This window comes from Lytechinus variegatus, chromosome 7 (assembly GCF_018143015.1).
Source record: "Lytechinus variegatus isolate NC3 chromosome 7, Lvar_3.0, whole genome shotgun sequence".
Taxonomy (NCBI): Eukaryota; Metazoa; Echinodermata; class Echinoidea; order Temnopleuroida; family Toxopneustidae; genus Lytechinus; species Lytechinus variegatus.
This window is the reverse complement of record NC_054746.1, coordinates 19,839,168-19,900,115: the sequence shown is the minus strand read 5'-3', so window position 1 is coordinate 19,900,115 and position 60,948 is coordinate 19,839,168. Positions and strand designations below refer to the sequence as shown.

Below are 60,948 nucleotides of genomic sequence, written 5' to 3'. Positions count from 1 at the left end.
ATAATTTTGTGCATTCATTTATTCAGTTTAACGTCAGGGTGAATTTCCCTTTAAATTAAATAGTAACCTGTGAAGTCACAACTAAAGTACAAGTGGATGAATATAAAAGATGGAATGAATAAGTTGCGATAAAAGAAGCAAGTGTGATGTGAGTCAGCTATTGTTCTCACAAAGGGCCTAGAAGATAAGAGTCGGTTTATTTGTATAATGGTCTAATGAGTGAGAAAGCACGAGCATTGTTGTGTGAGTGTTCCTCAAAACTTCACATATACATCAATCATGGACCTATCACAAAGGTCCATGCATCAATAGAGTGATATTATATTTAGTTCTGTACTGCACAAACATTCGTTTGCATATTATTTTCTTCCCCCTTTCTTTGAGAGTAAGCTGATGGTGGTTTAAAAATAGTTAAGTCTTTTTAAGTCATATTTTACTATCTCTTTTGTTGTAGGAATGAATTGAGAATAAACTCGGTGGACTGTCGCATTTTTGGAAAGCAATTTTGAGCAAACGACCGTTTATTCTTTTAGCACGTTTATCTTAACTGTAGAAAATAGAAGTATAGTTTTTATCAAAAAAGGGAAATTTAGAGTACCAAGATCCACCGAGATAACACCTACTAATTCTCACTCGCATCTAATACTGATTCAATTTTCCCGACCCTATTTTTTTATTTTTATGATAGCAATATCTAAGTGGGTTGAAGGGTGGAACTAGTGAACTGGTAGAATAAAAAAAAGAGATTATCACCAACCATAGAGATGTATACTAATAACGCAAACTAGTAATATATCTCTAGAGTCACCAACATACTTTATTTTCCAATTATAATGACATTAATGTTGATGTTCTCATAAAACGCACATTGGCAAAACAAGACGACTCGCACTTTGTATCGTAATAAATTCATGTCTTAATGTTGTCCCTCGTAAATTCTGAGGAAATTATATTTGCGCTGGCAATATTTAGAATGAGGACAAGCACGGTCGGAGCAAACATACATCTGTCAATATTTTTGTAGAAAAAAAGGGGGAAGAAACAATTTTCATGTGATAAATTCGTGAGGTGCACATGTATTTAATCTCCTTGTGGTAATCTCAGAGTGACAGTTTATTCATTTCAATCCCCATGACTATTACCGTCAGTACAGTGGCGTACCGTGGGTCACGGCATGGGGGTAGTCTGCAGGCATAGACCCTGATTGGAACTTTGATCAACAAGTGTGCCTCCACGCAAAGACTAGCACATACAAAACTTGCTGTTCCAATACGAGAGAGCCTTCAGTACACAAGGCATGAGTAGGCTGCACATTCAGACCCTTATTTCGAGTGAAGGGTTTGCCCAGCAGACTAGCATGGGAGGGGGGCACCAGCGCGAAGCGCGCTCAGTTGCCAGGTATACTGACCTAATAGAGACATTTCAAGGACAGTGCCATTAAACAGATATTTATCTCACTAACCAAATTATGCGAGAGCGAAGCGCGAGCCGAAAATATTTGATATTCAGATCAGAAAAGGGGGCATTTTAAGGACTGATCTAAAGAGCAAACATATCTCACCAATCCACTCATGCAAACGTAAGTATAGACAGGAAATGTTCCCGGGAAATGTTTCATATGAAGACCTTAAAATGGCGCAATCTATTCAAGTAGTAATGAAAAAGAAGCACATGTCACTACATAAAACAATAACTCGAAGTGCGAGGAAATATATTTGGTGTATATTGACTTGAAAACGGGAGGTGTTAGTACAACAGGATCTCGTTATACAGCGCGTCCCAAAAAAAATGTCCCTCTGATATGCGGCTTAATAACTTCCAAAAATAAAAATTACTATCAATGAAATGTATGGATATAGGAAGCCCATCTCATGTTCTAACTTCTATAAAAATTTCATTGGTCTCACTTCAGTGGTTTTGAATACACAGCCTATTATGTAACAGTGGTGCTTTTCAACCCATTCCAAGTTTATATGCATGCAACACTGCTTTGTGTTCTGCACTTTCTTGCATTTCAACCCTTTTTGACCACTCTGACCAAGGAGATATCACCTCTATCTCCTTGTTCTGACCAAGGAATTCCCTGATCTGACCAGGAAAATCTCCATGATCTAACTGGGCTCATCAAATCACAATCTTGAGCATGTTCAGAAGGGCAAAAACAGTATTTGACAGTTCACTTCATGTTTGATAAACTGGAGATGCACAATGATTGAGGCAACGGGTCATGTCTGTTTCATGCATAATTAAAACAATACTGCATTTTTGTTTTCATTACTTTTTTTTTAGTTAATTAGCTACTGAGGTCAAGTTCAATAATTCTGTGTAACTTTTTAAAAGAAAAAGTCAAAATTTCTTTGGTATAGTTCCTTTTCGCAAAGGGTGATTAATTTGTTGATTCCCCCTTTTTCATCTTATTTTACTCATCCATCATTCATATTTTCTTTCAAGTTGGTGCATCATCAAACAAACTTAATTTATGTTTCTTGTCCTTCTGAACATGCTCAAGTTTATGATTTGATGAGCCTAGATATGATTAGGGAATAATCCCTGCTCAGATCATGGATGTAAGAATGGGGCTTAACATGCCTTAGACAATGAAGAAATGCATCAATGCTGCAAACTTGGAATGAGCTAAAATGCACCATTGTTACGTAACTTAGTGTGTATTCAAAACCGCCGAAGCGCGACCAATGAAATTTTCATAAAAGTTAGAACATGAAATGAACTTTCTACTCATGAACATTTATTTGAGAATCCTACCACATTTTAGAATTAATTCAGTCCTATGTCAGAGGGACATTTTTTTTGGGACGCGCTGTACAGACTATGCGAGTACCAGGTTCCTGAGCAAATTATGTTTCATAAAGATCATGAAAAAATGTTTCTTATGTAATATAACATTAAAATGAACAATAATTTCTTCATTCCCACTACGTTTCTCTTCCATTATCCCTCATTTTCTCCATTCCCCCCATTTTTTGCCAGCCGATGGGGGGGGGGGCACGTGCACCCCATGCCCCCAAAGCCACAGTGACATGTTTTCATCTTACCCTTCTCCCCGAAGTATGCAGTCTTTGTAAACGCGATAATTTCAGTTTAACTTAACTTTGGATCATGTAATTTGGTGTGTATGATACTAGCATGGATCCCTGAAAGCCTATTGATTTTTAGGTCAAAAGGTCAAAGGTAAAGATCACAGTGACATGTTTTCATCTTACCCGTCTGAAGTCCTTGTAAACGCAATAATTTTAGTTTAACTTAACCTAGGATCATGTAATTTGGTATGTATGATACTTGTATAGATCCCAGGATTTTTTTTATTTTGAGGTCAGAAGGTCAAAGGTGACGTCGCCACCTTCCTTCACGTTGCACGCGGGCGTATTATGTGCTCGCCTTAGCGACGCTTTTCTTTAATTATGCAGGAGCAGTCTTCCAAACCAATTAATACTGGTTTCATTTATTTTTCATCATAGACCCTCTCTGCAGTGTATAACGAGGACTCTTTTGATGCAAATCCAGTTTTCCAAGGATAACTTTACATGCAGGTCTTGTGACTGATGATACTAAATGAGGGTCATTTTATCTGAATACTATGCCATTTCCACACACTGTTTTCATGATGTTCACTTTAAACAAAAATTACCATGCAGCGCAGTTGAGAAGATCGACTATCGCAAAATGTATAGGCCTCTGGAATTGTAGGTTGTTATTGGTACAGGTATGGATATACATTGTGTTTTAATATAGGCCTATTAAATACAACCCACGGTACCGCCATTGCCTGCATGTTTAGTGACCAGCCTATATACATGTAGCCATATAAATTATAGGTCCTTTCTATATAACCATGGACCTAGTATAGGTCCATGCTATAACTTGAGGCAAAGCACAAACACCAGAGGTCCAAAGGGCATCTTCGTTCTATGGAAAATAAAAATGAAAGGAGAAAAGCATAGCCATTGTTCCTCACTGCTGATCATAATATTTCTTTGGCTTCCACCTTGTACCTGGATAACAATATGATTATTGAAAAATAGAAACATGATCTCGTGACAGAGTATATAATGGGACGGAAAAAATAAGTATCATGGCCCTGCACATAAAAGTATACAATATTTTCGATGAGAAAAAAAAACATCAAAACTTGTCATTGGTGCGTGCAATTCAGGCCTCGTAGTTGGATGCTTTATTTAACAATAAGGTGATAGCTTTTTTTTTAATCACTAATTGCGATACAAGGAGCGGATGGAGGACGGGGGGGGGGGGGTGAGGAATTTATTGTTATGTGTGACATTTTCTTATGGGAAAATGCTTTCAATGGTGGTGGTTGCATATCAGAAAACTGCCCCCCCCCCCCCCCCTTTTCTGGTAAAACATGGATCCGCCCTTGCCCATAATATTTTGCTATTTATTTTTGTTTCTTGTCCGACTTTTGTTGTGTTCTAACTTCGCATTGTCACAGCTGACGCGTTTGCCCGCATATTTTTTGGACAATGTAAACCATGGCCTTTAATCCGATGAGGAAAAAACGTCAACAAACTGGTCGTAGTCAGTATCTTTGCACTTCAGAGTTTCAGCTCAGCTCACCGAGCTCACCATAAAACCCTAGCGACAGGCGACAGAAGCTCTTTAATTTCAGGCAGGCCTGGATGCGTCTTGTGCTTACGAGCCCAATGATTGGCTAGATGATGGCGCGTGACCTGAAACGTCATAATCCCCCTGATTAGTTATGCGCAATTGTGTGTGTTTGTAGGCGTTGACAATAGGCGAAACAGCTGATTGCCAGCCAGCTGATCGCTCGATGTTGCGACATACATACACGCATCGTGCTGAAGCGAGGAGTGTACCGAGAAGTCCGGCGCTGGCTCGCCTTCAAGAAACCGTGTTTTCTTTGTTGCTTGAGCTGAAATATATTGCTATCAGGATTTTAGGTCTGTCAAACATCTTCTGATTTCACTTAAACCCAGATCACTGAGATACCCTTTTTGGAATACGTGCCGATGTTGGTCGACAGTTATATCAGCCGATTCGTTATTTCCATCGCAGACGAGCAGCAAACGAAACCAAAATGTGTTGCTGTTTGAAGAATTCTTGGGGTTGGTTGATCACATTTGCAACCTTCCTTCTCATATTACCAGTCACGGGTATTCTGAGCAGTTTTGGAGTCATCTTTGTCAAATTACAGGCCGAATATACAATATCTGATTTCGCATTAGGTAAGTAACATCATTGACGTACCCTTCATATCAAAGTCGCAAATTATTATCCGATTCAATTTTGATAAAATGGACAAAAGTTAACACTTAATCTATGCGATCATAGCAATATTATTCACAATTACAAAGTCAAGTATGGAATACATATATATATATATATATGGCATATATATAGATATAAATATCTAAACAGCTCTCCGAAACAAATATTATTTATAAAGGGCCCTACGTACAAATTTCGTTTGTAAAATAGTCTCAACACGTTGTCGCAATATATTCGCGATTTCATCATCCCGAAAACAGTGTCTGCACTGTGCGCATGTGTGTAGCGAGATGCATAATGCGAAATTGAGATAGATTGAGGCGATGATGTTTTTAGCCTGCCAATGTATTATTCATGGATAATTTACCCTCCCTGGATATCATAAGGAGGGCATCATGCTAATGTGACAGCTGTGATATCGTTGGATATTACACGGTATTAATTGTAGTGGCTATAAGATTGTGCATAGTGAAGATAAAATGTTGAGTTAGGTTGATGACGATGGTGGAGGTTATTTGGATGAAGATAATGATGATGACGATGATAATGATGATGATGGAGATGATGATGATGACGATGATAAGGATGATGATTATGATGATGATGATGACGATGATAATGATGATGATGGTGATGATGATGATATTGATGTTGATGATCATCATCGCGATGATGTTGATGATCATGATGATGTTGATGATGATGGTGATGATGATGTCGATGATGGGTATTGCATGCGTTGATTTGGTTGTTGTGATCATGATGAAATCATGTATGTTGTGATGATGATGTTAGTGGTGTATGATATTATCATAATGATGACGTTGGCAACGTACGTGATGGTGGTGATGATAATGACGATGATGTTATGTTCAATTTGAGTATTAGAAATTAAATTCATGAAAAAGGGTCGATTTCTTAAACCGTTTTTCCAGAATTTTTCTGTGTAGTTCTTATTCAAATGTCAAGTAAAAAGACTATCCTTGATGACGATACCACCATTGATAAAGAAAACAAACAAATTTGCCACTATTTATTTTTGCTAATTCGACGGTCTATCACAACGTCACGTGGAGATTAAATGACGGGGTATTGTAGATTTTAAATGTAAATGGGAGTAGTTTAAGATAAGACATTCTCAGGATGGTATAATCATGCATGAGAAATATTTCGTTTTACTGCCCGGTTCGTATTTTACATCAATATTCTTATGACACCTGTCATAAATTATCACCGCAAATCGATTTTTTGGAGGGGGAGGTGGGCTTGCTTATTAACCACAGGAAGTGGTAACTATTGTTAATATTTTGGCAAAAAAATAATCCCCGAAGCAATTTCGTTTTTTGTTTTAGATTCTGCTAATTGTAAAATTGTAAAATCCCGGTTCATACCAGAAAAAAAAACACTATCTTTTTTTTTTCTTCTAAGAATTATTTTCGTAAACGTTTTTAACATGCGTTTGGGCAATCAATTTCCTTTACATGTAAATCAGGGAAATTTCATCTTCAGGCTGTTATGATTTCTTTTTCTGAAAATAAATCCGTATACCCCAATAAAAATGTACACGCCCCCATTTACGCCCTTTTTACCCCTTTTGATGTGCACCCAAGAAAACCAATGGTCCTTCACCATTGTTCGATGACAGTCCTTGCCATGGATTCGGCAAGAGTCAATTATCTTGGTCATTCAAATTCACTTTTTCTCCGTCCTTTGAAGTAGGATTACGATGGCTGAAATTTAATCTTCTGACACTAGATCGTCATGTCATAGAAGAAAGCCACGATGGATAATACCCACACGAAGGACTTCAATATTGGCCGTGACTCCGACCATCCTTCTAAACCAGCATTATCTCATTTAAATTTTTATGGTTTGGAAATTGTAACAGGAGCTTGATGAAAAAAGTGCTATGATTCTGCGAGGTGTGTGAATCGAGAGATAATGCATTCCGTTTAATTACTGGCTGTAATATTTTTAATGAGCGAAGTCAAGAATTATACGCAAATTTTGCATGAATAAAAGTAATTTCTAAGATTATCAACTTGTAGCATTATCCCAAAGTGTTATTGATAAGATCTAATCATGAATACATTCCTAAAATGTATATATTTTCGTCAGTGATCACCATTCTTCTCCATGTGGAATCAATAGGCAAATTCATATCGAAAAATCTAATATAATCGTTATAATTATTTATGACATTTTACACCGTTGTTCTGTCATCAGGTCTAAGTAACATTAAGATATACTAGTCATGAATAACCACCTGCTATCAATCATCTACCCTGCTTCAACTGAGGATTATACGTTAGAATAGTACAGACGTGTATCGAAAGAAAATGTGGTCACATTATCAGCTTACCAGTAAGAATTATCAGCTGTACAGAGATTAGATTTCAAGAAAATTATTGCGAAATTACTTTAACATCCGTCTTGGCGTTCTGAATGTATAGCAGATAACATTAGGTGACAAATTTGGATTGCCCGATGATTGAGCATTTCTTTCTTTCTTTTTTTTTTTTTTTTTTAGAAAGAGTCTTCCCTTCTAATAGTCAGTATAATGGGGGAATGAAGACGAAATGAAGGATACATATTTACATAGGTTTTGTAAAGATAATTTTAATAGCTTTTGAGATGAAAAGTTGAAAACAGTGAAGAATATCTACATTTTATTCGTATCTCAATTTTTATAATTACTAAACTTATACGACATGTTTCTTACAATTCAATATTGGTGTATCTTTAGAAAATTAATCAGGGTTTTTTCATCATGCTCATCATGCTCATCGGTACACACAACTTAATCTTTCTGCTTGCCTTGTATTTTTTTTTATCAATTTATTTCGATTTAATCAAAATTAGTTTGTAAATGCTACTGCATTTTACTACAATACATGTATGATACGGTCTGATGAAATTTTTTATTGCATCTCAAGCATGTCACCGAGTCCTGATGCGCCATTTATCATAAAATGCCTCTTTTCTACTTTGAGTCTACTACGCAATGCAATTGATATCAGAGAAATTTGCAATTTTCTTTGTCCTTTGTTTGATCAGGAAAATTGGTTCATCTATAATGTAAACCAATGAAACCCAAAGGACGATCACACCCCCCTCCTACATGCCCCCCCTTTTCGAAATATCTTTAAGACAGCTATAACAAATTGGCCTCCTTAAAAAAATGTTCTGGCAAATTTTTCATGACAGATTTTTTTTTAGGGTAACGAAATTTAAACAAGGGGTAATGGTTTATTTTCTTGTATGAAATATTTGATATGACATGATAAAGATACCAGGCAAAGTGAATTGTTTTAGGATTAAGGACCACCAATACGAGCTTGCCTGGATATTTTAATGTCCTCCTTCCTTCCCAAGATTCCATTTTTTTATTAATACCCTAGCCTAAAGATAAATCATTCAAAATATATTTTTCTGTTATGGGGATCATCCGATATCGCCTTCCTCTTGTGATAAAAAAATGTTTTCGTTCCATCGCAAGATGGTAGTTTGCCATCCAGCCACAGATAATTATTTGTTATTCCTTCATTACATCTCATCTAGACAAAAGGCAGGGAGGGGCATGAAAGTGTATGATGATATATTTTGTTACTCTCGGAAGAAAGACTATTATGTAGAAATATGTGAATACAAAGTCATGATCAGGGAAATTGCATTGGGTCCTATTACTTATTGTTGGTTTATTGTTTACGGAACAAACAATAAGGTCTATGTATTGTATTACCTTGACTATTATACCATCATTCTATTCAGTTCTTGTATTACAATTTTGCAAGTACACACGTGTTCGTATTACCTTTGTAAACAAAGTCCATCTAGAACTACTCACCGGGGAAATCTAGTTTTCATTTTACTTCTTGTGCCGTCGAAGAGTAGTTTGAAATTATATCCTGTCTTTATCTTTGGTAGTTTTGAATTTTCTTTTTTTTTCCTCAGCCGATGATACAGAACCCTATTTTCTGAGACCAACCCATGGAGCTAGATTTGTAGCGTTACGTGCAAACATAGGGGATGCGCCAAGTTCTGTCACAAACCATCTCCTTCCCTCCGTCGAATTATACAAACCCATTTTTTCTTTCAATCTGCCTGCATGTGAAACGTACGCAAATATTGTTTAATGAGTATAGTTTTCACGTGTTCTATAAAGACAATTCAATACCACGAAAAGACGTGTCCCGACCATTGTTCCAATCCTCTTGATGACATCCATTAGTCTGATCAAAGTGGGTGAAGAGAGCGAGAGGTCCAAAGTTGGAGAGCTCCAAGGAGGTTGTTTATTTGCCCACCTTCAATTATTTTTCCATCTTCCTATTGTACTCATATGAAAAAATTAGGTTTAATCTAAATCTTTAATCTCCAATTGCTTTACATTTTCAGATTATCCATGCACTTATTCATAAACAGACTGCTAATTGTGACTAGATGAGAAACGACTGCATGTTTGGATAGCGATCATTGAGATAGACCAAGACGCTGGCGGCTGAAAACGATAATCAGAGAGATAGATATATCATCAAACAAAGTGTCAATATTTCTTTTAGAAAAATATAATCATTTCACTTGAGCAGTTGCCCATTTTGTGCGTCGATCTTTTGTGTTCACATAATGATATCCACTTTGTTTTTCATTATTTATTTTCATCGGTCGTGATTCCATTGAATTCATGATCATTCCGATACCCCATCTATATACCTTTCAAATCCCATTGACATTGTTGGTATCGACTTGTATACATGAACTTGTAATTTTATATTCATCATAAATTATTATTTACCCAAGTCTGAAAGCGACTTAGAGCAATAAAAAAATTACTCTGTTAATAATGAATGAATGTTCAGCGTTTATGTTCCCACATTTGTTTTTTTAATGTATATTTAAGTCTGTTAACGAACCATATAGTAAAACTGTTGTGTAGCTTTCAGCCGTGCTCCCCAAATTAATAATAGACTTTTGTAAGGTTGGTCTACACGTATGTGTAATATCAGTATTTTGTTTGTAAACAGTATACCAGCCCATGCTTAGGGCAACCAGAAAACCATTTTCCATTCCCATATAGACACACATCATGTACGCAGTCGTAAAGTGCTTCGAGTTGTTTATCTCAGAATAGTTTTTTTGCATCAAACTTCTGTGACGCAGTGTCAAAGTTCGTTTGTAAGATATGTATCTCTACGACCCTAAAGCCGTGGAGAGGCGAACTTTTCATATTTGATCCTGGTGAAATAAGACACTTGTGTCTTTATCATGGCCATGTGAAACGGGGGTGCTGGGGTGCTGAGGCACCCCCAATATTTTCCTTTGGGGTGCTGCGTGTATCATTTTCCACATGCAGCACCCCATGAATTCTGGATGGTATTACAAAATGGAGAAATATAGCCATTTTTTTCACAGAAACCCTTTTTTTTGCTTGTCAAATTGACACTCAGCACCCCCAGTCACAATATCGTTCCCAGTGCCCTGTCCTTAAAACATTCTTTTTGAAACAGTCACATGAGGTTTATGGCCCCATTTTCCTTCAAATCATTTCTATTTTTAGAATGATTTATTGGCCTATCGGTGGCCTAAGCACCAAGGGATATGAATCTTGTTCTAATTCTAAATATTTCAACAGTTATTGCAGCATTCGAATGAGGAGTTACCTTTTGTCTTAACTATGGTCCATGTCTTTACCAAGTATGCTTATGGGGTTCCATATTCATGTAAATGTGCAAGTCTTTTTTTAATTTGGAAATGTTTTTTCTCTTTATAACCTTTACATGAAAACATTCAATGAAAATGTAAGTTCATTCTAGAATTTCTAGAGGGAAAGTCGGAAGAAATAAAGGAGAAAATGGAAAATATATATCGATAAAGAAGAAGAAAGAAAAGCAAGAGACAGTAGGTGAAGTTTCTCCATTTTATCAAATTGGAAGGGGTAACTGCACTTTTTTTTGTTTTCGGTTGATGATGAATAGTCCAGATGACCCAAATGACAAAAAAAAAAAAAAATTAACCGAGAAATAAACCTAAAATCTCGAAATCACTAGTTGGGTGGGTGTGTGTGTTTATCGACGAAGAAGGGGGGGTTACCTTTTTGTATGATTATGAATATTATGAATTGCATTCAAGTCCAGGTTTATTACGCATTTATTTTCAAACTGACACCGAATTCGTAATTGATCCGGTTGGCAATATTCGAATATGTCCTTTGAAGACGAAAGATGACTTTCCGAATGCCAACGCCATCTGTATGCGTTTATTCACAGACTACAAACATACAACAAAGTTTCCTCTTTTGGGCGGGTTTTGTGCCCTTCAACTCCAGTATTAATAGGACGGTGGAAGCCATTGTTTAGGAAGGAAAATAGTAACCAAGTGCCGGCCGGTAAATGTTTATGATGGTATAGCAGGTTGGGATCTGGCCCGGCTGTTTTCGATTCAAATTTGGAATACATTATTACCTTCGATTTTTTTTAAAATGCTACCCATATAATTTGCATTATTCCATGTTAAGAGTTCCTATCACGAAGGTGGCCTCTGCAACATACCTAAGTAAACTCGACAATTCCCTGGTTAATGCGTCCCTGTTCGTTCTTTTTCGGTCATAGACATCTTTATTTAACGAGTATTGGTTAAAAAGACAGCGATATTTGATGTTGGCCCTAGGCTATTGTTATTTGTTAGGAAAATTACATAGATCTCGACATAACTGCAGCCCGATGTGTTTGACCATGGACCCACTACATGGTTCGACCATAGAGGTGATATCTCCTTGGTTTGACCATAGAGCTATCTCTGTTAGCTCCATGGTTTGACCATGTTAGCTCCATGGTTTGACGGACCAAGTAGGTCCGAGATGCGCGCGTCTGGGATGTGGTCATGGACATTCAAAACTCGTAGATCGGAGCATGGATTGACCAAGCAGCACCAGGTATATTATGAAGAGGAACAGCGGTTTGTCTTTGGGCCACAGGTCTTGTCCGTTGACTTGTGATTTAAAATTCTCCAAGCTCTAATTGGCTATAGGATATGCATGATGATAGCTAGTTATACCATGGACCCTAGGGTCCATGGTCATACCAAGGAGTTTATTGGTTCTACCTGTTAAGGGTTTACAGCAGGACAAAATATGCAACACGCTAATTCTATATAGCAGTGATTGTCCACCTGTTGCACTTTGCCTGGACTTTCGCGCGGTGTAAAGTACAAATGACCTGTTGGATCGGTACCAGATATCAACTGCATGGCCTAAAAGTATGATCATGCTTGTAGTATACTGTTGACTATGGAAGCTTAAAAGTGCCACCGAGATGTTGAGATAATTATCTCGGGAAGTCGACATCTTGATAGCAAAAGATAAGATGACGAGATCCTGGATCTCATCATGTCGACATCTTTTAGAAGAGATGATGAGATGACAAGATCCCGGATCTCATCATGTCAACATCTTTTAGAAGAGATGTTGAGATGACAAGATCCCGGATCTCATCATGTTGACATCTTTTAGAAGAGATGATGAGATGACAAGATCCTGGATCTCATCATGTTGACATCTTTTGGAAGAGATGATGAGATGACAAGATCCCGGATCTCATCATGTTGACATCTTGTAGAAGAGATGATGAGATGACAAGATCCTGGATCTCATCATGTTGACATCTTGTAGAAGAGATGATGAGATGACAAAATCCTGGATCTCATCATGTCAACATCTTAAGAAGAGATGTTGAGATGGCAAGATCATCTCATCATCTCATCATCTTTTCTACAAGATGTCAACATGATGAGATCCGGGATCTTGTCATCTCAACATCTCTTCTAAAAGATGTTGACATGATGAGATCCGGGATCTTGTCATCTCATCATCTGTTCTAAAAGATGTTGACATGATGAGATCCAGGATCTTGTCATCTCATCATCTGTTCTAAAAGATGTCGACATGATGAGATCCAGGATCTCGTCATCTCAACATCTCTTCTAAAAGATGTTGACATGATGAGATCCAGGATCTCGTCATCTCAACATCTCTTCTTAAAGATGTTGACATGATGAGATCCAGGATCTCGTCATCTCATCATCTCTTCTAAAAGATGTCAACATGATGAGATCCAGGATCTCGTCATCTTATATTTTGCTATCAAGATGTCGACTTCCCGAGATAATTATCTCAACATCTCGGTGGCACTTTTAAGCTTCCATAGTTGACAGTTTGTTTGCTAATAATCTATATCGAGTCCAACAGATTCTCGATCGAAGACATTATTCCCAATTGTTAATATCATTATAGCAATGATAATAAACCATGTACTTATATTTTGAGGGTCCGTCGATTCAGTGTTCCACATCTTAATCCCTCTCAACATTTCTGATAGATGACAAATATACTGTATTTTGTAATAGTACGCGTTCTGACTTACGATTTTTTTCAGCAACATGGCCTTATAATACAGACGATAATAAGAGATAACGGAATTTGGCTGTTTCCCGTTTCCCGCGTAAAAATTCAGTTCACCCCAATAAACCCGCCACTACAGAAAGGGTGAAAGTACCTTTAAAAAGTACAGAGGGGTTAAATCCAGTCATATCTGGTTGTATTCATGCACCCATATCTAGTCCATGTTTGTTTGAGATGAAATAGGACCCAGTAAATTAGTAATGCTTATTCACGCTATTGTCAGATTGTGTACTTTGATCCGAATCCTCTTATGTATCTTACGTAATTAAAGCTTGTTTGACCCGAAAACACAAAATTAAGAACAGTTGATAGAAAGAGACTCCATTTGATAGGCATGTTTGCTTTTGAAAAAAAAACTTCTGTAATTATGTTATGATGTTTATTTTGTACGGATGGGTTGGGTCAGTTCATTGTTATTAAGTTCAAATCAAGCCAGGGACTCACCTTCTTGATCAAACTTCCTCCACTAAAGTTTCCGACAAGGTTTCCTTTGCCAGTCTGCAGGTGTCCTGTACGTGTATTTGGGTTGGAAGAAATCTCGTATTTGCATCAGGTGATCAATGCTTGCATGATATTGCAAAATAAAGACCTCGTTTGATCACCATGTTAATTGCACCGGATTAAAGTTAATTATAAAGGATCAGGGCATGGGATGAAAATGAGTTGGGGAAAGCATATGGCCCCCAAACCACCACGAGGACCACATCTCAGTTGTTATCTCAGCTGTAGGACTATATTGTCGTGCAGAATACATGTATTGTCGTTGTCTTGTTTTTATCACGTCTTGAGTTAGCACTGTATAATTATCATCTTTGGTCAAGCCATGGTCAACGCAAGAGTTCAAGAATTTCAGCGTTTGAGGACGACTGTCCCGTCTGTAACCAATCTGGGTTCATTGGTTTATTGTGCATGTAATTATATTAATAGCTACATATAGGAAAATTAAACTAAATGATAAAGATTTCAGTATAATGAGCATTGTTGGACTGTGTGCTCACGCAATTAACAGTGCATGAACCATAAAGCTCTATGCATGAACGATGTATATGATGCGTAGGCCTATGTTCATGAGAGTATCTTGCTAGAATAGTTTCATGTTTTTATTGATGAACTAATGGAAACAAGATTATGCTCAACCGTAAGACCACACCCTTTTAACGCTCCCAGTCCCGGGACACGCTCGGCGCTCTTCCATTGTTGACATCCAGCACCGTGAATCTCCTTCGGTTGGTTCCAAAGTCATCTTCAGAATGAGAAGAGAAAGTACAATCGAAAAACAACAATGGCTTCCTATGGCGCTAAACAATACCACATTCAAGTTGTGCATTGAATGGTAATGACTTTGCAGAATGGACGCAGAAAAGGGGTTTATGACAAGTCCACTTGTCGGACAATGACCGAGAAATCGGTCACGGCTACGTGGTAAAATGATCGATTTATGGAAGGAAAGGTCTTTTTGCCAAAATGTATTATTTTGTCCTACCGATGTAAATATCTAGCTAAAGCACTTCCAGACAATACAAATGGCAAACAAGCAGGAACAAACATGCGACAACTCTGACCCCCCCCCCTCCCAACAGAAAAAAAATTATTCTGCTTTTTTTCACTGGTCAGGTGCATTCTTTCAAAATGAACTACGATAAAGAATGATTATAACCCTAACAAGGATGATTATATTCATATCTTGTTGTAATAGAAGTGCAAATGTATGGAAGATGTTCTTAAAATATTTAAGAATTGCAAAGAAAGCAGCGAGTTCGAACAGAACGCACCATACATGTACAATACATGAAAATGAAATTAAGGGATACCATGCTGTGTACGTAATATTTCGTTACATTCATGTAAAATGCATGATCATGACATTTTCATGTGGAATGTTACCCTATTTAATATCCCTATACATGAGAAAGATGTTCTTAAAATATTTGTAATATCTCTAGCTGCTGCTTTAACACTTTTGAGTTGCAAAGCAGCGATTCAAAGTTCGAACAGAACGTACCAGACAATACATGAAAATGAAATAAAGGGAGATCATGCTGTGTACGTAATGTTTCGTAACCTGTAAACCGCATGATCATGATATTTTCATGTGGAATGTTACCCTATAACGCTGTACGTTTCTGCACATGACGCCAACGGTGACGTTTGCATTCTGAGGCACGTTGCACAAAAAATTTCGATCAAAAGCAACTCCAAATGTTCGACCAATGAAACACGTGTATTAGGGATTTGTATTTGATTTTTTTCGAGTTCTGTTTAAACTAACGTCTTTTGGTAAGACGGCCCACAACCACTACCTATCAGTATACCAGTACCAGCTTTTCCTGGGGTTTATGATTTATGTTAGGTTTTTTTTATTGTTTCCCAAGGTTGAATTTGTAAAGAGATGTCAGGTGTTTACCGTGCCCACCTTACAAAAATATACTACTACGTGGATGGATATTGTTGTCACATGATAAAAATGATATGTTTATGCTCTTACAAATTTACATTCGAAAATGTTTGGATATATCCATATCTATGACTATTCTGTTAAAAAGGTTTAATCGTTACATAATTTTCCAAGCAGGAAAGAGCTTTCTTTCCTGTAGTAGACCGGGTTCATGAAAGGTTGAAATGAATAAATATATTTGGAGTGTTAATTACTCTGCCGTTCTCATTTCCTTCTGTCGGTCATGACGCCCAGACCTGTTCCTCGATATGGTATAGGCCTATTGTTCTCATAGGACTTCCTGGATATTGATTGATTAGTTGTTCGATGATTACCAAAGGATGTGAATTCAGCCATGTATAGTCGCAAACCCTTATTTTGAAGAGGAGGGGGGGGGGGCGTGGATGACAAATATAATCTCTGTACAGATGAACCCCCGGGATAATTTCTAAAGTAAATTAAATCAATATATTGAAATTATATTAAAGAAAGAAACGGATTGAGTTCATACTGGATTGCCATATAGTATTACGACTATACGGTGAATAATATAAGGTCCTTGAGTTCTTTATCTGCTATATAACGGAGTCGATCACCTTGAAATTAATGAGGAATAGCACTTATGAATCGATATAAAGTGTAATGTTTTTGTTATTCGAAGTGCATGGAGAGCGCTAAACTGAGTCTTTAGATCTAACGAATTTTATGGCTAGGTTGATGAAGGTGACATTGAAAGTTCCGTTTTTTTTGTGAATTCATAGTGTTATAATTTTATGTCCCCCCCCTAGCTCTCTCTCTCTCTGTCATTTTTCATTCAAAACGCCCCGTGTTTTGTTCTGATCCTTCATGCCTCTTCGACATGTAACAGCTTGGCAAGTTTTGCTGAAGGTGACTTTGAGAAGAACCCGTATACACGAATGAATGCCCATTGAATAAATTGCAATCAGCTGTGTCGGTGTGTTTACGTTTTATCTTATCATGGAGAGTGTATTCAGATCTTAAAGCTTTACGGTAATTGATAAGAGGAAATAACAACCTGGCAGAAATTGAAAGTATAACACGTACATGTACAAGTTCATGTATGAGACAAGGGGATCGTTTCATAGAGCTGTTCGTATTTACGATCGACTGGTGATCCTTTCTTGTGGTAAATGATATTCCCTGGACCTGGTTCATGAAACTTGGCCATAAGGTTAATCAAGTATTACTAAACATGATTATTCACCATCAATGATCATTGATGATTATTTAGCGCATAAGAAAGGTTCACCATCGTTCTTAAAGTCACTCTTAACTTACAAATAGTTTCATGAAACGGCCCAAGAGCCTATATAAACTATTTCCTAGTTATATATTCAAGATCATTACATTCAGTTGCGCAGCAGGGGCCGAGTTGGGGGAGGGGGATGATGGTGATATTATAGTAAGCAGTGATCAGATAAAAATATTTACTGGGGAATTTAGAAGGATGCATGGGCTAGAATTGGAGAGAAAACTGAGAAATCAGCAGGTTGTAATAAGAATAAAAGATAGATATCGTCCGCGGCAGTCGGAACAGATGGGGGGGGGGCACACCTCATGACGGTTATGTAGAAATGTTATAGTTGTTTGATATTAAACAATTCTACAATTTGCAGTTGTTAGCAATCTACCAACATTTTACACATTTTTTATCGTTATTATTTGCAAAAGCAATGTATGGGGAAATATTCGGTTAAAGATTATTTTTAAAAAATATTACACGTTTGGACAGAAAAACGACAGGGCATTATATTATGTACAGTTATAAAGCAGATTATTAGGCATATATTAGCTCTACCAATAGATTGCAAGATGTAACTTTACCTTCCCTCCCAACCGGGCCTCCCAATGATACCACATACAGCCGTCAAACATTTCTGTTTGGGAAACGAATATACGTTATTTTATCTCAAGGTTATTTTTTCAGCTGCTTTTATAACCGATGAATATTATTTGTACATGTATCTACCGCTTTTGACTAAAATGCATTTGCACTGCCAACGGCTGACTAAAATTGTAAATTGAAAAAAAATTAGGGATATTATCAAACAGCTTGAAAGTGACAGGGATAATATGAGACAAGGAAAAGATATAGATTTTTACAGAAGGGCCAGAGGACGGAAACTATGTGAGATAAAATAACACAATTAATCGTACGCAACAATAAGAAAAACAGGATTGATATGAAACCTCAAAGGAAATCTCTTTGATCGACGCCCACTGCCATCTTCCCTTGTCAAGTTCGTCTGGTAACTTTCCCTTTCACTTTCCCACAAAATGATTTCCTGCATAGTATTGATAAAAATTAAGAGAGGAGGAAATTGTCTGACCATTAGCATATACATGTATACACACGTAATGATGATGAAGAGAAAATAGTCGTACAATTGTGGCGCATCGAAAGCAGCGAGTTCTTACTGACTTCGTGGTGCACGAATTGAGATATTTTCAGCACGTTCATTTTGTTACATAATATTTTTTTGTTCATACCAGCATTATCCAACCACACTTGAATGAATGCAAACAAAACATCGCAACAACAAATTAAGTTCATTTACAACAAATCAAATAATTAGCGGGTGGGGATAAAATATCAGGGCATATAGTCTCCCCGGATAATACAATCGAAACAACTATCTACATGTAGCTTTTATGCCAAGAATGTTATGATTGCGAGTCGTGTTGAAGTTGTGAAAACTTGTGATGCCATAACCTGCCCAAAATTTGACATGCATAATGTGGTTCTGATTTTGAATCAAATCTTCCTCGCAATGCAATCATTCTGTTATTTTGTTATTTATTTCACTGTTTCAATTACTTCCAAAGACAAAATCTTGAGTTTTATTCAATATGTCAAACCATTGAAAATAGGCAACCCTGCATCATACGCCTGCCCCATCAATCCTTCTCCTCCTCTCCTACTGAAAATTTGCATAAGTGAAAGGTTAGCCACAGATTCCTGGCACAGATTGTAGTCTGTCTTGACATCCTCTCAAGATCCGTTTTCATCATTGCTTCTTTTTTGTTACTTTTCCCTGCAGGATGGATCGGGTCAGTGGCCTTTGGGATTATGTTCGCGGCATCGCCGATCTCTACCGGTCTCTTCAAGCGCTTCGGACATCGTAAAGTCGCCATCGTCGGCGTTCTCCTTTGCAGCGCCGGTCTCCTCCTCTCGGCCGCCGTGCCCAACCCCTACTACCTTTTCGCCACCTACAGTCTCCTGTTTGGTGTCGGCAGTAACTTCATCGATAACACATCATTAAACTTGATCGGGACCTATTTCCCGAGGAAGAACAGCGCCCGTGCATCTTGTTTCGCCACTCTCGGATGGAGTATAGGTTGGTATCAAATCTTTTTGTTTCTTTTAATTGGGAAATACATTTACCTTTCTTTCTTTGAATAGAGAATGAAATTATTCAAAAAAAAACATTGATAATGAAAGGTGGCAAAAGCTTAATGTTTTAAATAGCATGATGCAATGTTTAGATCGTGTTTCCGGCCAAGGCTAAAGATTAGTTTTAATGAAAACAAGATAATGATTATAGCAAAAAACATTTTGGTTAGTATTTCCTCCCTCATCACACTTTTTATCCATGTATTTTTCATTTATGTGATGGGGGAAAAATGCTCTTTTACTTCTCATCATATTTTGAAAGATATCCTCTTTTTTGTCATTGCAGGTTCACTTGCTCTGAATCCCGCCGTCGAGATCCTTTGCGAGAAATTCGGCTGGCGTAAGACCTTCATCATCCTGGGCTGTTGTCTCCTCGTGCATGGGCTCGTCTGCGCTGCTCTCTTCAGGAAGAAAGTCGACTACGTGGAAATTGAAATCTCAGAAGAGGAAGACTCGGAGAACAAGGAAGAATACTACAATGACGATGAGATCAACGCCGGTGATGATGTATTCAAAGCACAGCAGACAAATGGGTATATCCCAGTCAAAGGAAACTTCCAGATTGGCGAACCAGTTCTTCTTAGCACGCAACTTTCAACCATTGAGGAATCTGCACTCAGCAACGAGAATATCAATCAGAACTGCCATACCGGTACAGCGCCAGTGCAGAGAAAAGAAAGCGTGTCATTCGCTCCAACAACTCAGCTACCAAGCGATGGGGAGGAAGGGCTCCCGCGTAACGATAGCAATGTATCACAAATGTCAAGTAATGGCTCAAGAAAAGACAGTAGGTCGAACTCTAGAGGACGGCAGGGAAGCAGCAACTCAGGGAAGAATGACCAGAATGGTAGGAGAGAGAGCTCGATCTCCAGGAAAGACAGCACAGGCAAGATGAGGAGAAATAGCTCCATGAGCAGCAGACGTGATAGCATCGTTAGTTTTATCAGGAGAGATAGCACTTGGTCAAGGAGAGACAGTACACGGTCAAGAAGGATTCCCATACCAGACAACACGCCAAAGCATACAACCAAACAGTACATCAAGGCTTTCTTACACACGATGAGGGCGCCAGGCATCTTATTATGGGGGACCGCCAACATTCTCATGAACATGTCGCTCATCTTTCCTTTTGTTAATTTTGTAAGTTGTCCATCTTCTCCTATTACTTATGCACCATGAAATTACTTCGGCTAGCAGCTATGCTGTCAATGTTGTACTTTTAAATCTTAAGGAACTATATTGTCAATATTCTTTAGAAAGACACTTCACATGAATGGTCATTCTAATCCATATCATTCTCAGTGGAAGATCATTGGACAGTCACAGAAGTTTAATTTGTATTTTATTAGAGGTCAGATGTATAGTCATTTGTTTTCCTATACAAGTTCCTTCGGAATGTTCTGAATGATATATTGATCATAGGTTGAAAATATTTACGATGCTCAGTGATATTTGTACATCAATACCTACATAACGCCAACAAAAAATGTGAGGGCTTTAGTATTCCGCAGTGCTTGTATTGATCTAACTTGAATCCTTCCTAAGTATTGTTCTTATTATTTTCTGTAGATAAAATACATGGAAACTATTGGCATCCCATCAGCGAAAGGTGTCCACGTCCTCATGGTATTCGGGTTGTCGGACATGCTCGGTCGAGGTAGTTCGGCTATTTTCGGAGATTACATCCCTTTCCACACCGTATACGTCTACCCGATCTGTAACCTCATCATGGGTGCTGTGACGATGTGTCTTCTGGTCATTGACACCATTTCAGGACTCTACGGTTACGCAATAGGTAAGCTCAGGCTGATGCCAATGACGTTGCTTTTATTAAGTTCAAAGGTGAAATAACAGATTATCAACCATTTACTCTAAAATTTAAAGAAATATATGTGTAATGGACATTCTCAGAAAAATGCTTCCCATTACAGATTATCTGACGACAGTTGCTCCACCGGTTATTCAGTAATTATTTTCGCAGAAGCACCTGGTGTCTACAAATTGTCAGAGATTGAAGTATTATCGACCATCTGAACATTTTGTCAAAGAGCAATTTTTAATCGTATGAAAAAACATTCATTGCTGAAGCAAGATTTTGTCCCCGTAGTAGTTCAGATATTTACCAACCTTTTGCCGAGCTAAGCGTCTATTGTTTATAAATCTAAAGTGATTTTCTGTAATAGAGTTTGAGATTCCCTTTTCATGGCGTTTGTTTTTGTTCAAGAGTTTGGTTAAATTTGCCAAACACAAGCAGTTTCGTTTTTTAACTTACATTTAATGGAATTGGCCTTCTATTGTCAGTAAAATTTCACGGATCTAAGAATTTTCCTTTAAAATAATTCTGTTGTTTTTATGCCTTACAGTTGTAGGTACCCTGACAGGAGTTGTTAATAGTATGCTGCTCAAAGTTTCAATGGATCTATTTGGTCATAAGCTATTAGCCGAGGCATGGACATTGACTCTTCTAGCCGCTGGCATCGGTATCACATTCGGTCCTTCAATAGCAGGTAAGAAGATCCGTCATTCAGAAGTAGAATGCAATGATTTTTATTGAAATGTAATAATGGCACTGGAAGTATACTTCGGATTAATTCTAAAATTTTCTGTGAGATAGGCAAAACTGAAACAAAACAAAACAGACATGATGGATTCCTTATAATTTGTCCCTTTGATATTTGATGAATTAGCAAAATAATGAAGTGATGTGTTGCAAAAGCATACCATCGGTCGGTTTAGAGTTCATGTCGTTGTAAATCTGGCATTATCAAAGTAACTTGCATCAATGGTTAAAATCTAGCATGTCTAGAATATTTTTTTTTCAAAGTTTTGGATGGCATAAAATGATAATTAAGTCAGATTTTCCACACGAAACGTTTGCTCGATTCTGTATCAAACATGAAAGTTTCTACTAAAAATATTTGATTGAAGGTCGGTTCCTTCAAGAAAAGGCGCTACACTGAGTTCAATTGAATAAAGCTTGCAATTAACTGCTATGAATTGCTCCTTCCATGATGTCTTAAGTTATCGCCACTGTCTTTCAAAAGTTTTGGTGGGTTCTTTTGGTTTAATTCACTTTGTTATCTTGGGTCAAACTTGTCCAATTTGGGGGAGCTATCGGGAGGTTGGCTGTGAAGGTATCCAGTAGGATGTATGAATCACATCAATTTCGGGAATAAAGGATCGGTAACATGTCATCATTACCATGTGCTTGAATGCATATAAAGACTTATTTAAAAGTTCGTGAAATGAGATCTTTCATTGTAAAAAGTACTTGGGGAGATATACACCATTTTAAGTGATTATGTCGCTATCAGTCCCATTGTCATCAAGTGACCTTTGATTCTGTGACACACCTCCACCTTATCAGACACACCTCCAGTTTTTTTGTTTGCTTTAGATTGGATCATAGCCAAGTACATGCTAATTGACACATGCCTGACATGTGCCGCAGCGAGAATACTTAATTATATCTTGTTTGGTGCCGACATTCCATTTTTCATTGCAAACAGAAATATTCTCAGCTGCTCTTTACTTCATTTTAAAGTTCTGATGCTTTCTTAAAATTCAAATTTGACGGATTATTTCAGAGTTTTGGCCCAGTGATCCAATGGCATCGAATTGCCTAATACCAAGCATTACATGGCTTTAGTTCTTTATTGCCAAGGTTTGGTAAAGTCCTATTTTGGCGCTGTTAAAAAAATATACCTTTGCCCCTGTCTTATCAGTGATTGAGAAATAACGTCAGGATATCAGTATCCGATGACTATTGTTTCGGTTTATAGCTAATGATGACGGGTACTGATGATTGCATTTCGTCATCCATTGACGATAATTTCGGTCATTATGCCGCCACTAGGGCCCTCTTCGAAGTATCTGGCATTATGCCCTTTTTGCTTCATAGTTGATTATTTCACACTCGAAATACCAGTCTGATTATACCAATAAAGTTAATTCCAACGGTCATTTCATTATTTTTGTTCAAACAAGAATGTATACTGAGCAAACATCTGCATTCGATCCGAGTTTATCAGTGTAAACTTGACCGTCCTTGTTCTGCAAATACAACACAATGTACTCTTTATATTCAGTCACGTTGCAGAACATCTGATTTTCATGACAAAATAAACCCAGTGTTCGAAGGACATTTAAATTTCCGTTTCGTATGCCCAGTGAAAACGGACATCCTGCGACCTAGTATTCGAATAACAGACCATTAGACACGAGTGCCCTTCTACAGTCCCAGTACCGATCGGTTGTAGTTAGCGAATGACGTCTTCGGACAACCTTGTGGCGTGATGTCATTATGATTTTGGTTATTAGTTTTGCAAAAAAGGGGGATATCTGAAAAGTAAAATTACGTTTTCCAAATCTTTCGAATTCAGAAAACAAGGTATTAATCGACTTATGAACTTTTTGTCTTTTTCACCTTTTCTCAGGTGCATCATACGATTTAACGCAGTCGTTCGATGTTGCATTCTACATCGGGGGTGGTATCTACCTCCTTGCAGCCGTCGTTACCCTTGCCATCCCTTTCGTCCAGAGGTGGAAGAAATGGGTTCCAGAGAAGAAGTCCAAACCAGGGCTAGATGCCTTGCCAGAGGATGCCCTCCCTGAAAACTTAAGGAGACTATCCATCAAGCCTCTGGAAGACTCCAAGGCGAAGGCGGAGCAGCAGAAACAACAAGCAGAGGAACTTGAAAAGAGTGCGAAGCGACTGGAGGAAAGACTGACCATTGTTTAGAAGTCTCCTTGAAAGAAAGAAAAAAAAACAGAAATCGCCTTTGTGACAGGGTCCTTGTCATGTTTGAGGTGACAGCGAAATGAGCGCTCAGGGTTTGCTTTTGAAACAGGAACGACGCGCAGTCGGATACCTGGCCCGCCCTCACCCGGACCCGCCTCTCGTTTTATCTTTGCTTTATTCACGAACAACTCGCCAAAGTTTCTCGCAATATTTTTATGCTATTCTGTGGGTTGTATGCTAGTATTGTATTATAGTGAGAGAAAGAAACAAGTCAATCAAGCTTGAGAACCGTCTGGAAAATAGTGCCTCAGATCATGTTTTTGTCATGTCGTCAATGTACTGACCTTTAACTTGTGGTATTAAAATTAAGAGCACAAAAAGGGGTTTCACGCAAACCTCATAATCTGTTGAATTAACAGATGCAACGTATGTGTGTGTGTAGAATTCATTTTACCTTCGAACGCTTGAAAAGATGCCATTTAAAAATGCATCTTTCTGGGTATGGTTCTGATAAAGAATCGGACACAATCATTATTACCCTAATTATATTATGATCATGATATGTTTATGACATTATTGTGCAGATTGTACATAAAGAGGAGAAGTTATATCCTCATTCAGCTCTATTTAAACCAATGCTTGGTGATTATATTTAAATTGTAAATAGATTTTCAAACAAAGAACATTGCATATGTGTGTTATGCATTTGCCTGATGTAGCAAACTATCTGCATTGCTTATATCATAATGATCTATTAACGATTCTGTTGCATATGATCTGTGAACGATGATTCTGTTGTTCATTTTTAATGATATTACACGATTCTGTTACTTTTTTAATGATCTATTAACGACGATTCTGTTGCTTATTAGGGACGGTCATCCTCATTTCCAACTTTTGCTCCTTTCGAAAACGGAGTGCAATTATTTTGAAGATTTTTCTTTGTCTTTCGAATGATACGCTGCAAAGTATATATCTTATAGTTGCACTTTAAGCATTCATTCTTGCATATTATTACGAGGAAGCTTTATCATGGTCAAGCAAATCAAATGTAAACACGGGCTTCATGATATTGGATGTAAACAAATATTCCCGATCTAGGTTGACAGGATATCATTTTTTCCCCCGAAATATCTGATTTGCCCATCTTATTATGTCATTGTGACTGTGTTAATTGTGTAACATTGTAGCGTTTGAAACCACAGTTTTCTTTTTAATGTTTTAAATTCGTTATGCTTTAACTAAATCTTTCAGTATTATAATCACATAAGCCTTCTATTTAATGAGCGCACTTTATCATAATTATTTTGCTCTGTCCGAAGCATACCGATACTATACAGATAATGCAAAGTCCTTGTATGTAGTATTTATTTTGGTTATAGTTTGTATGATTTCGTTCAGTAGGAAACCCCTCTTGGTGTAAATAATATTTGTGATGAGATTTGTAAATGTCTTGCCACTATTAGTAAATTACGATCGTATCCTAATAATAAAAAAAACAAGTATATCATTCGTAGCAAATTAGTTTTAACCCCCCCCAAAAAAAAGAATAAATAAAAACAAACCCGCTGTTAGCTCGAGTAACCGTGATACTTTCTCATCTCATCAACTTCATCCAAACATGACTCACACACTTTATGAATTGAATATTTCAACTCAATATTGGGGAGATGTGTGCTACACGAAATTTTATTGATATTATCGAATGAATGGACCGCACATGTATGTTATTAGTGAAGTGTGTAATGGATTTTTTTTACTAGATTTGGTAGATGAATCTTGCAATGTGGGAAACATTTTGATATACGAATTATACAATATTCGTATGCTAAATTCTCTTTCTCACTTTATAACTTTCGAGTTCATGCCCCGTATTGTTATTGACGTCACAATATTACTATGAATGTGTAGAGTGAATATAGTGATATAGCATGTCGATAATAATATGCAAAGTGATAGGAGAGCATCACCTCTCTCACCACCTCTTGCTCCCTTTCATCACCTCTCTCCCCTTCTCTCCAACTCTCACTCCCTCTCCTCAACTCTTAGTCCCATATTTCCTTCTGTTTATTTCTTACCATGCATGCTCTGTCAAGTTCAGAAAGATTAAAGTAGGCCATCTGTACATCATTATTATAACAGAACAGTCACTGCACACTAATACTCCGTGCTGGAGGAACAATCCTCTAGGACAAACTGGTGGTATATAGTGTCGATCTGTGCGAATTACAGTTTGCAAAAGGTATATTAAACATCAAAAACATGATATTATATCGGCAGGCCTGATGTTTGAAGCTGCAGTGTTGATGTCATTAAGGGGCCTGTATTTATATTTTTGTGACTTGCACGTTGTTTAAATATTAAAGAGATTTTATCAGCGATATATGGTCATTAAAAGGGAAGGAAACACAAAGAGGTTATTTTTGCAGCCTCATAAACGAAAACGTCTTTGGAAATAACGTGTTAGATTGGATTGACCAGGAGTCTGTTATACGTTAGTGTAACTGATGGTATATTGAAAAAAAGTGTAATGTAGTAATTAGTTGTGTACATGAAATATTGACATGCTGTATTTAGTGTTTAGTAATTATCGTGCCTTGATTTGTGGCAATTTTGGTACAATGTTATAATGCTCCCTTTTTTTCGGTAGTCAAGTCAACGTTTCCGACTAGGCATACGGTGTTTTCTTCTCGAGCTGTCGATGTCATGTGAATATTCGTTCAAAAAATACTTTTTTTCTTGAGAAAGAAACCAATAAAAAATTCAAAATGAAATTGAAGGAAATGTTGTTCTGTCATCATTATTACGTTCTTGTGTTCTGCTGATATGTATTTTCTGTATATCTCCTAAATGGGGAGGGGGGGGGGGGGGTATTCCAGCGATTCCCTTTTGAACTGCATGGCTGGAAATTAGCAACAGAAATAGACGGGCGTGTAGTGTGGGCGCGTCGTGGTCTAGTGGTTCTGACTCTCGCCTTTCAAACAGAGGGTCGTGTGTTCGAATCCTAGCCATGGCGTGTTTTCCTTCTGCAAGAAATTTATCCACACTGTGCTGCACTCGACCCAGGTGAGGTAAATGGGTACCCGGCAGGATTAATTTCTTGAGCAGCTGGAGCTACAGCCAGGGTAATATATAGTGCTCCTTTGAATACGCAACTAGATAGATCGGCGCCTCATAAATGCTATTATTATTATTCACATAGGTAGTGATTATTTCTAAAAACTTAAAGAAATAATGAATCCGCATTTTTGGGATACACTAGGATAATTTGACACAAGTACATTCTTCTAAAATTGCCTGACATAATAGTCTTTGCTTACCAAATGCCATGAAATCGATTTGATCGGTCTATTGTATTTTATATTCATATTTTTATTATCAATCATCACGGATCGAGATAGTTGCAGGATAACGAAATAAGACAAAACACAAAAAGAACAAATATTAAAAATAAAAACAATAAAATCCGAATATTATGTAAACATTAATGCACTTGACTTTTCTTTATAATTATTGTACAAGCCATGGCGCCTAAACCTTACTGTCAGGAGTCTGCAAACGTATGTAGCATGTCCCTCTAATAGAGGCCTAAATCAATATTCAAGTGCAAGTATTCTATAAAGATCTGTCTCGATTCATTGATATGAATTTATAGTCTAAAAGCATGGCAATCCAGTCCATTCTACTTACGCAGTATTACGTTTACACTCAGAACTCATGCCTTTATTTTGAAACCAGCATTGCTCTTGTATTCCTCCCCCTCTTGCACTTTCATGTTTGTTAGGAAATATCCCCCTCCCCCGCAAATATGCATGCATTCAGCCCCTAAACTGCCTCCGAATATTTTTAGCAGAGCTCTCCCCATCCCCCCAAAATGGCTACTTAGACGCCCCCTCCTCAATCCAGAATCGCTTTCGCCGCGCTTTTTTGGATGTAGTTGAGGTATATAAAAGAGCAAATATGGAAATTTAGAGACATAGGATTTTCATTTTAAAATTGTGATACAATCCGCCAGATCTTTTTTTGGTTGCAACTGTTATTCATTTTGTTAACTCACTTATGGTGGAACGAGGCATCATAGTGAGCTAGATTATATCGGTAAAAATCTAAGCTTTAAAATGATATGTCATTTCCTAATCATTATCTGTGATAAGTTATAATGAAGTATCAATAATTTTCAGTTATATAAATAAATTTTTTTCTGAGACGCATTGTAGAATAACTAGATTATGACTATGATAAAAGCCTAGTGCCAATTCATTGGTTTTGGTTATTTCAACCAACTGAATTGTGGTTATTCAAATATAATTAATATACTGACATAGCACCAGTCCAAGGTATTCAGCGCAGAACAGATTACGTAACGTTTTTTCTAAGTAACTGTGTTTCATTACATCCTATACGTTCTTGTGTTTTTTCAGCTCAATGTAGTCAACTTATTTTACGGTTAGACTGCCCTCTACGGTCATACTGAACTCCGCTTGTTCCCAAAGTCTTCTCCAACAAAAAGTGGATTTTAAGGAAACAAGCATAATGCTGAAAATTTCATCAAAATCCTATATCAAGTAAAAAAAAATTACTAATTTTTAAAGCTTAACTCTTTTTCAAAGCATCATCATTATCATCACCACCACCATCATCATCACTGTCATCATCATCATCGTCGTTGTCATCATTACCCACGGGGGGGGGGTGTTCAGCCCCCGCACTTTTTTTCCAAAACCACATACATGTACAAAAATGTAAAAATAACCATCCGATTGTGATTTTTTGCATGGTCAGCACTCCATTTCAAAAACATTCCGAGGCCCCTGTTACCATCATCATAATCTTATCAATATGACCACCAATAACAATAATCATCACTTTGTGAGATCTAACTATAATTCAGATGTAAAGATTAATGCAAATAATAATACTTTGAATATAAATTTATTTCAACAGCAACAAAATCAAATTTATATGCACTATATAATCAACATTAACACAAATGTACAACACTACATGCTCTTAATTTTGCATAGTTGTATCAGTAATACGAGCTGAGAAGACTACAGAGTACTGAACTTCACTTTTTGAAAAAATACAACAACACAAAAACAATAACTTTCAGCCAATGGACGGAATCCTCATATCAATGCAATAGACACAAAACACAATATTCTTTATAGTGCATGTCCATCATATTACTGGCAAGAATGAAAGTAGTCAAATATTGACAATAGTTCTTCTTCAGTTTTTCCACATGTTAAATATTTAAAAAAAAATTGACAACCTAAAAAAGGTTACATTCCCTTGAAAGACTGTTAATTGATTTAAATAATTATTTGAACAGTACCAAGGATCCAAGATAATATGGCAGGGGGAAAAACACAAATTCTCCCCAGAAGTGATATCACTACAGGCAAATTTGCTGTACTATGTCAATGCATACCTCCAAAGACTCCAATGTAAGATGTACATGTATGATTATCAGGGTTTTTTTTTTCTTGTGTGGGGAGGGGGGGGGGGGGGGGGAGGTCACCTGTATGTTCTCCGTCCATTTGGATCCACTGCTTTCTTACAACAAATCAATAATACAATCCCTTTAACAAGTCTTAAATATGAAATCTTAAATGTCCAATTAAAAATTTGGCAAGATAAAATTTTCCCTCTCCATGTAAAGTACAATGTTCTAGTTTACATTGCATTTGTTTTCCCATTACTTCCGTTGTGCAAAATCACATTGCACATGATACCTTAGTAAAAAGTACATGTAAATCTACATTATTCCTTGATTTCACTTTCCCAGTAAACAATTATTATCTTTCTTATCATTTGGGGGGGGGGGTCTTTTTCTTGCAAGTTTTCATGAAACAATTGGACATTAGGCACACAAAAATTGCCAATATATAAATGATGAAATAAGCAAAACTTCAAAATTAGAATATACAAAATATAATGAAAGGCTTGTACATGTAAACATAGGTTAATAACCTCACCTCTCCATAACTAGATAATTGATTCATGAATCAATTTAGAGATGATTTGATTAAAAAATAGAATACTAGATATCAACATTTGCAAATTGATGTTTGAAATTTTTGCAATTGACTTTACTCAAACAGTTCGAATAGATCAGTCACAAATTAGTGACTGGTGTCCTCATTGTTGTGATATATGAAATCAAATAAAAAGGAAAATAATCAAATAATATTAACAATGTCATCTTGTTATCAATAAAGCATTTACAAAATATAATCTAATAACTTGGACTATCATTAGCATGGTTATAAATTCCAGTCAGTCTAGCCATTGTGAGGCACTATCAATGCTGGGGAAAATATCATGAATTATGATGATTTAGAAAAAGAAAGTGGCTTTTCAGAATGAGGAAACGTAAAAATGTATTTTTCTAATATTTCAATTACTAATGGATTTTATAGCCTCCCAATAATCTTCAGAGATGAACTTCACTCTACTTTTGTGCAATAAGTGTCCCTATAAGTTTAAAGTCCAGCTTTAAACAAACAATATGACAGTTCAAAATTGATGAGTACATGTTGGCCAAACAATTGGCTATTCAATGTAATCCAATTGATATCAAAAAGTTACTTTGATCAGATACATGTAGGTTACTGTTCATCAGCTGCCTGCAGCTGCTTTAGACTTCAACATTTCCAGTAGGACCCAGTGCTGAACTGTCATGACTAAACTTATGGCACTGGTGACTTAAAAATTGTTCACATCTGTTTTTTTCCCCTTTATTTATACATCTTTGGTAACTCCTAATGAATGACAACTTGTCGATCTCAGGGTGGATCATGAATCAATGCCAAAGACTTAAATTGACTGAAGCAAGATGAAAAATAATATCCTTTACCTTAAAGATAGTAAAGGCAAATGCTATCTATCAGCACAATAATTGAGAAAAAATGGAATTTTGGAAGTCTGATCTGAATCAAGAACACACCACCAAAGGAAGCACCATTAAACTCCATAGGACATATAAAGCAGTTCACCATCCTACATTCCAATTGGAGGGAGAGTTGGCACTGTATCATGTCTGAGTCCGGCACTGGGAACATCAGTCGGCACAATCTTTCCCTCTTGCTTTCCCCCGATCTTCCCAGCGATGGGCTTCAGGGGTCGGTATTGACCGGGGAACTGCGCCTCCCGGACGGCTCGGTTGGACTCGTGGGTGAGGTCGTGCATCATGATGTTGCGCATACCCTCGCTGCCCCGCCCTGGGAGTCTTGGTCTTGAGGGGACATCCTTGGTGTCTGGTTGTGAGGTGGGGTGGAAGACGTCCCATACAAAGTTTCCATGGAGCTGAGAACATAGAAGAAAACAAGGGGAATAAACATCTTGAGTACTTAATTGTCCACTTCTTGTGATTAATAGAGGAACTGTCCACTTTATGCAGCATAATTATACCAAATGGTGTTTAGTGCACATTGGCGATTAAAATCAATATATAATTATGTTCAATCATTGACACATTCATATGTACATTGATGCTCTCTACAACAATTTTTTCATGCAGAAATACATGTACACAAGAATTTTTTTTTGCGGGGTGGAGTTGGATCAGTGACGTAAAATACAACTACAAGCTATTGCTGTGAAACTTGGGAGAAAACAAATCTTTCCATCTGAATGATTTTTGATTCCTCATATCATATTTATGAAAACTGCAGAAAAAAAGGTAAATGCATATTACACGCCCCTTGACCATTAGTCATTAATTCATATAGCCTTGAAAAAAGAACTTACTATCTTCTAGCCCTGAAAATGTGATGTGTTATGTTTACAGAGAAGCTTTTAAATTCCCATTCTTTAGGACAAACACACTACAAGTACTGCCTGTCTGTTCCTATCATTGCATTTTATCAGATTATCCTTTACTTTACATACCTTGCCCCTTTGCTGTAGGTTGTTTGTTTTACGGCTGTCATAACCATGCTGATATGAGATTCGCTCCATCAGAAGTCTAGGTCCGGTCGGGTTTGCTAATTGTGTTACAGGAACTGGAATAGGAAAAAAAAATCATTAATTCGTTACCAAAGATTATGAAATAAAGAAGCCAACAGAGTATCATTTGTTATTTTGTTGCAGTTATTTATATTGTAGATAATTGTCTCATTAAATGTTCAGACTCTGAGGAAATTTCTGTTGACCCATCTCCAGTCAAATTAGTAGGTACATGTACATGTAAACTAAAAACTTTCTGTAACTTAAAGTTATTATACTATGGATAGAAATTTGCCAGAAATTGTGCTCAACAGGCTATTGCATAATACAGCAGAACTTGGAGAGATGAGGATTGCGGGTTCCTGTGCAGGTTAACGGCATATTGGTTTCGGGGGTGGGGGGGGGGGGACACCGGACAAGGAAAACGACACAAGTTAGGGCATTCCCCTCGGATGAAATACGTAAAGTTAAAAGTGGTAAGACTATTAGCCTTTGACTCACCTGGTCCTTGTGCAGGCATGGTGTGCGGGTTACTACCGTGTCTCGTTTGTCCCTTAGGTCTATCCTTATACGTCTTGTAATCACTCCTGCTTATGGTGTCCTTGGTGTAAACTGGGTTCTTATTGGTGTTTGGGTTCTCCCTGGAAGGCCACCAGTGAGCATCGTTGGGGTTGACCTTCGTCTTGACATCACAGATGGGGTCATGAAGCGTCGCACAGTCCTGGATGAGAAAGCCCACACCCTCAGGGTGGGGTTTGTTGTGCCTGGTGGCCGAACTTAACCTTGGTTGGGGTTGGGAAGGATGCTTCTCTCCCTTGAATGTCCTGGCATAGTGAGAGCCGTTGTACATGCCACGTGTGTTCTTCTCATCGTAGTTTCCAAAGACTCTGTTTGTGGAGTTTAGGCTGTAAAATTAGAGATGGAGTGAGGATTAAGGACTTGATAAGATCTAGATTTACATGAACCTTATGATTTAATATTTTCCCTGTAGAGTTTGATAAACTTAATAAAAATTAAGAAAGATCGAAATGAACACTTGCTTGACACATGACAGACTCTGTAAAATTCAGACAAATGACTTAAGATTGTGTCACCTGTTATACTCCAGTAAATTGATTTCATCTCATGGAAAGAACAAACATATTTAGGTTGGTTAACCTACTATAATGTTAGCACTAATAAAATGTACATGTACACTATGAAGGGGGGCATATCTGCACACCTAAAAATTTAATTCAAATTTAAACATGAATTTTTTATATTAAACAAAAAAATAAATGTTTCTTATATTCTTATGAGTAAGTGTACCAAAAATCTCATAAAAAATTTGAAAGAAATATTTTTATTTTCATGTAGATCTAGATTGTAAATACTCTTTCATTTCCAGATTGAACCAAAAAAATAGTGCCCCACAATCCCCAGCACAGGCGCAGGCCACTCCACTCCTTCAATGAACAAGGTTATGTACCGGTATTTACTTTACTAGTTTAAACACAAGATTTCGAAAGAAAATGTTGTTTTTTGAGGCTGTCACATGAAATGCGTAAAATTCAATATTTTGTCCACCATTTTGAGACAGTAGGTCTCGTCTGAGTAGTATGCATATTGACATGTTTACCACACATATTGGCCTGCTTGGTTTCCTGACTAACTTTACTCAAGCTCAAGTCTCAACTTCCGCGGGTTTTTTTTAGTCTAAAGAAAACTCTTTCTATTTTTTTCTAAACTTACCCTTGCGGTGGTGCCTTCTCTGCTCTCGCTTTCGTCTGCATCGGTGGCATGTAGGTTGTCATGATTTCCAGTGAATTTCAAATGGATATCAGATAATAATGCAGCTACCAAATTTGCCTCAGTCTGTAACGAGTTCCGTACCAGTGCAAGTGATCTCAAGCCTCATTCAACTAACGGGTTATACACCGAGCGCTGCATATGCGTTGACTACCGGGATGCACTCCGTTGACTACCGCTTCTGACGTGGGTCGTGCATTCACTGTCGCCAGGCGATTGTCAACAATGCATCAATCGATACGGTCTTTGTACAAGTCGCTATTTGTTTCGCTCTGTGCCTTAAACCCCGATAATAACTCTCAAGTACCAAAAAGTAAATGAGGAAAATGCTCTGAAAGGATTATTGGAAAGTAATTTAGAATCTATAGTTAAATAATGGATCTCAACAAGACAAATAACACCACAAAAACATTTTGTTTAATGATTCATGAAGACAGGCTTCTGCCAAGGCTACGGAAACTCCGGGTTATCTTCGGGTTAAATTTGTCATGCACTGTAAAAAATGAAGTGCTAATTGAGCACTTAAAGTGCTTATAGCGACTGCACTACGAGTGCCCGGGGGGGGGGGCACTCGACCAAAAAGTGGTGGGGGTGTGCCGCGGGCGAGACAAAAAACGGGGGCCTTGGAGCGGGCTTATTGCAAAACGGAGGGTCCTCGGAACGGGCTTCGGAACGACAAATGTTTGTGAAAACGGGGGTCCTTGGAACGGATCGCCAGCGAGTGAGTGCGTATGCATCCCTATGGAACGGTCATGCGTGCATGATGCAGCTAGCGCGGCCTCCGCCGGGGGAGCTCTGCGGCCACTTTTCACCAAATTGCAGCTCATTCAATGCGATCGGAGCGGCGTAACGAAAAATATGCGAAGCTTCGGAGCGGATTTCTCTCTTCTTTTTTCTCGATAAGAAGAAAATGCTATGCATGCTTTGGAGCGGCTTTCTTTGTTCTTTTTCTCAACAAGGCAAAAATGCTATGCCTTGGAACGGAAATTTGAGTGTGAAAATGGGGGTCCCCTCCGCGGCACATACCCACTATGCATTATATACTGAGTGCCCCCCCCCCCCGGGTACAAGTGCTGATTTTCCAGTTCGAATAAGTGGTAAAAGTATATATTTCCAACTTCAAGTGTTCAATTGATTCTCGATTACTTTCTTTTTACTTCAAGGGATTTCATAAAACTCAGTGCGTTGAATGAATTTCTATTCAAGATTAAGTTAGAGGACTCGTCAACTAAAATTTTTTTATATTTTTGTGATAAAGAAAATAGACGGTGATACATTGTTTTTGTGATTGTGAATTTGTAGTCAGATTGTGGCACGAGCTTTTGCAAATTATCCCTGCTTGAAAGAAGACTCCAATTTTATCTTAAATAGCTTTGAAAAAATGTTTGGAGTTCCATCTCTTTCTGACTTACTTAATTTTATCTCTCAAGTCTTTCATTTATACCGCTGTAAATTTCAAAACATAAAGCCAACCTTATAAGGCATGGGAAAACAAGGGGAAATAAGAGTATTATCTGGCTAAAAAGAAAGGAAAACTCCATATCCATTTTAAGAAATGGAAATTTGACTTATAAACCATTTTGAATCGTGTTACAAGTTAGGCAATAAACCGGCCTTAAAGTTTGATTCTTATATTTATTTGTCGAATTATTCTTAAATTCATAATCATCCATCGAGATATATTCTATTTTGTATTATTAGGTTACTGTAGTATATTTATCTACTGTATATTGAAATGTGTATTGTGAAATGGTAGATTCTTAACTCACTGTTCACCTTACACAAAGTTGTATACCGCCACCAACCTACAAATTGTGACCTCGGTAATACACGCCTGTTGAAGATAATCGTTCAGCGTCAAAAGAGTTCAAGTCCATTTATTTCTCATGAGCAAGAGTAGATAGAAATAGCTAAAAATCAATAATGTGTAACAATCTACATAAAGTTAATTAAACAAAGTTCAAAATGTTATTGCTCAAAAGGGGAGAAACCTCGCGGGGAGGGGGGGGGGAGACCCATAACAAATATGGGAGTACTACCGAACGAGGAGAGATCATGCTGGACACGCTTGTCCTGGCTAACTGGCTATAACGGAACCCTTCTGTGAAAGCTGATGCATCAATGGCACTGGATGTGATGTGATACATTAGAATTGACCGTATTCCATTCATGTTGTTCAAAATAACAGCCAGGGGGGGGGCGCTCAGTATATATAATGCATTGGAAATAAGCCATCTCGGCTTTCATGGGCAATCCTGTCAAGGTATTCACTACTGTTCATATTTTCTTGTACTTGTTCATAGTTACCTGACAAATAAAATCAATCAATCAATGTGCCACGGAGGGGATCCCCATTTTACACTCATATTTCCGTTCAAGGCATAGCATTTTTGTCTTATTGAGAAAAAGAACCTGAAAGAAAGCCGCTCCATAGCATTTTCTTCTTATCGAGAAAAAAAGAAGAAAGAAATCCGCTCCACAGCTTCGCATATTTTTCGTTACGCCGTTCCCGCCGATGGCATTGATCCGCTACAATGAGCTGCAATTTTGGTGAAAAGCGGCCGCAGATCGCTGTCCGACCATCGCCTCTGCGCGAGCGCACCCGGCGGCCGTGCTAGCTGCATCATACACGCATATCCGTTCCGTAGCGATGCATACGCACTCACAGGCTGGCGATCCGTTCCAAGGACCCCCGTTTTCACAAACATTTGTAGTTCCGAAACCCGGCCGTTCCGAGGACCCTCCTTTTTACAATAAGCCCACTCCAAGGCCCCCGTTTTTTGTCTCGCCCGCGGCACACCCCCACCACTTTTTTGGTCGAGTGCCCCCCCCCCCGGAATAACAGACATTTAGAAAAGGCTCTTGTAAATATTTGTAGTATTTTTTAAGTCAAATTGGAGGGGTGAGATACTGTGGACTCACTATTAAACACTGTACAGGTTTTTTTTATGTGTACGCAACAGCGAATGCAGAGATTGGACGTGTATACAATCCAACATTGATATTTACATCATGCTTTTGCACAAACGTAATCAATATAATACAGACAATCATCAAATCCTTAGCAATAAAGCCAATTGAGATTGGATGCAATCGGAGTCTGACCGAAAAACATATATCTCGACACAGCTGCACCGTGCTTTCAAAATTGAATAAGAAAAGAAATGAATAAAAAAGGCAAATATCTCGAAATTCATAACTGTCCAAATGTCATCTTTATCTGAGGATGAGATAGAAGAGAACATTATTTAGGACATGGAAAGGGGGGGGGAAAAAAAATACGTTTCTTCAGCACAATTGATTTAGATGTCCTGAGAAAATAAAATCTTTCAATATTACATGTATAATTATTACACGGTAGACATATATATTGGGACGATACTAAAATGAATGAAAAGGCAACAAAAGCAATGTAGGCCTATGCAAAATCATGAAAGTAATGATAAAATTTTAGGATAACGTTTCCACCTGCGCATATTTTGATGAATTGAATGTTTCGCACAATGGTCACTTAATACAACTGAAATGAATGAAGCGAGAGAAATTGAAATAATTTGTAATGAAATTTTATTCACGCTCATCAAACTCTTCTTATTAAGAATGCTGAAACATGGTTGGAACCCGATCAGAATAAAACGTATAGATTAAAGATCATCATGATTAATAATCTACCAAATCTTGAATGTTATGAAGGAATAAACTCTCCACGAAAATAGACAAATTACGTATTGACATAACCAACGCGATCCAAATGGAAAACATTGCCCAAATTGAATGCCCACATTATTTTTAAGGCTGTGGTGCACTGGATGCACCCTCCGGCTGAGGCAGAGGAGTTCCGACACTGGCAAACAAATCGACGTACACACCTTCTGCTTTCAAGAGCTGATTTTCCAAACTTTAGTTCCACCCCCCCCCTTCCCAAGATGTGCACCTTCCCATGATCAAATCAGTCTACGCCCTTGCATTTTATACCGAACTTACTTCTGATTATACGCCCATGGTTATTGACTTGTCATGAAATGCGGCCCCCATATATGATATCAAATGTTTTATTCTTCCAGGTGCATTTAAGACATAGAGAATAGGTTTCAGCAAAAATGCTTCTTTATTAAGGTCGGCTTTCAATTTTGCTTTGGATATCAAGAGCGAAACATCTGCACAGATTGAATTTACCAAACAACCCAAGATTTTATGTCTCTGTTGTTTTGCCTGTTGCGAAGATGAAACAGTAACTTTCAGGTTACACCAAAATGTAGTGATGATATTGAAAAAGACATGAGATATGTATGGCTTTCATTTCGAAAGCGAAAACGAGGGTTAACTGAAATGTAAGGCCCTTTTTTACTTCAATTTGTTACAGTTTTAAAAATATGATGAGAAATATGAAAGAGAAGAACCAGGACCATGAGGACCAGGAAGTAAATGAAAAAAAAAATAGCATGAGGATGACAAGGGGAGACGTGAGCGAGTGAAAATATGCACGATCGGCATATGGACATGCAAAAGATATCTTTTCAAGAATGGGGGGGGGGGGGGTAAGTAAACCGATTTCGAAAAAAATTATTGATCGCAAAGGCATTCAATTCATTATTTAAAAATTTAATATGACGGGCGCACGTTTTGCGAAGACTGTATATGGCAAAGGAACATAGAGGTTTTAACACTTTTTTGGGGAGGGGTGCTGTGGGAGGGGTCGGACCCCCGCTGCGTACGACCCTGGGATTGCTCAATAATACAGTAAGAAATAGGCCTCTTATTGTGCAGTTGCACTCACATAAAACTTGTATTGAAATACTAAATAAAATTTGACCAACAAATTATCTAATTTCTTTGATATGCAGCAAAGATGGATTGAGGGTGAACCACACAGAGGATAAAAGAGAAACAAAACCTTTTCAATCATTTTTTTTTACTTTAATACAAAAAAAAGATGCATTACAAAGACCACCTTTTTTTCTCTGAATCAATGAATTGGCTTTCTTTTTGTTCCGCGCTAGATAGCCCTCGATGGAAGAGCGGGGGAGGGAATGATATTTTCCTTTAAATTTCCAATAGCATTATTTGTAATGTAAAAAAATTACTCTTCTCACTAATTCAAACGTAGATTTCAACCTTCACATATAATACAGATACATTTATATCTTTGCTTGCTCAATTATGAAAACGACGATAGTTCTGTTTGCAACCACATCGAGTAAATTAACCTTCACCAAATTTTCCCTTTTTCTGATTACAACTATTAATAAACTACATTTTTTTAGTGCCGAAATAGAAGAGTTTGGATGGAAAAGTGAATCGAGATCACATGGTAATATGTCTAGCCATAAGAAGCGGGGGGGGGGGGGGTGGAACAGAGGAGACAGTTGTTGCTTCCTACCCCAAAAAAATTAAATCTCCATATTTCTACAATAAAAAAACGCACCAAATGTACTCGCCGAAATTTTCACTTTTAATCTCCAACAAATGTAAATAAATAAAGTCTCAATGAATAAATAGCTAGAAACCATCACTCCCTCATTTTAAATACCTTCTTGAACATTGCTTTTTTCTTCATATTATTGCCCCCTTGAAAGAAATTCTGCGTACAGCCATACAGGGATTTATCTAGCATCTGTCCATCTATGAAGGAGTCTTTGCAGTCAGCTATTTTGTTCAAACGTTTTTGTTTGTCTATGGTAATCAGATACAGAATGATTTGTGCTACAATTCAGACATTGCGATCTTGTTTATGAAAGTAAATAACAGGCTTTAACTAAACGAAAATGCAATGCACAAGAAGAATATGCGAGGATTAGCTTAATCTAATAATTCATTCCCGTTAAACTGTGCTAACGGTGTTTAAAAATAAGTCATACTACTGCTCGCTTAGATGGTCACATTATTCAAAATTGTTGATCCATTTTTATTAGAAAGTAGTCTGTCCTTCTGAAGTCCTTGATGCTGTTTCGTACAGTGTTTTGTTCATCAAGGCATATCAAGTTATTTAGTGGGCAAATGTATGGCTGATAATCCTAAAAAGTCGTATTCTGTTCAAAAAAAAAGAAAGAAGAAAAAGAGAGAGAGAGAAGGGGGGGGGGAGATACCTTTGAAGTCTTCAAGGATATTTTCAACGAAAAATACAGTACTTTTCTAGGAACATTATTTTCTAGACTGACTATCTTTTTTTCATTTAACTATTTCAAATAAGAACAACAAGATTTAAAGAGAGTCTGTTGCGTTTTTTGGTTGACGTGCTCAACAAAACTTTAGGAGCGTGTTGACTATAGAGGCAATGGCCAATGGTCACCACAACATACAGTCACTTTTGTCATTAAATAAAGTGCCATTCTTCTCTCCTTCAAGTCAGCCATTATCATGTTACATTCATTTCCTTTTAATCATGTTTATGATTGATTAGCTTGATTGATTGATTAGATAACTACATTAGCTTTTTTAATGTATAGCTTTTTTAATGCATTTTACTATGTTTTAACATGTAATTTATTGTGCCAACACAAACTTGTAAACGTGAATTTTCCAGCTCCGGCTGTTGTTGTTTTTATTTTTTGTTGTGCGATTGTTATTATTATGTTTGAACATGAATGAAAACCATTTTTCAATTGAATAGAATTGAGAATGATAATTCAAGTATCTCACACACAAGCATTTATTATTGTTATTTATTATCTATTTATTTATTTATTTACCATACTTTACTCCGACTTTACTTCAGGCTAGACGAAGGTGTTTGCGTTGCTCCTCTTGTACAGTTGTACGATATAATTCTTTCACGCACTAAATATTGGATTGGAGCCCATTACAGAAAGAACTGAAATCACACAGCTAAGAAATGAAAGCACGTTTATTTTTAACCAATCACAAGCGTCTATTTTGATTTATTAGTTGGGTTTCAACAAAATTAATAGGAAGTTTTCATAACCACCTGGCAGACGCTTTCCGGAACGTTGAAAATATAGTGTCAAAGCCCCTTCAATAACAAAGCAACCTTTGTCGGAAGTCAGTTAATCAAACCGGCATTGTCTTCTTGGATTCTGGACATTTGCTGTCCCGGTTCATAAATTTTCGACAATGACCTCTAAGCCGTTCGTTATTTTCACGAGCATTTTCAATAGATTCTCAACGTTTGAGAAAGCGTTTGCATAGCGGTTGCGATAATTGCTATATTTTTGTATCGTTTCCTTCCTGCTCTGCCCATTCGCATAACATGAAGAAGAAAGTAAACCCTCCATCATCATATTCTAGTAGACTTTCGCATGAATGGAAAGGTTCTCATGATCAAGTACACCTTTATCCTCTCTAAACAATCCTTAAGAGCTCCAGAAGGTCACCTTGGTATAATGATGGAGAGCTCGATCAATAGGGATACCCTCTTATAGCCAAAAGAGATGGGGTCGTGCACTTTTTTCTTCCATTTTAATAAAGTCGTACTAGTCACATGGTAGCGTCTTGTTCATTTTCACCTGGCCGGTAACCTTTGCTTTGAGACTTGAATCAAAGACAGGGGTAATAACAGAACATTTTTAGATAAGGGGTGGTCTTCATGCATATCTTCATGATGGTGCACTGTGAAAACTGTGGTGTTAAAACTGACACCGATTGGTGTTAATAGAGGACTACACCTTGAGGTGTTAAAATTACACCCTAAAGATTGAACATAACACCAAAGAGTGTAAATGTAACAACCAAAGGTGTTGCAATATAGGTGTAAAACTAACACCACTAATTTAACACCGGTGTAAAATAACTGGTGTGGTCCTCTATGTACACCGGTTAACACCACAGTTTTTGCTGTGTGAAGGCCAACATAAACCGATAAATCTACGATTATCTGTTTCTACCGTCACACTTTATTCCAAAATCATTATATACCCCTTCATTCAATTTTAGTTCTCTCCATATTCTTGATCCTAATCCCAATTTCAAGAAAGATAACTTTATCATTTATTTCGAATTACCTCAGCTAATGATGTCACAGGCCCTCGTTGATCCCCCCACATGAATGGATGTTATGAATTCCATATAATGTAGGACCCAACATCAAACACTGGTAATATCATTCAGATTTTTTTTTCATTAAAGAATGAGCTTGTGATGTCACCGGGCAATTCACCTATGACAAAGCTTTGTTCGCTCTTATTCATGAAAACAATGCATACTTCCATAGGTTTTCTATCTATCTTCCTTCCTTTTTTTCCTTTTCTTTTCTTTAATGCGACATGCTATGAGCATTTTTTTATGATGGATACCGGCGCTTTACAAAATAATGTTCATATTATTATTAAACGTGAAACTTTATGATATTTCATTCAATAGTGTTGGAATTTTCACTAGTTACGTTCTTGGAGAAGAAAATTTCATATGTCATTTCATCTTATGTAATTCATCTTTTTTTAAGAGAGAGAAAAAGCTCATAGTTTTAGTAAGTTGTTTTTTTAACACTTTTCTGCCAATGTATTTTACTTGGAAATGTTTTTCTTTTAGTATTCTTAATGGTGTATATTACTTTGTATGGTAAATGAAGAACCACAAGGAAGACCAGCTGTATTTTGCAAATACAGCTGAATATGGTGATCCTCCGTTATTGTATGTATCTCTCTTGTATATTGTATATTTCTTTATCTGATTTCGGAAATAAAACAAACAAAGAAGCGGCGTGAGTTATCAACTCAGAGTTGAAAAAGTCCCGTTCGTTTTTTTTTTGTCGAAAACAATGCACACTTCATTGTCAAAAGATGTATCTTTGCTGTTTTTAATTCAGCTCTGTTGAAATCCTCACTGACTTGACTTAGCCAAATAAGGTCCAAAAAATTCTTCTTTAAATCTTGACAGCAAGTCAATTTATCCAACAAATTGATGATACCTCAGAAGAGGAAATTGCAAACATCTTGAAAAATAAGAAATCTGTTCCCATTATTTTTTTAAAACATTTCATGTGCTCAATATTCAACATGATGTAGATCATTATTGTAGAAGAAGAAACATGGCTTCCTATCTTCTTTTGAGAAAAATGTTGACATAGTGACAACTGCAATCACATCACTTGAATTCTCGGTAAACTTTGATAGCTTTTAAATGATAAACCATTCAGACCTTTAACTCGAGTAATTGCGATAGATTTAAAAAAACAACAACAGCAAATTAGTTTCCGTAACCCGACCAGCGCAATTAAAACCTTCTGATTTTTGTATTTTATTCATATTTCACCTTCATATCAAATTTAAATTACGAAACATATAAACAGATGAATGAAAAAAAATTAATAGATAAATAAGATGGATAAAAAGTAAAATAAAAAGGCTGTGCCTATACCGACCCTTTGTACATTTTTGGAAGAGGTAAAAATGTATTTTTACCTCTGTCATTTTTTACCTGGCACCCAGTAGGACATCCCCAGCATATTGTGGGCAAAGGAAACTCATATCCGAGTGACCCTCATAATTATGTTGAAATAGATTGAGGATACTTAAACCATACCTTTAATTAACAAAAAAAAATACAAACCGACAAAATATTTCCTCTGGCGACGCACAATTTGTTTGTCGCATTCTGGGCTACGTTTGCTCTTTAATGTCTAGTCAAGTATATCCGTGAAATACTGATCAGCGATACACCATGTATACAGTTTTGTGTTATACAAGTATCTAAATCCTCTCATAACAACATAAATTAGGAACAATAGCTTTTTCCGATACACAGATTCTTACAATACACTCAGAATACTATACATGTATATATTTATTTCTGATATGTTTTATTTCTAATATTTTTCTAACAATATCGAAATGAGACCGATACTCCCTTCCAGTGGCGACAATCCGTATAAGGGGAGACTTGGGGGTTAGAAGGTGTGTCCCCTTGATTTTCGATTTCGTTTTTGTTGGGGGCAGTAGCCTAAGGGAGAGAGTCAACTCCCACCCCCTCTCCCCGATCAATGGACCACAAATCTCACGAAATCGCCGACTTCATCTCGTCACAATCATGATAGCGTCTTCGCAGACGCTTTTTGGAACGTAGAGAATCTATTGCGATGCCCGTCAAATCACAATGGACGGATTAGAGGTCATGGTCGAAAGTTGGTGGACCGGGACAGCACATCGTCTTAAGATTAGGACCGAACGAAAAGTTGTAAATACTAGTTTATCGTTTGTCCAGTGACCCGAGTCCACGGTAACGCTGCTGTCTTGATTCACCAATTTTCGACAAAGACTACTTTGTTATGGAGGGTTTTTGACAATAGATTTTCAGCGTTATAGAAAGCGTTTGCGAAATTATTGCTAAAATGCCTTAACATGCCATAAGATCCAGAGTATTGGTTAGGTTAAAGGATGGATGGCTCACAATCTTGCACAATACCTGATCAGACTACAGACTAATCCCAAACCAGTATAACTTCACTCAAGGGTGACTTTATTACATAATCTTTTACTCTTATCAAACTTTGCGTGAAAGATTTTACGGCAAAAAAAATCTGTTCATCGGGGCGTAGGAATGCTAATGCTTACTGTGATATACCAAGGAGCTTTTAGAAGCTCCTTGGATATACGTACCCTAAACAGTTTTCACTTTTAATGTTATAAAAGAGGGGAGTGGGTTTTAATGCGACTTATCTTTTGTTTTTGGTTCACCTTGTATTTTGCTACCCTTCTATTTCTAGTTCTTCCACATTTTTTTTGTATTTGGAAAAAGTGTAACATGAATCATGATGGAGACTATTTTAAAATCTGATACGTTTATATCTGATACGTTTAAATCGATATGCGCCGGTAAGCACAAAATAAAAACAGACCTCAAAAGAATCAGAGGAACGTATAGTGTTGTTGTTGTTGATGTATTGATACTGAAATTTCGACGAGATTACACTGAATAAAATAGTTTACCGATTCCGTACCTTTTTACTCTTTAGAAGGAAGTCAACGAGAAAAGAGGAATCAATACCTGTGCTCGATAAAGTTTGTGCTTTTATTATTTAGTTTTGCCAAGTGAAACCTACTTTTTAAGGATGGTAAGTTGGAATAATAATTTAAGACAGTTGATTTTTATTTCATGCTATTTCATTTTTTCGGTCTCCGTGTATCCCTTTCTTTTCTCCTTCTCTTTCTCTTCATCTATTCCTCTTTCTCTCTCTCTGCAACTCATCCTGCATCATTATATTTTTGTTCAACGCTCCCTCTCTTCCTCTCTCCCCCTCTTATCTCTCTGAGAATTCGAGACAGGAAATCCTGCGACCAAAATAATTCATGAGTATATATTTTAACTTAAATCTATATTGCAATTGTCACAGAAGATATAAATTGATTTGCGATAGTGAAAAATAATGTAATGTTATTTTATGATCGGTTGCAAATCATTTTATTTCTTGCAATTTCGGTGAATCATATTCCCTTCTGATTCACACGGAGGAGGACTTCACGGCGTTTCGCTTAATTCTAGCAATTTAAACACAAAATGCCATATATTTTTAATCTGCCCTGAAATAAAAGTGCTTTAGACTGAATATCATTATTGGGAGTTTCAGAGATATCGTTGAGATCTCAAACACTCATTCAAGTTGTACAATGTGGGACTGAAGACAAAAATCAATTTGGTCTAAATGCAAGTTACTCAGGGGTTCTTTCTTCTTTCCCCCAAGAAAATCTCGATGAAGAGGACCAAATTTTTATATTTCCATATACCAAAATCCATGTGACTTTATTTCTGCTAATATGATAAGAGGGTTACTAGTAAATGTCTCCCGTACTAAATATAATATAACACAAATAACCGTAACGCGAGTAGCAATGTTTCCTGACTCTTGCGTTAATATTATTTCTCTCCGAATATGTTTTTTACCAATAACGTTTGCCCCAATGTATTCCGCTGTTCAAAGCACAATTCCCTCAGATTGGAATACTTCTGAATTTACCACATTGTAATTATATATGTTGCTGCTTTGTCCAAACAATATTTCTTGGGGCCGGTCTCGGTCGGTCTGTCGGAATTCTTCAAGAAGTCTGTCAATCTTTTAGAGATCTACTATTGATCTCTCATAAATATATGTTACAGTACACCAGATGATATTTCAGGGATCTCTTATTAGTCTTATCAGTCTCTCAGTAAATTTTCAGTTTTTTTGAAGGTCCTACTACCATGCTTTAAATATATTCTGGTGTTACACTTCAAAATCATTTTACAGAGACAGCAAATATAGCTGATCGTGGAGACTGTCAAATTACCTTGCCAATTTTTGGTCTTTCGGTGTTCTTTGGAGGGTCTAGGTTCATTGGAATGAGGGCCTTATCAAATCCCCCCTTTTTTAATTTTTTTCCACAATAGTTTTATGACACAATGATGTATTGAGACCTTTATTTTTATGTCCTTTATGTTCCATTGCAGGGAACTTTGTACCGAGGATATACCAGAGAAGAACTAGCAGGTAAGAAGTATAATTTTGTTAAAAAAGAATTCTTTGAATTTTATTCAAAATAATACAGCGTCCGCTCTAATATCTCATTGGTTTGAATATATATGTGTGAAGTTATACATGTACAATGCTGCAGTATTTATATTTTGGTGTTTTATATGTTTTATTATTATTCTTATCATTATTGTTATTTATTTTTATTTTTGCTGATTATTTTTTCTTTTGTTACATGTATATTGATTCGATGATTGTAAACCTTTGAAAATAAAACATGAAAAAAAAAAAATATACATGTACAGCAGCTTTGGCAACTCTTTTATTTAAATATTGTAAAGAAATGAATGAAGAGAACAATGGTAGGAGTAGCTTAAATCAAGGTTCCCAGAGCTATCTATACCCTTTGGAAAAGACTGTCTATCTGAAGTTCAATCGGATCGGGGTCGCCCTAGCCACTAACCCGTCTCTGTGGTCTAGTGGTTAAGGCACCGGCGTTCAAAGCTGGGGGCCCGGGTTCGATTCCCGGCAGAGACATTTTTTCGGCATCACCAAATTTTCCAAAGGGTAGATAGCTCTGGGGAACCTTGATTTAAGCTACGCCTACCATTGTTCTCTTCATTAATTTCTTTACAATATATATATATAATTAAACATAGCTGCGTTCACATTATAAACACACAGACGGACAAAGGGTATTTGATAGTTCTCCATCGTTTAATCAATACAACATAACGAGTACAGCATATGATACTGTGTGAAGGAAAAAAAGCTATCGAAAAATAGGAAATGCTATAATATCAGTCCACCTTATAGAATAGGGGTTTCCCCTTGCCACCCCATTCTTCCATTTCCCTTTGATATAATTTTCTTCCAATTTCCCCCTTTCTTGGTGATTAATGTCCTATTTTGTTCATTCTTTTTAGCTTTAATGCTGCGATTCGCAAGGTATGACACAAATGGTAATGGCAGTATCGGCAGTGCGGAATTTGCAGAACTGATCAAGATAGGACCAGAGCACGTTCCGACTGAAGAAGAAATTAAACAACGTATCGCAGAAATCGATTGTAATAGTGAGTAGATAAAGGAGACTTGTATCAGTCGAAATAATTGACAATGATCTTTAAGCATTAACACCTACCCCCGTAGTTTTCCACTGTCTATTCTCATAGTTGATTCGTCGATGACCGTATGCAAGATTTTTTTTCCTTGGTGGAAAAATACTAAAATCTTCACGGATACATACACGCTATAGTGAGCGAAGCGTCCGGGTAAATTACAATTTTGTTATTATTATTTATGTATGGAAAAACATGACATACAGTAATACACATTTTGGGTTTAATTTTTTTTTTTAATTTTTAAATAGAACTTTAGTATTTGTTTTTGGAGTGCTGGATAATACCCCAGCAGCCCAGCTACTTCTTGTTAGTGTAATGAAATACCCCACTCGCCAAAATAATGTTCTTTTTTCGGAGAACCACTAAACATGCTAAAGGCACCTTTTGTTGATTCATTTAGATGATGGGCGTGTCCAATTTGAAGAGTTTTTACTGTTTATGGATGGAAAGACAAGAGGACGGAAATATTCGGATGAAATAATAAAAGGAATGTTCTCATTAATGGACAAGGATCGCACAGGGAAGGTCGGGTAAGCATGCTCATCCTCATGGGTGGATTCATAATTAAGGAGGGGGAATTGTTTTGGGGTTTAAATTTCCGAATGTGAAATCATATAAAATTACACAATTGTATATAAAAACGAACTGTCAACCCATTTTTAATGCAGTACTCCCATAAATTGTAAAACAAATGTTTAAAACGTTAAGCACGTTGTTTAAGCCCGTCACAACTATTGTTTAAACTTTTTGAATAACTGTTCAAAAAATTCTTAAAAGTTGTTTAAAAAGTTTTAACATTTACAAAAAAGTTTCAACAACTTGTTGTCAGAGTGACAAGCTTAAACAACGTGCTATTTTTTTACTGTGTATATTTGGCAAAAAATGCATTGACTCGATTTTTTTATTATTATTTATCGTGTGTAGAAATAGAAATTCGAGATGTTCATAATCAATGCATTTATATATGGAAAATGATATCATGTATTTCACTCCAATTCTCAAAAACAACTCTCCGTCCTCATCAGGAGTTTACGATGTAGCATCAACTTATATTGTTTCTCAATCAAACTTTTTCTAAGACAGTTACCATAGCAACATCTGTATAAGAATGAGCTTTCTGTATCTTCAAGTTTGATCTGTTTTTTCTGACAAAGACGCAGGAATGCCGTCGAAAATTTGACTGAAGTATATAAATAAATGTCATTGGCCATAATGCAAAAACTATAACTGTCGAGTGGAATGTACATTGATCCTGTCAGTATATAGGAACAAAAAAATTGATTTTTTTTTTCTTACAGTCCAGAGGAGTTACGAGCAGCGATGAACAGATATTATGGTGCTAAAATGACTCTAGACGAAGCCCGTAAAATAATCCGAGAATCTGACATGAATGGGGACGGATACATCGACGAAGATGGTTAGTATGCGACGAAACGAATAAGTTTACAATTAAAAAAAAATCACTCTGCGCATTCTCAGCCCTCTACTTATGAGCATGCGCACATGTTTTCGTCTTTTTTTGCCTTTTAATGTGTGGTCGTTTCCTATTATCATGATTATAAGGTCAGGGGAACGTGCCACGAAGTAATTTATGATCAATTTTCAAATTAAATTTCCATTTTACATGAACACTGAAATCCTTGTCTGATTGGCTGAACAAAAATATAACCAGCGCCATAATGCTTTATGAAATCCGCCCCCCCCCCATCACTTCTGTAGGCAAAATCATGTGAGACAAGACCTAAGACTGTCTTCTCCGCATTATTACTCAGTCATTGACAGGTAAATAAGTATTAATGGAATTCAGAGATGGCATCATTGTCACTGATAAAAGCATACACTGGTGTGAGTTATATACTACCGAATGATTTGACAAACTTCTTAGAATTAAGGAATTTAAAGTGAGTGGGACACCGTTAACGATCTGAGTGCATACACCGAAATGGGTAGATTTTTGTGTCTGCAACAATAAAAAAAAATTCAGAATTTTCTAAAGAAACTCTATCCGAGATCCTCCTTGCGAAGTGTTGCTGCTCGGAAATTATAATATACTTCGTGATGCAAATACAATATGCATGTTTCTTAATATTTTCAAGCCTGTGTCAAACAACACGCTAAATGATATTGCCAAAACACTTTCCTTATATCTTGGCCCTGTCTTCAAATAGATGCGATGCACACCTATGGAAAGCCACACTGCAAAAACTCTGGTGTTGATTTAACACCAGCCCGGAATATAAAATTATGTCCACATCAGAAAGGTGTTAAACAAAACCAGTTTCGTTTTGGTCCAACACCAGATAGGTGTTTATACAACACCAAGTATTAAAACAGCATCGGTGTGATTCCAAACTGGTGTTGTTTCAATACTTCTCTGGTGTGAACATATCGATTCCGGGCTGGTGAAAAATCAACACCGGACTTTTGCAGTGCAGCAACGTCAACATCTAAACTATATGTCTGTTTGAAATATTTTCTAGATAAGATGTATATTCATCTATTGATATTTTTGTTGAAAATTTATCATGTTTCTCTTTATTTACAAAAGACATGGTGCAAATTTCGGCTGAAGAAAAAAATATGACATTGAGGTATTAAATACTTGAGGTTGATCGGATCAATCGAACTCTTTGTATCACGTGACGTGGCTCAGGTGTATTTCACATCCTGCTATGTGTTTGAGTATTATGATTGATTATTGAATTATGCTTAATTCTGTTTTTTTTTTCTATTTCAGATTTCGTTCGGAATCTGCTTGCCATTAAACTACAGTGGAGATAGACTTGCTGGTTCTGGATACCGAGGAGGCATATCATAGCATGCACCAAGCACGTGTTTCTGCCAAAGCTTGCACATTTCACCCGGACATTTCAGCAATTTGATCCTTGTCTTGATAGCCACAGCTAATTATCAGCTCAGAGTGGAAAGTAGGGGCGGTGAGAAGGACATCGGCTTTATACCACGCCCTATGGCCGGATTCTGAAGCCAGGTTTAACTTATAGACCATGGTCTAACCATAGATATGTATCTCTATGGGTCTAACTCTGTGGTAAATTTATGGAAAGCCAAACATGTCAAACTTTTCCTTACATTGCATCTTTTTTATACTTACTGTGCTCTTTCCTAACTCGTGATTTGTGAAGAAAATTATCTTATTTATTTTTCCGAAACAGTTAAGATTGATTTGAGCAAAAAATGAACGGATATATTTACATTATATTGTTAGAGATTTATGCAACTATTGGCTGTCCATAGTTAAACCACAACTTTAAACCAGAGTTTAAATTAAATCGACTTCAGATTACAGGCTCATGTGTTCAAATTACACTCTTTAAAGTGAGAACAGATCCATACACTACGTATTGCCTCTCGTTGACTGTGTTAAAAATGTAGTGTATTGCAATATCTTTAGAAACAACTTTTAGTAGTATATTGTATAATTCATATTTTAGTATAAAATTAGTTTATAATAATATATGCATGTATAAATATATATATATATGGAAACTAAAGTGAAGGGTATTGGTTTTTGTACTGGTTACGTAATTGTTATGAAATAAATATATCGGGTTTGCTAATAATTGTTTTTTTTGTCAGCTAATAGACCAGTTCGTAGTTACTTCATGGACAATTTTGGTCAAATGACCTTTCATTTCTTTCATCATGATAGGCAGATTTCAAAGCAAGATATTACGTAAGCTTGCCTTACATAGCAGGATGAAGAAATTGAATAGACCAGGTGACTAGAATAGCACACCAATGAACACTTAATGAAGGTATTTGTTGCATTCCTAATTTAAATGCATATCTTATCATGTTGCACAATGTACTTTGCAAGCTGTAAAATACCAGTCGTTCGTGGAAGCATTGTTGTTTTTTGTGGATGTAAATGAAAACGACAATTCAAAAGAATATATGAATAATCAAGACATCAAAGTTGGTGCTTATCTCATTAGATTTTAAAGCACCATGTCACTTTAGTACAAATGACCTTCTTCTGATCATGCGTAGAATCTTTTGATCATGCGCAGAAAGGAACTACAAACTGGCTTTAAGTCTCCTCAAAATTGGTTAGGCATCTGTCCAGAGGATTGATGGATTGATGTGGTGTTTTAAATATAGGGCAATCGGTTCATATTGGCTGTAACACAGGTGTAGGCCTACTTATACCATGGTCACATTTGCTCTACGGCGGCCGTACGGCGAGTCGGAAACAGTCGTTTTATTCATTTTTATTATAAACACCGACATGTAGCTGGTACAAAAAAATGTTAAAACGGCTGGTTTCGACTCGCCGTACGGCCGCCGTAGAACAAATGTGACCAAGGTATTAATCATACTTAACGCTTTACACTCCCGTGACCTATTGCGTATAACTTGTTGTCATGAACAAAAACTCGGTAAAAATCAAAATTAGGTTATCACAATTCTGTCACTCAGAAAAAGACTGGTAAGAATCGTAAGAAGTTAGCCAAGTTTTCCCCCTTGTTCCCAACGTCATGCGATCATTTAAGAAAGTCACGATTGGCCAATCGTAACTGATCGCGAAATCTTTTTGAGCCATTCATTTTTTTTACGATCAATACGATTGTAGCGACTTATCTGATGATATGATCTGATATAGATCATTACGATTACTCCACGATGTGCCCGCCATTTCAATCGTGGCGAAAATCTTGACAGTGGGAACTATATAGGTGTTTTATGAAACAGGACATTGGTGGTGCATTTTTTAAAGTTTCATCATTTTAATTTCATCATTTAATTGAACATCGTGGGCAAATGCTAATAGATATCTTAATACAAGGAAAAAAATTCTGTCACTTCTATCCCGTAAAAAAAGTTGCCCGTATCATAAGTTGAATTTAAATGATATTTTGTTATTCAAAAAGCTTGAATTCTATCTTGTTACCAATAGTCAAAGTGCATAAACATTAAACAAATCAAAGAGAATGATAATAAGAATTTGATTACAGTAAGTAGTCGTAAGTACCAAAAATATTGACATTATGGATTACTCTAAAAGTTTATGATAAGCCTGAAAATAGGTCAAAATCATTATTTTTTATTCATATGGTGTCATGGGAATAATATTTCAAAATTTTCCTGAATTGAAACATCAATCTTGACATAATAATCTCTTAAACGCATTGTGATATCTGCGTATTTTTAAATAAACTTGTGGGTATGAAAAAATCCTCTTTGATTACTTTGATATGTTTATTCATATTTTATGTAAGTGTGCATTTTTAGAAATGAATGATCCTATATACACGCTCTTAAAATGTCGGGCAACATGCTGTCAACACAATTGGTTAAAAAAAATTATCAAACTCTGGGTATTTTTCAACCAATACTACGTAGTTTTCACCCAAAACGCATTTATATTGGTTTAAAACTATCCAGAATTGGATAAAGTTTTAACCAATTTCTTTTTGTACATAAAGTATGTTGCCCAACATTTTAAAGTGTGCAGATACGAGAGTAATTGGGTTTTCTCAAAGGTGACTTTTCTTCTGTTTGTCTTGCTCTGTCTGAAATGTCTTATGTGCATGTGAATAGTAAAGATGTGAGTTTTGTATGGGTGAGCGTGGCCGAATCTATCTCTTTCCCCCCCCCCCTTTTTACCAGGCATGGGCCTATCAGATACGAGTATTTCGAATTGGAAATTATAATAATAAAATTCCGCATTTATAGCGCTTAATACATCGGAACGACGTCTCTAAGCGCTTTACAGACATGATCACCATCCAAAGGACGTGACTAAGGGTTCGAACCACGGACCTGTGAGTGAGTTCGTAACTTTTAAATTGTATATGCAGCTGAATTGCGGGCGAGCACCACAACTCCGCCCAGATTCGATATCATGATGATGACCCTTAACCGAACCCTGCCCTCCTTGGCTACGCCTTCGATCAGAAATTGTGTTTGCACTCGTGATATCTGTTGCCCGTTTGAAGTGTTTACCGCCGCCACCCGGTCTGTTTACCCCTGCTGTGTGGCTTCAAACAAGACCAGGAAAATGCGTGATCAGGTATCGAGAACAGTTACACCTCTTACCGTTTACCCAGAAGACAAGAAACATGATGAAACAGATAGGAGACATTCAAGAACATGGTGCGAGATCATTAATGGTTCACGATGTTCTTGCATGACCAGAACACCCTCCACTCACATTCTCAGTCATGCGTTGGGTTTCGTTCGATTACCCCCATCTTCTGCCATGTTTGAAACAGAAAAAGGCAATTATCTGTTGCAAACGACATTTGAAAACGTCGTGATCAGTGCGTGGGGAAATCGATAGGCCTACAGTTTTTATTTTCGTTAAAGTAAATATCCAAAAACCATTATGAACAGCGCCAGCTCAAGACAAAATCTACCCATGTAGACCCTGCATCCAGATACAGGTTGCAACATAAATCTACAAAACTTTTCAACTTTTTTGTTGAAATTACCAGTTCCATCATCATGGTCGTCACCTTCACATTCACCACCACCTCCTCCACCACCACCACCACTACCACCATAATTATCACCACTACCACCTCAATATGCCAATCCCCACCAACACTTCAATTAACATCAGCATCATCATCGTCAATAATCACAACAAGCTTCGTCACCATTGTCACCGCCACAATCACCACCATAACCATCAACGTCATCATAATTCCCCTTGTAATCTTCATAACCAATACCACCACCATCACAACAACCACCTCCTTTACAACTACCATCGCCACTACCACCACCTATGCAATAACCATCACTGGCATCTAAGGAGCTCCTCGTCGCTTTCTATGCCCCCACCCTGCAGGACAAAACCTCTGCACCTCGTTCCCCAATGTCATCGACCCATCGTCCATTATGGCTTCATTGCCTCCCATGTCCATATGACGAGTCATAATGAGCACACATTAACAGATATGAGAACGATTTCCTCCTTATTTCTTTTCCTATCTTTTGAGGAAAGCGATCTCTGAATAGGAGATGCTAGCTTTTACAAGAATCTTCAACAGCCATTATATGGCTCAAATCGGGATAATCATGTCTTTACCAAATGTCAGGTTCCTGTAATACGAGTACTTAAATCAAAGTGGTTGGTCAGAACACGATAAAATAGGAGACAGGTTCTCGTCAAGTTTAATCCCTGTTCTATTACCCTTATAATATCCCATTAACCGATGGATATACCAATTTCTAATTAAGATTACTGCTAGTTTCGTATCATGTTTATTATCAATATACAATTCAGACCTTCACCTTAAAACAAGAAAATGTAGAATAAAAAAAAAACATGATTTTTTAGACGACTACTTTGTTAATTTGGTGGACTTTCAGTAAATATTACAAATAAAATACATGTATTTGGCCTGGGTTCCGTATACGTATAGAGCGATGGGAAAACAATAATGAGTATTTAGATAATTCATAGAATGTTTGTTTCGGAAAAGATTTCTCAATCATTTAGGTTTAGACGTAATATCAATATCAACATTTATCGTTATCATTATTCATCGCATGCAGAATAGACGTGTACCTCGTCATGAATAGGCCAATGATAATCGCTTCACTCCAATTTTGTCATCTGGTAATAGAATATCTGGGTGTACTAATATATATTATGTCACATGAATGCGATGGAAAATCGTCCTCATTACTGAAGCTATTTTGTTGTCGAATGTTTTCTTTCTTAAACCTGGGGATCATATCATCGCAATTTTATCTTACTTCGTGAGGAGTGATGCGACCTTGTCATGTCTTGCATGTTTCATATCACCGGGACATCGCTTCTGGAATGTGAAATGTTTTGACATTTCAATTTCCATGGATTTGGTTACATCGTTTAGTTTGAGATGCCACGGTTGAGGGGGCGATTTATCAGTGTACGGAGATATGAATTGGGCGACGTTTAGACCTTAATCTCTCTGCGTGCATTTAGTAGAAAGACACAATTACAAAAGCTATATCGGGCAAGATAACAGAGTTATCCTGCCTTATACCCTATTTCGTTCTGATGGAAAATGGCTCTAATATGATTTATAGAGTAGCGTTTGACACTTATGTTACAAAGCTTTGCTGGACGGGGGTTGGGATGGTCGAGTCATAATTAAAAGTATAAATATTCTTCTGATGAATATGAACATTAAGCGATGCTGCCTTTTTTTACGACATCCATAATTTCTGGACAATGGGTAGTTAGTCTGGTTAATTTTACTAATGGACTGACCACACAGCCTATTAGAATAATGGAACTAGGAAAGTGCATTTCTTAACCCTTTTTTTATAATGTTTCTTTTTCTTCATGTTGTTAACATTGTTCAGCGCCCCTTCTCTCAACAGACTCTCCTTCACTACCTGTGTGGGTATGTTTATCTGAGTCACCCACACCAACACACCCTCAAACACGAAGCAGGTACGGCGGCATGTTTTTTCGATTTTGGGAGGACTTCTGAAATAATAAAGAGGTGTTGCAAGAAAATATTTGCAATTGATTGCAAATATTCTGTTACAATTTTACAGTTGATTGGTCACTTTTAAATTCAGCAAATCAGGGGAGCGTTTCATGAAAGGACTTGTCGGACGTTTTATCCGACAAGTCCTGTTTTATCCGACAGTTACCATAGTAACAGTGCTTCTCAGCCAATCAGAATCAAGGAAAGATGACAGATCTGACAACTTGTCAGACGAAAATGTTGATGAAACGCCCCCAGATAACACTCCTTCTTTCATGGAGCAGATTAGCAATCAATTGCAAATTTGCAATGATTTGCACGGCTTATGCTTGATTTCGAGAACGAAAATAGACTTGCAATTGATCGCAAGTTTCTTGCAACGCCCCATAAGAGTAACGTCATATTTCTACTGTTCTTTGCTTCCTCTCTTTAGCCACTACTTGAAATAAAAATCACAGGAAGGATTGCCCCTCTCCCCTACTTTGCGGCCCCTACCAGGTAACACTGCACCGAAAAGTGAAATTATCAATTTCATTGAACACAAGAAGATTTCTTGGCGTTGTTCTTTATTGTCCTCCTTTCGCTAATCTTTTTCGTTTTCTTGGCACTTGTTTTACATAATCATATCGGCAGAGTCGCGCACACATGCATGCACATGTAGTACTTTTTATACTAAAAAAATGTTTGAAAAAATGATTTTGTGAAGCGTTGTGGCCCAGTGGATAAGTCTTCTGACTATGAAACAGAGGGTCGTGGGTTCGAATCCCATCCAAGGCGTAATTTCCTTCAGCAAGAAATGTATCCACATTATGCTGCGCTCAACCCAGGTGAGGTGAATGGGTACCCGGCAGAATAATTCTTTGAATGCATGAGCGCTGAAAGCATGGACCTATTGCTGAAAGGCAGCTCGAGCTATAGCCGGGGTAATGATAATAACAACGCGCCTCGGAATAAAATATTTCTTGATAGACTGCGCTATATAAATGCATATTATTATTATTAGTAGTAGTAGTAGTAGGTTAGTAGTATCACCCATTAAAGTCAACACGACTCAAACAAGAAAACAGATATGTTGTCACTTCATCCATTTATTGGAATTCAAAAGACAATGACGGCTTTTGGTAGATTAAACCAAGCCCTGTCTTTTACAGCTCAAACACATCTTGGAAATTAATAATGTTCTCTTCGCTTTCATTTATGATTTCCCTTTATCAAACGCAAGCGATGATCATGTGGAGAAGCAATAGACTCGACAAAATCGTTTTACCAATCATGTTCTTCGAAAGATTGAAGGGTTTGATTAATGGCGGAAGCTACCACATCATGGAGACAGTCACACTACACGTCACCGATGAGAGATTGAGAAAAAGGATTGCGTTATTTCCAATTCAATTGCATATTATCGGATACTTTGGAATCGATTGCATTGAACCTTACAGCACACAACAGCCGATAGACACACGCACCTCATTCCATCCCGTTTAATATCATCATTACTGAATCACGTGTCGATGAGATATGAATAAGAATCTTGATGGAAAACACAACAAGCTCCCAGATTTGGAGTCAATGAACTCCAGTGTTAGTCGACAACATCATCTTATTCCCTAAAAAATCAAATCGTTAAGTCTTGTTATTGCAAGAACGCTCACAGTTTCTCAAAACGTGGACAATAAATGGTACCTCGTTGGACTTAGCTGCATGTGCGAGCTAGAATTGATTTCATCATAATTGTTAAAATTGAATGAGATTGATCGCAACTCACAATTCTTGAGTAACCTTTAGGATCGATCGATTTTAAAGAAGTTGAAGTCCTGCATTGGTTTTCTCTTTCAGTGGTATAATGAGCAAAAAAATTGAGGGGGCCAAATATGGCGTATCGAGCAAGGGTATTTATCACCTTCATTGATAGTTCTAGTTTAATTTTCCTTCTCCGCAACAAAGTGCATATAGGACGTGCCTCGTTCATTTCATCATCCTTTTTAATATCGCCTTTTCTTTGTTAATTTTCTTTATTCAGGTTCATAGTCTAAAATGGTAGGCCTAGAGGAAATACGAATTGTAATTTAAAAGAGGAAAGAAAAAGGAAATATGAAAAGGTCATCAAAATTGATAATTTATAGGTCATCCCATTCTTTTCGAAAATCTCAGATGCAGCTTCCCGCTTGCATTATTCATCTAGTTCTTAGTTAATAGTCTCGTTGGAGAAAGAAAGGTAGCATTATCATGAAAAATTCGGTCTGACAAAAGAAAGGAAAAGAAAAAAAAATTAAATACGATATATGCTATTTCATATCATATCAACATCTGTCACAAAGTTAGATTTTGTATTACAAAGTTAAAATGTTTGCTCGCTCGCAGTTTTTATAAATTTCGTCCTTTATGCCATGTCTGCCCCATAACAATTTAGATTTCCAAAGCCCCTAATTGAAAGAAAACTTCTTCACAGAGAACAATATTTGTGTCAGTCATCCCCAAACCATGAACACCGATTGACAACCATGCATATATCCCTGTAATCGATGATTATTATTTTTTTCTTTATAATTTCAATTTTGTATTATATAAGCATGTCATGGAACAGTGCAGTTGCGGCGAGGGTTACAAACGTGGAAGCACAATGGGGGAATTTCTTCAAGAAAATATTTGACATGAAAAAATAAAAAATAAACAAGCCTAAATAAAAAAGAAGAGACGGGGTTTAATCCGTGCCAAAAACTGGCCATTAGAGATGGGGCGATGGGGGGGGGGGTCCACTTTAGAATATGCTCACTTATTGCCCAAATTCCAAGAGGAGTGCACATGAGGGGCCACTACTCATCACGGCTTTGTGCCTTAATTGGGACACGTTCATACCACCTGTATCCCTTAATCCATACCTCAGTCACCAATCATTTATATTTATTCATCTTTGAGCACCTGGCCATTTTCTTTCTATCTCTCTCTCATCAAATGTAACCCCCCCCCAAAAAAAAATACTTTATCCTTTTATCGCTTTCATTATCTCCCTCCGAGATTAGGCCACTATCATTCACGAAATTTATCTTACCAATTCTCTATACATCTCTCTATCTCTGTTAATGACTCCTTCACATTTAAACTTTTTCATTTCCCTTCTCCCATTCTAATTCACCTCGCCCCCGCTTTCTCACTATTACTTATACAGTGTAATCTTTGCATCTCTACATAGATCTATCTCATTTTCATTTCTCGCCCTCAATCAATTACTTTCCAAATTTGACAATTCATGGGACAATATTTAGAGTTTATAAAAATAATCCTACAATTTTCTACAAATATTAATTACTATTTTTAGTAGGGAAACAAGTGTGTTCTGAGGGGCAAATTATATTTTGACCACACCACCCCCCCCCCCCCGATTCAATAAAAGCAACAAAGAGATGAAGCAAAAGAATGACATTTTATGTAAATTTATTACTTTAAAAATAAATACACACTAGAAATTTGTGAAACAATTTAATCTTGTCACCTGTCCTATGACTTTATAAACATGATTAAAAGTGGAACTTGGATTTAAATAAAATGTATTTTTCATATCATTACATATTATATTATTCGTAGATATTTCCACTTAAAAGAGATGAAGATTTCTGTAATATCATGAAGAGGAACTCACAGTGTTGTAATTTATTCTTCTCCTTTTCTCCTCTTCCACCCCTCTTCTTTTTCTTCTTCTCTTCCTCCCCTCTTCTTTTTCTTCTTCTCTTCCTCCTTGGTTGTCTTCTTTTCTACCTATTGTTCATTTGTATTATTATGACCTATCATCATTAACATTATAATAATTTTATGATAATCATAAAATATATCCACAATGTCAATATAATGATTATTATCTTTGAAAAAATGAAAATTAGTACTTTTGTTAATGTTCAAATTTTTAAACCGTTTTTAGGATACTTGAGGGTGAACAGTAATATAATTTAGTTCCCTTGCCAGGTGCTACCAGGTCCATGACGTCACCTCTTCAACAGTCTTGACTCTTGAACAATCTGAAATAAGAAGAATCAGTGAAAACAACTTTAGCAACTCAACTTGATAACAGTAAAGTGTTCACATACATTTACATGTATGATGTATCTCTAAAAGATTATGAAAGAGCCTTTTGAGATTGCAATCACAGACATAATTAAAAAAAATATAGAATGTTAAATAAAACTTGGGTAAATAGCTTTCGAATATCATTTTTTATATACTTATAATTAAAGTCAGAATATATTTAATTTCAATCAAGTCATTTGTAAAAATTTTCATATGTGGTGTTACTTGAAAATGAAAATATACCCTTCTACTATTTATTCTTAAATGCAATTAAATTGCGTTTATGCTTCTAAGCTCTCATTGTTAGCCTCTTTGTTGAGATTCTTATAAAAAATATAAATCAACCGAATCTGAATCTCTTGCAAAAGTTAAGTGGAAAATAATTGTTACAATAATATGGATCCAATAGCCTTCCTAGATTTTGTTTTCACTTTGACGAGTTGCATTGTTGTTGCTCTTACATATTTTTGTGAATGCATTCCATAATAATATCATTAATTGAAATATTAAGAGGGCTCAGTTGCCAATTGAAACTTGAATTTCTATAAAAATTCACGAGATTCATGATATCCATTTTTGTGAGTAAAATTAAGATGTATTTATTACAAGATGTGGATGAATTTTAAGAGATTTATATTTGAAAAATACTAGAACAGGACATCACATTTGCAACTGCTCTTAAGAATAATAAATTAGACAAGAATAAATATTACCGTACAGTAGTATACTTGTATTTACAAGTAGAATATTCAATAAACACAACTTTATATAAAGACTCACCTTCATACTAGAAGCTTGACCCCCTGATCCAAAGAGAAATTTCTTATTCAATCGCAGACAGTGGTAGAGTGTCTGGACTTCCCTCTCCTT

At 36.8% G+C, this 60,948-nt stretch overlaps 3 protein-coding genes and 1 long non-coding RNA gene across 4 annotated transcripts in view; 2 read left to right on the top strand and 2 right to left on the bottom strand.

The window, feature by feature from the left end:
* Positions 1-4,764: 4,764 nt before the first annotated feature.
* Positions 4,765-27,073, top strand: LOC121418682 (monocarboxylate transporter 13-like). The gene is made up of 6 exons (XM_041612664.1): positions 4,765-5,219; positions 19,211-19,507; positions 19,850-20,703; positions 21,133-21,358; positions 21,927-22,070; positions 24,000-27,073. The coding sequence occupies exons 1-6, from the start codon at positions 5,072-5,074 to the stop codon at positions 24,302-24,304; spliced, it is 1,974 nt and encodes a 657-aa protein (XP_041468598.1). The 5' UTR covers positions 4,765-5,071; the 3' UTR covers positions 24,305-27,073.
* Positions 27,074-30,920: 3,847 nt separating this feature from the next.
* LOC121418681 (uncharacterized protein C2orf73 homolog) lies at positions 30,921-34,186 on the bottom strand. Its single transcript, XM_041612663.1, has 4 exons — positions 33,989-34,186; positions 32,759-33,162; positions 32,201-32,313; positions 30,921-31,615 (listed from the first exon to the last, which is right to left on the bottom strand). The coding sequence occupies exons 1-4, from the start codon at positions 34,048-34,050 to the stop codon at positions 31,310-31,312; spliced, it is 885 nt and encodes a 294-aa protein (XP_041468597.1). The 5' UTR covers positions 34,051-34,186; the 3' UTR covers positions 30,921-31,309.
* A 10,682-nt stretch (positions 34,187-44,868) lies between these two features.
* On the top strand, positions 44,869-51,191 carry LOC121418680 (calcium-binding protein LPS1-beta-like). The gene is made up of 6 exons (XM_041612662.1): positions 44,869-45,050; positions 46,421-46,460; positions 47,369-47,515; positions 47,964-48,093; positions 48,862-48,980; positions 50,301-51,191. The coding sequence occupies exons 1-6, from the start codon at positions 45,048-45,050 to the stop codon at positions 50,342-50,344; spliced, it is 483 nt and encodes a 160-aa protein (XP_041468596.1). The 5' UTR covers positions 44,869-45,047; the 3' UTR covers positions 50,345-51,191.
* Positions 51,192-59,846: 8,655 nt separating this feature from the next.
* Positions 59,847-60,948, bottom strand: part of LOC121418679 — a 3,844-nt gene continuing 2,742 nt past the window's right edge. Inside the window, exons 2-3 of the long non-coding RNA XR_005970501.1 lie at positions 60,859-60,948; positions 59,847-60,029 (exon numbers count right to left, since the gene is read on the bottom strand). The exon at positions 60,859-60,948 is cut by the window's right edge and continues 55 nt beyond it. This is a non-coding gene — a long non-coding RNA (uncharacterized LOC121418679). The remainder of the gene's footprint in view (positions 60,030-60,858) is intronic.

Coding starts and splice junctions, on each gene's coding strand:
- LOC121418682 (XM_041612664.1), top strand. CDS start 5,072: ATGTGTTGCTGTTTGAAGAATTCTTGGGGTTGGTTGATCACATTTGCA. Junction 5,220..19,210: donor AATATCTGATTTCGCATTAG/GTAAGTAACATC, acceptor TTTTCCCTGCAG/GATGGATCGGGTCAGTGGCC. Junction 22,071..23,999: donor ATTCGGTCCTTCAATAGCAG/GTAAGAAGATCC, acceptor ACCTTTTCTCAG/GTGCATCATACGATTTAACG.
- LOC121418681 (XM_041612663.1), bottom strand. CDS start 34,050: ATGACAACCTACATGCCACCGATGCAGACGAAAGCGAGAGCAGAGAAG. Junction 32,314..32,758: donor CATGCCTGCACAAGGACCAG/GTGAGTCAAAGG, acceptor TTCCTATTCCAG/TTCCTGTAACACAATTAGCA. Junction 31,616..32,200: donor ACCTACAGCAAAGGGGCAAG/GTATGTAAAGTA, acceptor CTATGTTCTCAG/CTCCATGGAAACTTTGTATG.
- LOC121418680 (XM_041612662.1), top strand. Junction 48,094..48,861: donor GATCGCACAGGGAAGGTCGG/GTAAGCATGCTC, acceptor TTTTTCTTACAG/TCCAGAGGAGTTACGAGCAG. Junction 48,981..50,300: donor CGGATACATCGACGAAGATG/GTTAGTATGCGA, acceptor TTTCTATTTCAG/ATTTCGTTCGGAATCTGCTT.